General features: G+C 38.7%; 4 protein-coding genes and 2 long non-coding RNA genes across 24 annotated transcripts; 2 read left to right on the top strand and 4 right to left on the bottom strand.

Moving 5' to 3' along the window:
• Positions 1-1,993: 1,993 nt before the first annotated feature.
• Positions 1,994-11,164, bottom strand: LOC111270167 (uncharacterized). Of its 3 annotated transcripts, none has more exons than XM_022850233.2 (13): positions 11,030-11,164; positions 7,381-8,065; positions 6,736-7,052; positions 6,404-6,499; positions 5,897-6,119; positions 5,444-5,766; positions 4,917-5,184; positions 4,461-4,652; positions 4,056-4,219; positions 3,756-3,908; positions 3,475-3,644; positions 2,815-3,041; positions 1,994-2,409 (listed from the first exon to the last, which is right to left on the bottom strand). In XM_022850233.2, exons 3-12 carry the CDS (start codon positions 6,928-6,930, stop codon positions 2,873-2,875), a joined length of 1,953 nt encoding a protein of 650 aa, XP_022705968.1. In that variant the 5' UTR covers positions 6,931-7,052; positions 7,381-8,065; positions 11,030-11,164; the 3' UTR covers positions 1,994-2,409; positions 2,815-2,872. The 3 variants fall into 3 exon arrangements, with proteins under 3 accessions (XP_022705968.1, XP_022705969.1, XP_086828518.1); XM_022850234.2 differs by having other exon boundaries at positions 7,381-8,080; positions 11,030-11,107; XM_086972392.1 differs by lacking the exon at positions 11,030-11,164 and adding an exon at positions 9,006-9,022.
• Positions 11,165-11,252: 88 nt separating this feature from the next.
• Positions 11,253-29,575, top strand: sm (heterogeneous nuclear ribonucleoprotein L). Of its 11 annotated transcripts, none has more exons than XR_002686183.2 (9): positions 11,253-11,919; positions 12,073-12,204; positions 12,390-12,447; positions 12,997-13,043; positions 14,282-14,400; positions 14,701-14,837; positions 15,137-17,202; positions 20,782-20,984; positions 28,856-29,575. XR_002686183.2 is itself a non-coding variant. In XM_022850237.2 (8 exons), exons 7-8 carry the CDS (start codon positions 24,457-24,459, stop codon positions 26,663-26,665), a joined length of 1,536 nt encoding a protein of 511 aa, XP_022705972.1. In that variant the 5' UTR covers positions 11,265-11,919; positions 12,073-12,204; positions 12,390-12,447; positions 12,997-13,043; positions 14,282-14,400; positions 14,701-14,837; positions 23,764-24,456; the 3' UTR covers positions 26,666-29,575. The 11 variants fall into 11 exon arrangements, 6 of the variants coding, with proteins under 6 accessions (XP_022705972.1, XP_022705971.1, XP_022705970.1 ...); XR_015314881.1 differs by having other exon boundaries at positions 28,844-29,575; XR_002686184.2 differs by lacking the exon at positions 28,856-29,575 and adding an exon at positions 22,399-23,742.
• Positions 29,260-33,739, bottom strand: LOC111270162 (chymotrypsinogen A). The gene is made up of 7 exons (XM_022850231.2): positions 33,535-33,739; positions 32,708-32,796; positions 32,078-32,181; positions 31,698-31,869; positions 31,371-31,505; positions 31,024-31,146; positions 29,260-30,768 (listed from the first exon to the last, which is right to left on the bottom strand). Exons 1-7 carry the CDS (start codon positions 33,593-33,595, stop codon positions 30,604-30,606), a joined length of 849 nt encoding a protein of 282 aa, XP_022705966.1. The 5' UTR covers positions 33,596-33,739; the 3' UTR covers positions 29,260-30,603.
• A 4,336-nt stretch (positions 33,740-38,075) lies between these two features.
• LOC147752156 (uncharacterized) lies at positions 38,076-40,787 on the bottom strand. Its single transcript, XR_015314879.1, has 2 exons — positions 39,398-40,787; positions 38,076-38,634 (listed from the first exon to the last, which is right to left on the bottom strand). It is a non-coding gene; the product is annotated as an uncharacterized LOC147752156 (long non-coding RNA).
• Positions 40,788-47,299: 6,512 nt separating this feature from the next.
• LOC111270160 (uncharacterized) lies at positions 47,300-55,305 on the top strand. 4 transcript variants are annotated; one of them, XM_022850229.2, is made up of 11 exons: positions 47,300-47,494; positions 48,793-48,854; positions 49,157-49,239; positions 49,730-49,824; positions 49,985-50,041; positions 50,456-50,521; positions 51,085-51,196; positions 53,351-53,420; positions 53,721-53,822; positions 54,313-54,439; positions 54,982-55,305. In XM_022850229.2, the coding sequence occupies exons 1-11, from the start codon at positions 47,438-47,440 to the stop codon at positions 55,126-55,128; spliced, it is 978 nt and encodes a 325-aa protein (XP_022705964.2). In that variant the 5' UTR covers positions 47,300-47,437; the 3' UTR covers positions 55,129-55,305. The 4 variants fall into 4 exon arrangements, with proteins under 4 accessions (XP_022705964.2, XP_086828515.1, XP_086828514.1 ...); XM_086972389.1 differs by having other exon boundaries at positions 54,313-54,404; positions 54,982-55,061; XM_086972388.1 differs by lacking the exon at positions 50,456-50,521.
• LOC111270165 (uncharacterized) lies at positions 53,891-64,580 on the bottom strand. Of its 4 annotated transcripts, none has more exons than XR_015314878.1 (4): positions 61,883-63,383; positions 61,488-61,655; positions 55,000-55,091; positions 53,891-54,190 (listed from the first exon to the last, which is right to left on the bottom strand). It is a non-coding gene; the product is annotated as an uncharacterized LOC111270165 (long non-coding RNA). The 4 variants fall into 4 exon arrangements; XR_002686177.2 differs by lacking the exon at positions 53,891-54,190 and adding an exon at positions 64,283-64,580 and having other exon boundaries at positions 55,004-55,091; positions 61,883-62,049; XR_015314877.1 differs by lacking the exon at positions 53,891-54,190 and having other exon boundaries at positions 55,004-55,091; positions 61,883-62,049; positions 63,006-63,383.
• Positions 64,581-71,027: the final 6,447 nt, after the last annotated feature.

Genomic DNA, 71,027 nt, shown 5'->3' with positions numbered 1-71,027 from the left:
CATAAGTTAGTTAGTTCATCTAAGGAGAACTATTAAAAACAAGTCGTTTCTGATATGGACCAGTTTCACTTTTCGTTCATTTTGCTTGTCGGTGCAAGTTTCTCTCTCTTTCTCTCTCTCATTTTTTTTTGTTCTGCTCGGTGGATTCCTGGCTATCAATAGCTACTTTTCTTTTTTGAAATTTCAGAGTTATAATAATATACACATGTGTCATAGTAGGTGTAGTGTTCACGTAGGCACATGTATCAATTCACGCCAGAGATAAGGCTCTGAGCCCACAAGCACTGTTTGGTTCTCAGACTTAGCATCTCAGTCGATTTTTCGATTAGTGCTAAGATAAATGATCTCAGCTTTTTCACATTTAATATTAATCCAACCATTTCTATTTTTAACTGATAACGACGCCAGCTAAAACTGATCAAAACAATTTTGTCTTACGCTTTTTTTATGGAAAGTTAGTTTCTTCCTATTTGAGTACAACAAATATATGTATTTTTTTTTTCGAATCATGGCAGTGTTGTAAATAGAAAGTCATTCTCAAATTATTGTATGGCATTATATAGACTGAATACTTGATAACCACTCTTAATTTTCTCGTCCTTTGTATTGTAGTACGGCCACGTGAGTATAATGTTGAACGATTTAATAGAGCCAGAGTTAATAAATACCCATTATTTTAATTATTTCCTTTTCTATGTAATTTTGTATTCGGTTATCACTAACTTTAAATCACTGTTATTCAGGTGATTTGAATTTTTTATTAATTCAATAGCAATTGGCATCGTACTGTCCACAGAAATATCGTCATTAACATTATTATTATTTTCGTCCTCTATTGACAAGTTGTTGTGGTTACAGAAGTAATTATTTTCAACACTCTTAGTAATAATAAGCGTATGTCAAGACAATTGTTAGCAACTGCATGTCTGTATCTGCGTGCGAAACTTCTATGAATAACAAGTTATCGATTACGACACCTTTCTACCGCTCAATAACGTTATAAGAGTGCGTATATTTTGTTCTTGAACTAGGCATAGTACAAGCTACTGTAATAGCAGTAATAGTTGCCATCATTAGAATATAAGTTTATCTACGACGCACTTATTAATCGAGTAGTTAATACAGAAACATCTTGAAATACAGGTATTATATATATATATATATGCCAAGCGACGAAAAATTATAAACATTGAGCGAAATTAGAAGATCCATTACAGACCTATCCCGACTGATAGCCGTCGGCTTCACTTTTGTGTATTTGTTAACCCAAACCAAGTTATGGCTGTCCTATACGTATTTTACGCTTCACAGCTATGTCATTGTTTAACGACCTTCACATTTGCTCATGATTAGGGGTTTATTAACGGTTGATTAAGGTTAGTTTTAGGTCATTGCAAACCATGAACCGATTTCGTTAGCTGGATTTTCTGTTTCTTTCTCATAAAATATCATTCTACAGCTAGCACTGCACTCGGCATTTTGGGCGCAATAATATTAATAGCAATACTAATATTTTTATATGTAAAATTATGAGACACGTTAAGATATCACCATACTACCGACCTCATTTCTCTGTGAGCTTATATTTTGTCATGGTCTATCTCCCATATCACCTATTAAGTCTATCTACTCACTGTGTTTGTGGTATTAAGCTAGCCCCCTATATGAAGTTACATTCGCTTCATTCTTGTCATGCAATATAGCTGTATTGATAAGTTTACTAATGTTCTGACGTAAAATTTGTATCTGTTGGATCCCATCCGGCAAAACTCGTAAAGTAAATCAAAATAGGGGGTCTTTAAAAAACGAAAGGCGTTTAGAATTAATTTGTGAACTAAAAAATTGTAGATACATTTCAAAACCACAGAGTCAATTTCCACCAGAACCAATGAACAGCATACATGAAGTGACTAACCCTGTAACATTGTAGTGACCTCTTGTACCTTATTTCATTGTTTGCTTTTTACTTTCTAATTAGATGAAAATTACTTAATTGAAAACATATACATATATTTTTTATTAATATTAAATATATATAATACAGTATTACACAAAAGGGCACCTTCCACTTAGTAACTCCCCTCGTACATAAACTCTGCAAGCACAGTAATATTTTATTTCGGCTGACCCAGGTCTCTTGCAGACTCGATTCAGGGGGGGTCATTTCCACCCATTTGGCAGCAATCTCACTTGATGGATTGCTGTAACGAGCCCTGTCTGTGCACATAGAAAGCTGTTCCATTAACGTTATACAACACATCCAGACTGTTTCCGGTTTGCCCTTAGGTTCTTCGCTGATGTCGTAATAAATGCCCAATCACCGATGTGCGCCAGCCAGCATTCCAATTACAACGATGGACTAATTTCGAAACGAACTTCAGTTTAAAACACGAGAGTTATTTATACAACCTGTAAATAATTGAATTTCGTACTCCAATTAGGCTACTAACATAAACATGGAATGTACGTAACAAGTGTTTTATTTAAACGTGATCTAACCTCATTGCAAATTAAAATGAATGGCTGTGCACCGCTAATTACGCATCGCTTTCAGTATAGTCGTTAAATGGTGAAAACCACAAGTACGATTTTTTTTTCTCTTTGCCATAGCTGACGCGAAAATAAAGAGTATAGCGGCATATTGAGCATAGCATATTACCGGGATAAACCAAATAAGTTTTGTGTATTACACATATATATATATATATATATATATATAATATATATATATATATATATTTATAGCTGTTGAGTAGCTATTGCATCATATATGATTCGTGTAATGTATTAGACGAGCATATCTGCGGTACTCACCTCCAGCCATGGGAGTGCTGGCAATGGCGACCTTATCCAAAAAGTTTCGGCGTTTTTACTATGTTTGCGGGAGTCCGGAGTCTGGAGCGTTACTCGGGTTAAATGTATCGATATACATGTTGTCCCGTTTATGCATGCGACGCACATGTGATCGAAGGTTGTCTCGACGTGCTGACCGGTAACTACAGTGCGGACAAAGATGGGGTTTCTCTCCCGTGTGCATTCGCCTACAACCATCAGAAAAAAGGGATTGATCGAAATAGATTCATACGTTAGTCTCGATCAATTTTGCTAAGCAGCCAGTAACTAGTAACCGGCATAATATAGTAATCTATTTAACTAAGAACCAGAAACAATATAGTATCCTGTACGCAAATGTTTCAAATGTTATGTCTGCTACTAGTGCGCGAAGATTTCTCAGTCGTTCACTTGCTGACAGCGCAACCTACGTAATTGTGCTAAGATTTTTAATGTACGTCGCTGCAGTTTAGCGTTGAATTCGGATACCTGTTTTTTTTTCTAAAAAGAGTATTTCAGAGCCCATGTAGTTAAACTGAGTTATGCGGCTAACACAATTATACTTGTTACAAAGATACCACGATATTATAAAGATACCACGATACAAATTTCTTTCATATGAGAGAGGGTTGACTGACGCACCGATGCTGAATGATTTTTTTAAGCTGAATAGATGTGAAGCCGCAAATGTCACAAACGAAGTTATCCCCCTGCCGATGTTTTCGCATGTGTCGGGCCATTTCTTCCTCGGAGTTTCGATCTTTTCCGCAAACTTTACAAGATAACTTCACTGCCCCAACGAGTGCCTTGCCCTGTTTAACAAAAAGAAAACAAGGCTGTGTCAAATAAACAGTATTAATAAAATGGTGACTAGGCACAAAAAGCATTGACTTCAGTAACATGAGATCAGTACACAATCATACCTGCAAGTGGAGTTTTTTATGTTTTCGAAGTGCCTTATAAACGGTACAGCCGTAGGAACAATACGGACAATGATATTCTTCAGCATTATGGCGATGTCTCTGCGGTGGAGCTTCCGGCCGGTGACGCTTTTTTCCGCAAGGATGATAGCCATCCTTAATAAAGGCAAAGTACGCAGGTTTACAAAAAGAATTTGCGTATTCGTGTTATTAAAGCAAATATTAGCACATCTGTTAATCCTTGAAGATTCACAAGTGGTATTTTACAGTAGCTGTATATTCTAAGAGGGGTTGCGAGCTCACCTGCAAAACATGCTTCATGACATGCTTGTCTAACTTGTCTCTTCGCGTAGTCGAATACGCACAGGAAGGACATTGGTACATTTGGGGAATATTCGAGAGGCCTGTTTGGACGTCATCCAATCCGCTAACGACCAAGGATGTAGGCGCTCCTCCAACTGACAAAGCTGAAACAGTCATTGGAATAATTCGAACTATAGCAAGTAGGAGTTCTACTGTTGAGAAATAGAACTCTTCCTGAACTCATGTTGATGTATGAAACTATCCCGTTATGCACAAAGCCGAAAAAAACACTTATGGCTTGGCAGGAATAAAGAATATCTAGTCATAAAATCATATCCAAGAAGCATAAAGTCAGTAGTGTGTAATGAGTTTGGCATTTACTATAAGGAAGAAAGTTATTCTCACCTAATGCCGATGACGCGGCCTGGGTATTATACTGCAGCTGTTGCATCTGCGTTTCCATTTGCTGCTGTTGCTGTTGTTGTTGTCGAAGATGTTTTCGCTTAGAGGTGCACTGGTAATTGTGTACTTGAATCAAGTGCTTTTTAGCAGCAGCCTTAGATTTCAGGACCGCTCCGCATTCCATACATGAGTATCCTAAACACAAGGTAGATTGTGTATTTGTATAAAGGGATTAACCGAAAATTGTGCACAAGTAAGAATTACGAGGCAAAGTAATTGCAAAACAATGTTTCAGCATCGGGAAACACACGGCTCTTCTCGAGTTTAAAGTTTATAACAAAAAAACATACGTGGTGATGATGTTGTTAGAGAGTAGTAATAACAGTGTGAAACACCAAAAAATGCTACCAGCTTACGAAATTTTTAATAGAAGGTTTTGAAGAAGAACTTCTCACATACCTGATGTTACAGCTTGTTCCTGATCGTGGAACACATGCTCGTCTTGAAGGTTATCCCGGTGCGCTCCAAGGAAATGCGGTTGTGTATCACTTTGATAATTGGCGCCGAGTTGACCTCCTCGGCTGCTAGCACCTGCCTGGTCTCTCGTGCGACCTCTACCCCTGGCGATGCCCATTTCGCTGGAAGCGATTACTAGAGCATTCGTCGACATTTCAACGTCTTCGACAATTTCCTCGCCCATTTCTAAACCAGGTTCAGCTACCGCTGCCTACATTGATTTCAACAATTTTTATTACAACACAGTTCTTTGTAAGCCTGTTTACATTACAACTGTTGTTAGTTATTTACCGTTTTGCAAGTCACAGTTTATTCACAGGCGGCACCCATGTTTAGAGGAAATAGACGGATTAAGCTATTTCGTTAGGCAAATTATTGTAAGAACAACACTTGCTTTCAGCATTTTTCGAGATTAAAACCTGTCCATGAGTCATGATATTATTACGAAGGTGCAAACTTCGATTGCATACCTCTTCACTATCTACTTCAGCATCTTCGTGATAGCCTCGTGCGTGGTTGCTGTGACGACCGCTGTGCGACCGACCACCCCGGTGTCTTGTATGCAGATGCTGCACCTGTCCAACCTGCTGGTGCTGATCTAGGTGATGGTGGTGTTGCATTCCCACATGGATACCGCCATCATCTTCGTCATCAGCCGTTATGACTTGTTCATTTTCTGTCTCGACCGGCGGCGTATCAAGACCATCCTCTTCGAGAAAAAATCGTGAAGAATCAACGACTACCTCTTCCGAAACGCCAACAGCCGCTTCTTCCTCAGGACCGCAACCTGGCACTTCAATATAATAAACACATACTTTATGAGTTTAAAAATGCTATTGTCTGCCTCTTTACCAATAAAAACATATTTTGAATATAGTACCTGTCGTTGTTTGGTGCCAGTAAGTCGTTTAAAAAAAACTTACATTCTTGCTTAATGTCATGAACGTGAAGCACAATTCCAGATTTTACATCTTCATCCTCATCCGAATGCTGGTGCACGCCACCAACGCCTACTGCCACAGAACCAGCCATGCTTTCAGATATCACTTCGGTGCCCATCGTATGGCCTTCCTCCAGTTCGCCTGAATTTCCTCCAGATCCACTGATCAAGCTAGACTCATCTCGAGCGAGATCCATATGAATCACCTGTCGTAATAGGTTTGTTTTTAAGCGTAAATGCACGTGTTACTATAAACAAAGCTAAACAGACGAAGTTTTTTTATACTCTGAGTGATCCACCACGTGAGATTATGTTCTTAACAATTTGTATTTTTCTTTAAAACGCAAACTCAAGGAACAATTACTTTTTACCACGTCTTTGCAGTCCTTCACGAAAAAAATATATTATTATTACGAACCTATGTTTTTTGGAAGGTTTCCATTGCTTTACAGAAAATAACTCGTCATAATTACACAGAGAAACATCTTACCTCCTGATGTTGAGCAACAGTTTCAGGAACGGGCATGATCTCGCCAACAATTTCCGTAGCCAGTTCATCACTTTCCATAATGATGCCATCTGTCTCCTAGGGTTCGAAAAGTGACTAGTGATGGTAAAGTTCTTCTAATAAAGATACCAGTACGCCGGTAAGCGTCTAGACTGCTTTTTTGGTTTTGGCTTTTCGTAGAATACCAAGCCGCAAGAATTTTAATCAAGTATTTTTTAGTTATTTAAATTATTCAAAGCTTCGACCATATAAATTGTTATAGTGTACGCAACATGTACTTCAGTAGTGATTTTGCGACTTACAAGCTCACCAACCTGAGAATAAATGAGCGTATTGACAAAGCTAGCGTGGTGCGGATCACCGATAGGCGCGATACCAAGGTGTTGCATGTCCTCCGGTACGACAAAGTGCGCAGGCCCGCCCCCTGCACTAGAACCCCCAGCGCCAACTCCACCAACTCCTGTTCCGGCGACCACCCCTGACACGACCGGACAAACGGCGTCCATCATTGCGCTTAAGCGAATCGGCAGACAATGGCCCCTGAATAAACACTTAACGCCTTCCTAATACTTCTTTGTAGGGTAGTCGAAAACCCTTCAGCGGTCGACCACTATCACAATTAAAGACGCTCCTAAATAATAAACGCAAGAGCGCAAATTGTAATGGATACATTACAATTTTTGCCTTTAGCTGCCCGTTTTGAGTAAATTTGGTTTTCCTGTAGCATGTTGTAATATTTTACCTCATCGCAAAGCTGAGGTTAATATAAGGATGTCTACCAACGAATTGAATAGAGTCAAAGAAAGCCATAATGTACTATAGTGATCATACTTTACTGATCAGGTAGAGCAGGAAGTTCATTTCTACTTGTTTAAAGAGTAATATATTGTTAACAAAACGTCTACACAACGACGAATCGGCATTCCCAAAACAAAAACTGGCCTTCCTAATGAACGAACCTGATTGATTAGGTTTCAGCTGCAAGACTTTCCGTCTTCGGATACGATCTTCCCAAACGCTCCTTACGGTTGATTTTCACGTTGTCTTTCTATGTTTGATTAGTATAAATCTTGATTTGTTGCAGTATTTAAAGACTCGTCCTGGCTCGTGTATTGCTCAGACCCTTGTTTTTCGCTCTTTTCTCTCATGTAAGTTTATTAAAACTAAATGTATCACATTCGTTGTCCCATATGTAAGAGCTTAATATTCCTCTATATGATTATTCAATATTACAGTTGGCTATATTTAGACTAGTATGTTTTTATTACAATTAGTATTATCATATAATATGGTATGTTTACGTAATTTAATAAGTTTGTACAGTGATAAAGTGAAGAAGTGTAATCAATGAAAAAGATATAGAGTAGATTGACTCTTCGCTTAGTTTAAATGGAGAAGAACTTGATACACAATAATTCAGTTCTACAGTCTAGCTGTAGTGTTAATAGTATAATGAGGTTTTGGAAATTGGAGATCAGAGTCCTCTGAGAAAAAGGGTCAGCAGTTTTTGTTGTTTTTTTTTGTTCGCTTCTTTATAGTATAGTTGTAGTTGTTATTTTCGGAGAACTTCTGTGATGATAGTCTTGAAGAACTTTCTTTCTTGTCTTCCAGATCTTCGCTCACTGCCTTGAAAAGGCAAATTGCCTGCAAATAGAAATTCTACCGTAATCAATAAGAGATAATACGGATAACACAGGCAATAGCATATTTCAATTATTCCAACGTCATTCAAAATATTCACTCTTCATTTCAATCAAAATACGCTAGATTTATGGTTTACGCGAATCAAACAGATGCGCTAGCTGTACTTAAATGTCGCGGGTTCTAAATTCGTAACACCACGTCTCGAAGAGCATGTAGAGATAATCACGCCTGACTCAAAGAAAATTTCATCGTTATAAATTTAAAAAAAAAAAACGTTGAAAGAAAACCGTTACAGGATAAATTGTATCTATGTAGTCAACAATCAATTCTTAATGTAAATTAGTTTTAAGTGCCAATACACCTGTGCAAAGTTTCCTAAAAACTTGGAAATTGTTGCCTTAGCTTCACTTTTGTAATAGTTTTTCATCACACTATGGGCTTAATTTAGAGTTACTTATTTTGGGTTATGTAACGCATAGGCGTTTGACTAAACAGAAATACGTTCTGATTACGTTCAACACTACTATTTTTATGAGTAGCGGCAAGTTTAGTGAGTACAAGGTGGTAAATAATAAACCAAATTTCCGCGATGTGCAATGAAGACCAAAACATAATTCAAAAAAACACGGAAGCTGTTATTAGCCATGGTTTGACGGTAAGAACAGAGCACTTTGACCTCAGGACGTTAAGATCAAATCTCCTCAGAGCCAAAGAACTTTTTGTCAGTGGATTACACAGCTGTCGTTCGTAAAAAAACCAAGCACTAATACAATCATTCATAAGAAATAAAATCGAACAACAATGGCCTCCAATAAATAGAACACAATAAACAATATCAGCTTATTTGTGTAATATAGATTTTCAACAAATCTGCAAGTGCAAACAGCCGAGATATGTATACGTTCCGCAAAATGAGAAAGAGTCGTCGTGCATAACGTACTCGATGATTTCCTTCCGACAAACTTTATTACAGTTCTACCTCTAGTGAATCGCCGCCCAACAAACCGACATGATCGTGTCCGTTTCCTCAAGCAAACGTTACAGTTTCCCTCTATTTCGGTCTTTTCGCAACGGCCAAACGAATATTCTCGTTAGTTTGCACTGCCCTTTCCCGCCTCACCCGTCCCCTACTCGCTGTTTTTTTGCTATTAAACATCCCCTCGTCTCGATGCGTTTAACGCCGACAGCGCCAATCTTCGACGATCTCTCCCCGATCACGTCACGGCGGGTGTCTGCGCACAGGGCGCCGACCTCTACGCGCGACAGCCGTTGCTCATTCAGAAGAAACGGCACTATGCAGTTCACTCGAACAACACAGAATCATCTATGGACTTTTATTTGTTACCAACATAAAGCATACGATGCTGCTTTTACTTATCGGGATTTAGAAATAACAGATCCCACGGCTATGGGTACGGCTGAAACATTAAACATTAAGTTTCAAATATACGATATAAATATTAATACTTTTTCTTAATACGCTGCACGGAATTTGCTGTTCATTAATACGGTGACGGACTGTTATAATAAGGTTAATAATATAATTAACGGTCTAAGTATATATTCATTGAGCACCATTTCCAGCACCACCCTCCTTCCTTCCCACAGCCTATCATCTCATGAGAGCAAACAGACGTTCGCACAAAAACGGTCAATAGAATAAACAGCAAGTAGTTCATATAAAATGAAACAACAGATAGATAATTGATTAAGCGAAAATACTCTACAGTTAACCAAACATAATATTTTCCAGATAATAATGAAATTAGTGTCTTAGGCAACTGTGAAGATTACATCCAATAATAAATTATCTAATAAAGATATTACCAAATCCCAGTTAAGCATCTGGGATGCAGGCAAACAAAAACAACATATCTATTGCCTCGATTGGGCTTATGGTAGAGCCGCATAGTCCGAGCGCCGTTGTACCAACGACCAGCAACAGCGGCAGGATGATGGAACAAGCGGAGCTTAACTGTAATCGACAACGGTTATACTCGATTGCCCGTGACGATCCGCCTCACGACCCGGTGACACTACAGGCGAAACCATTCACTGATGACAATTAATTGCTTTCTCATCGATCTCAGCCGTACAAATTTCCTCTGTGCTTTCAAAAGAGGTAAACAATAATATGTCCCGGGTCACCTACATTTGCCAGCTTGGTAAGTGACCGCTAAAGCAGCAGTACCATCATTGCATGCGAGTCCCCGAAAACAAGCAGCCACTACTATCAAGGACAAAGCCCCCATTGAGCTTTTAATAGATACACAGTGTTTATATGTGCTATGTTGTACCGGCCATGTATCTCTCTATATGCTTGGTACGTTATGTGCCCTTGTATAGGATTAAGTGTCTTAGGCCTCTTTTGGCAGAGCTGGACGGCTCAAGAAGATTTATATAGCACGTTGAGGGGCACTACAATTCTTTTAGCTACTGTCGAATCTTTTCAATATGGCCGGCGGTCGACACGATTGCCACCAGCAGCAACAACAAAAGACGGGCGGTAGCAAGTGAACGGTAGCGGCTGCGGCCTGCAGCTCTAAGCGACGCCCAATTGCGAGTAACACCTTAGCATTGATCTTAGAGAGACTTCCTGTAGTAAACGCTCATTTTTTGAAAATACACATTAATCTCTATACCATGATGGTCGGCCCTCTTTCCCAGAGTTTACCGGCCTCAGCCGTGGGTCATGTGGGTGGCACATTTGTGATCCGAATATCAAATCAAGTCACAAACGTTACGTAGAAACACAATATCGCCACTGCTATTGCTGCTGACCAAGATGGCGAACCGAGAGAGTTAGGGCCCACCGCAGGCCTTGCCCTAAATAGGCCTAAAGGGGTTGTCCGTGTCCGAGAGTTCATGCCCTCGATGTCCGCGAGCGTCTTCCGTCGGTCGCCTGGCCCGCACCGCTATACACTTGTCGATAGTCAAACCAGATTCTTTCAGAAAATCACTCACCTTAAGGCCTGCTCGATCACCAATGCCTCTAAGCCTCGCCACTAAATAGGGCTAGCTGTGTGGCTGTTGAAGCCAACTTATTATTGTTGTTGTTATTGTATTACCTCGCCGCGGCCGCCTCCGCTGCGGCGCTGCGCCGCGCCATGTATTGGCGGCGGCGGCAGCAGGAGCAGCAAAAGCAGCAGCGCAGAACACATTTTGCCCTCTCCCATTTCGTGGGCGTAACCAATGCGTCTATTCGTTTGTCAACAAAACAACCGCTTAACAGCAGTTAACTGTTCCTCTGAAAGCTCGGTAGACGGAAATATCATCATGACTCGCTGTGGCTTTGTGTACCAGATTTGCCTGCGTGATACCGCTGTCGATGATGACGCTATAGGTGGTAGCAAATATCATGATGCATCAACGGAGTCTGCTAAAAGATCAACATAAAATGAACGATGGAATCGAACCATGCAGATATGAAGCTTTTAGTACCTAGTGTTTGTTCGTAGGAATGTTTTTCTTGGCTTTTTACGGAAATCCAGTCCGCTAGAATAAAGGGTGGTATTCCGTCTCTCTAACGTATACGGCGAAAATGTATCTAGATCCAAAAGTAGCGAGATATTGCATGTAAACGGTTCCATGCAGCATAGCTGTGAATAACGATATTTTAATAGAATTACGATCGCCTTCAGATGCAAACAAACGAAAATAATGGAGTCCTGCAGAAAATCGGATTATTTTTCAACAGAACTTGGATACAAATCTCCAACAATAGCTTTTTGTATTTTCCATCTCATGCGGACAAACTTAAGCAGAGATTCTTAACCATGTTCGTTACACTCCAACGGATTAAAGACCGTCTGCCTTCTATTCAAACTTCAAATGGCGCGAAGCCCTAATTAAATGTAAGACAAACGGGTTCGAAAAAAATTTGTCTGTCCCATTAAAAACTGCTGCTTTAATTACTGAAAAATATTTATTATACAATTGTGCGTGTAAAGTAGTAATAAATATATAGTATAATTCAGAGAATGAGTCTCTTGATTACGTGTTTGCAGAGACATCGACTCAGGGGGAACCATCCGGAAGTTAAGTACTTCAAGTCATTTCCAGAACCACATTGCTCCTCTAGACGAAATTATGGCAACCCATCACACCTATTGAACCTTGAAAATTCTGGACACGGAAAAGTGAGTTAAACCAATCAACTGATGTATCTTGGATTATTACTTACCTAAGAAATATAAAAATTAATTGATTTCTTTCTCTTAGTAAATGCATTGTTGAATTGAATTCAAACCCTTCATTAACTCAATGTTATATACATAAGCCATTTAAATAATCTGTGAATATTATTTGCTCGATGTTTTCATAGAAAGCGCAAAACTTGATTCGACAGGACCAGGCATCTAGAAAACACAATTTCTAAATCGGTTCGTACAGAAATCATTGCTAAGTACAATGAAATACACATATTATTATGAACACTATTATGCTAAACATATCTAGTTGTCGACAGTCTTTGTAAGTTAATTCATCGGCAGGATATTTTTGTGATTTTTAACGTAACGTAGAAAACATCCTTGGAACAGGCACGCAGGGGGGTAAAAGCGAAAAAAATAGTCATTTTTATTAGACTGGAGTTTTAAAATTAAACAGTATTTTTCAGATGGCTTGTGTTTTAGAAAGAGTACTGCAGTTACCTTTCTTGACAACTTATAATAGCTGTAAATGATACTTTCTAATTTTTGGTAGATAGTGGCTGGTATAATATTTACGTAGTAATGATGAAGTTCTTTTTTCCTTGAAATTCTATAAAATACAATACAGAATTAGACATACCCCCAGGAGATCCTATAAGACTTCTTTCTTTCTAGTTTGTGAGAACTCTGAACTTCAATGAATTTCACACCGACAGTCTTGACTTTGCTGATTTTAAGGAATCCCAATGCTTACAATTATTTTTCAACTGCTCTCAGCAGGTGTATAAGACAGCGTCGTATTCCATACAGCTCGAAAAAACGATTAGGTGAGTGTATAAAGTTAATTACTTTTCTTTATTATTATGTTAGGTTATTAATGTTCTGCTTACCTAATAGTAATATCAGAATACCGTTGGTATGATATACAGTAAAAATGGTAAGAGCACATGATTAATTTAATGAATATTTACCCATTTTGAACTTTTTTTTTATTGTCGATCATTTGAACAAAAAAACATTAATCGAAACTGTCGACGCGGGGCAACCCGGGTTTAAAGTACGGGATACGTGTGACTATTACTCATTTCTTCAGGTAAGTTGGATTCTTAAATAATGCATATCAAGCACAAAGACCACGACCCTTATCTATTCCCCGAACCCCTCTCCCACCAATGATTGAAGCATACCAACACCGCTTGATTTACTCGTCCTTTACGTATAGTTATGTCGTACTATGTACAATTCGTGCAAATATATACTAGCAGAAGGAAATTTGTGTCTTATAACAAAGTTTCTGTCTTATGGCGGTTACTCACTGAATTAGCAGCTGACTGCTCTGTACAGAATAATCTACTATAGAGTTACTAGCAATAAATTATTAATGGTTTTACGGTTCTATGATAAACTATCACGTGAAACTGATGAGCTGGAAGCATTCAAGACTATAATTATATATAAAAATATATATAATAATTATATATATAATTGTATTTACATAGATATGCGCATTTAGAAGCCTAAGAGCCTTGACCTATTAACTGGACTGAAAATCTGAACGTTTTTGATATGCATTTTAATGGTCAGTTTAGGGACTTTTTAGTAGCAGCTAATGGTTTTTCATTTTTCGAAAGATATATGGGAATGTTGATTCGCCCTACTCTAAATATGATACCTATTGATTGAAGAAGGACCTATTAAAATATACATGAAAAATACATGCCGCATATCCAACATGAAAGTAAATACTGCCCAGATTTTAGGAAAAATGTTGCTTGATGGCGCAGAGTTACTGGAAAACAGTTTCTTTCTTCCTTTTTTTTTTTTTTATATATAAAATATTCAACTTTTTCTGAGAATTGACATTTTCATTCATTAACGAACCAACTCTTCCTTCTTCTTATGTGAGTAATTATAATGAACAAATATATGAAACAAAATTGTGAGATTAAAGGTAACTGAACTGCGAATTAGGTGAATTCCGGAATTAAAATGAAAGGCGATAAATTGATCTAGCGCATAATGGCACATAGAACATAAAGTCAATGTTTTTTTTCTACTAACGCAGGTGTGTAACCTTGTTTGTGTAACCAAAGCTGACAGTCAATTCTTGGCAGAGGCACGGCAGGTTGTACCCGCAAATTTGTCAGCTTGAAAGTTGGTTCGGCCAAAGGCTCCTCACCAAAGGTCTTGCACACGTACTATTTTTTGATAATTCATGAAATTTCACGTGTCTTGACCGAAGGCCCACTTCAAAAACCTTCTTTGCACATTAGGACTCCTTGGTTTCAAGTATACATCAAATCTGACAAAAAAATTTTTTCGTATAGTGTGAAGGTAAAAATGCTAACCTAAATGCTTTATAAGTAGGATTGGAAGGATCTCACTTCATAGTGGCTAATACATAACCATGGAGCGTGGGTCATATTTTGTTGAATGTGGACAAAGTAACCAATGTAACTTTTGCACTATGGCGAACTATTACAGGCGTTGACGACATCACCGAGAGAACATACCCGTTTAGATAAGCTATCGAGGGATACACGGAGATTGCTAGCAAGACTGACGTTATCGAAAAACATGCCAAACAACGAATCGCCACCAATATGTGGACGTATCCACAAGTGAGAAGCAATCATATTTCACGCTAACCATTTATGAAGCGCTATTTTCTGTGAGATTCGAAATGATATGCAATCCGCTATAGACCTACGAAGTATCCACTCAGCAAAATTCGATGCTGCCTATAAATATACGTATCAGAAGCCAGTCTTTTCCTTTCATGAAAAAAAGAAAAAGAAAATTATGAATTTTCTTTTTTTCAAACTGAAATAGCAAAATCTTAAAGGTTAATTTCATAAGGAATAATATCACAATACACACTTTAGTGTAACACTAGCAAATAAATGCGCCACAATTTCAGGAGCAACTTTTTGAAAGTGCCCGCAGCGACTGCGCTTTTGTTAAAAAGCAGGTTGAGCTGGGCGAGCTGACTCCACCGCAAAAGATTTGAAGATTGTGTTGAAATGCCGTATCTAAACTCATAAAGGACACTAATACAAAGCGGATTATACACAACGGTCTATACACAAAGTGGATTGCTTAGTCTTATTAATTAGAGAAACAAATTCTTGATGCGGTAATTTACGTTTGAAGAAGCATTCTGTGATCGTAAAATATCGTAAACTCTTTCATATGCGCGTGTAATCTGTAAAATATTGATAAATTGTCTCTACGAGGTTAATTTTGGTAAATCACATGTGCTTCAGAAACGATTGTTATGATTTGAACAAAATCTTCAAGGCTAGGTGGCAGCTCTCAACAGATGTGAATTTGTATTCTCACTTCAAATGTGTAGTATACACTTTTACAGCCTTCAGGATAACCAACTTTAAAGACAGCAGACGTCTGATCTCCAAAATAATGATCACCATTAGCAGATTTATAATGAAGTACATGAACTCGGGAACCACTGCATTTCTTGAGTCGGTAGTGTCAATATTGATTTGAAGAAAAATAATTTACATCACATATTAATTTATTGAAATGAAACATAGAAATTAAAGCTTATAAGCAAAAAATAGCTCCACCTACCGTATTTCAGCATAATATGGAAGTCTTCATTGCATATAATCATGACGCCTGTGGAGGCAGTTTTTAACAACTATCATTTTATATATTGCATAGCACAAAGTTCGAATGAAAGCAAACTTGACCATTACTTGTTAAGCTTCTAGCGTTTGGCAAAGTCGGTTTCGAATATATATATCAAGTTGCCTTTGAATGTCCGTCTCGATCCTCCACCTGATTGTATACTTAGTTTTCCTCGTACATGTTGTCAAGATCCCCTTCTGCTAATGTTAATTGGAAAGCGTTTAGTTAACGCTAGGGTGCACACCTATTAACTTATACTAAGACAACGAATCTACTCATCATAAAATATACTAGAGCTTATAAACGTTCATATTAATATACAAAAAGGTCGCAGGTCTAAATAACTAAATTTTGAGTTTTTGAAATACCTTGCTCTTGAATTGTTGATAAATTGACTATTTTCGTATAACCTGGTAGTATAAGTTTACGTTTTTTACTGCCACATCACTCGCTTTACACTATTATACTTAGTTTTTTTTTTGGTATCAGTACTGTAATATTACTACGAGGTCTTTCTAATGAACAAAAAAAAATGTTTTTCAACAGAAAATAAAACTTACTAATGGAGCAACTCATGCTGTGATATTTAGGGCTACCTTAGGTTCGATCTAACCGTCTGCCATTCGATAACGATTAAGGAATTTCATATAATGGGAGTAAAAATGCTGTATAAATGCGCGTATACGTGTAAAAACCTTTGACTCGATTTTTAAGAAAGCTTCGATGAACTTGCCACCCGATTAATGGGACAATCTAAGCCAATCCACTCTACATTTACTCTCCCATCTACCAAGAGGCACGTCATTTATTGCTTAAACCGCTTAGAAGCCGTACAAAATTACCTGTATGTCTCGCAGTTGAAACGTAGCGCGGTGTGCATTGAGGATCAGTTATCGCGCCAGTATTTGCTTATACAAAAGCGTTCATCTCTACCGCTCTACCCGAAATTACATTTATTTTTTTTTAAAAACACAATAAAAAAATTGTGATTTTTATCTAAACGCTTACCTCAGGCAGTATTCTGCCGCCATTATCAGAGATGTTTTTCCAAGTTTTTCATCAATATCTGCTGGCCTCAGTTGCTATCTAGCGGACATTACGCTTCGCGCCACCGACGAATTCAAAATTTTTATAGCTGACGGTAGCTACCTAGTAGTTACTCTTGCGCGGTTGCAACGGTGGCGCCCTCTGAGCACTTAGCCGCCATCTTGTTTTGTCTCTTCTCTAGTACGACGCCGGGTGGTGTGCAGTGGTGAATTTTGGTCAATTTCTACCTGCGAATACTGTGTTTCCAGCGCGTTGAGCCCATCACATTCCAGCATTAACGTGTTCTCGGTAAGTGCTGTACGACGGGAAAAAAACTAAGATTTGTGGCAGGGTGAATGGTACGGGAAGAGAGCTTACTGCTGAGCTTTGGGGTCAGGAAATGGCGGCCTTGTCCTGCTGCTTGTTGCCGTATTGAAGGCCGGCAATGCCTAGCGGAAGACTGGCGAATGAATAAGTTCAGGCGTTGACACGAGGGTTCACATACTGCCACCTCTGATATGTATCACGTCGACCGCGTTACATAGTTTATTTTGTGCACTGATAACCAAGCAATAGCTCGTTATTTGTTCGTGGTTTGCTTCCCAATTAGGGCGATCAACGCGTTTTGGGCGGGGAGAGGGGTCTCATGCCGTTAGGTTTACCGAATTCTAATTCTTTAACATTCCGATGTATACAGACTTCTGCGACTCTATAGTCGATTTTCGCACGTGAGCGTGCATGAATGTCCAGTTGCTTTTGGCGATGCCCATCTACTCTAAATGAAAGTTACTCCGACCACGAGTTACTTGTAACTTTTTTGAAGGACCTTTCTATTGCAGCCGCGTATCGCTGTATTATGGAATGTGAGGCAGTTGTGACTGAGTAATGACAAAGTGAGTGCATCCGTCCGTGCACAAGTGCGGCGTCTCCCGATCCATTATTTAATTCGAGGGAGTTGCTTGTTATTCTGTTGCCACGACATTGATGGTACTATGCAGATTCATTCGCTGTTCGCATAACGAGCGGTGGCGTCCGCTGTGGGGATGGCGGCGGTGCCGAAGGACTCGCTATGTGTAGCAAGCTAGATTGCTTGGCGTACGTTTCACGCTTTATCTATTACTATTGCGTTGTTTAGGTTATAGCAACATTCATTTCTCGTTCTGCTCTCATGTGTAATCGTACTAGTATAGTAATAATGGCGACATCACGGTAAATAGAAGTAGCTAATTACGCATGGACAGCTCCTGAGGCTAATGACACCAGAAATAGTTATATTTCGACAAAGTGATAGCTATGTTGAGTGAAGTTTGCTTATAAAACTTCGGACAGCAGCGATTTTAGCGGCAGCAAGTGGCTGTTTATAAACGTGTGTTCGGCGCATTTTTGCACACTCACTTAACGCAGGGCGATTATAGACACAAAAGGTACAAAAAATCAAAACATGGCTGAGTGCTCTGGTTTGAGTCCCAAGAGGAATAGTTGTAGCTTAATCATGGTAAATACGCTAAGGAACAAAGTGGGGCAGACTACGTGAAACATAGAAAGAAAATGCGACGAGGAACTTGCCAGCGGGTGAGATCAACGGTAACAACGAGTAGAAGATGGAAAGAATGGGTGCTGTATATTGTATAGAAGGATTTTAAGTGAGGTAGGAAATATTATTAGCACTCAGAGGAGTAGATTAAAGGAGCTCTGGCGTATTTTTGGGAGGCGTAAATGAATCTCGAGGAAGACGCCAATTACTGCGCAATCGATTTAACGTTTAATGCAAACGATATGGCTTTTACTTGATCAAAGAGCCCATTGATTTGCACTATGTGAAATATTAGTTTCCAATTATGTTGACCTAGGGGTTGGCAAACAATGATAAGTTTTTATCGATCGAAAACTATAAATAGATAGCAAGTGCTGTAGTACCGTAGCGATATAGAAAAGAAGTTGACGGTAACTGCATAGAGATTTGCGACGGTAGTTGCTCTAATACACGCGTTGATATGAGCGTGCACAATACGCATGTACCTGTATAATACAATATTTAGAGGAGGAAACGTCAGAAAAATATGAATTTACATATAAATTATGTAAGTAGTCTAACTAATGAAGAGTCGAGTAGGTTTTTATATTGTGTTTATTACTGCTCTCTAGTTTTTTTTCAATATACCTAAAGCGGAAAGCTGGTAGATTGGTTTCACTGTTCCGTGTGATCAAATTTCTTCTAATTAGGCGTAAGTAAATTATTTTTGTCTGATTTTTGTAGGTGTTAAAATTGCTTTTTCGGGGTTGCTATGTGGTATCGTTTGACAATTAGTTGTATACTGTTTTAAAAATGAGCACATCTGCGTTACACATTCTAAGTTAAGTAGTCTTAACGGCCGTCTCGTGTACATCATTTTCTTGGTTCCATCGGGAAAGCGATCAAATAGCACAGGGCAGAGCCCAGCAATCGATGCAGTATGTAGTAATAGCCTTCCCTCAAAAAAAAACACAAAACTTGGTAAAATTTATATTTTAATCTTCATTATTTTTATAATTTCCATTAAAGAATTTATTGTAGGTTCATCGCGGTTCAAAATATGATTTGATCAGTGTGTAATATTTAATTCATATATTTACCATGGTGGTGGTATTTATGGAGTGGTCATAGTGTCTAAAAATAGCATTGCATTTTTGAAAGTAAATGTACAGTACACTATGAAAAATATCAGTCCTATAGTATCCCATATTATAGTAATATTTAGCAAATATGCTTGACATCTAACGTTTAGTCAGACAGTCGATTGTTAGGTATAATATTGTCACCCCTGGGCCAGTAATTCTATATTACATCAATTCAATAACCGTGTTTTTTGTGTGCAAATTGAGTCGTTAGTTTAAACTTCTCTGTGGAACTAAAAATCTCTGTACGTCAGATTGGGTATCGATCCTCTAGATTTTACACTTTTGTTATTGCTTCATTAACCTAACGGAATTATCCACTTGTAAGGTAACAGCAGATGCACTTAACTTTTTACGACAATTTTTGCACCGACCGACAAAACAGCCGTATATTGATTATTATCACGAAGAAAGGCTTCTTGGTCTTATTCAACAGTTATGCGTTGGGCCGTTCATATACGAGGCGATACATCGTAAACTAGTGCGTGTAAAAAAAAAAAGAATAACTGCCAACTGACGGCCAGATACATTATTTAGGCAATACAAGGAAAAATTGAGTAGCTGCAAATTTCTCGTATAGAGTGATAATGGGTTAGAAGCTTGGACCTGCTTACTACTTTCGTGAGTACTAAGTTTACTCATAATTAATATTTCATAGAAAAAGTTTAGTTTAATTAATTCGATTTAATTTTAATTATCGCACTGTTTCCATTTTAATGTCCATTAAAAGTAACGGTATTGTAAATAAAATCAATCTCGTGTAAGTACAAGTACTTTATGTCAGTATGTGGCGAAAGGATTTGTGAGAGATCGTACGCAATCCAGTGAAACATTAGTTAGTCAATCTGTATATACTATAGAATTTCGCTAATATTAAACGGTCTGCACAATCTTATTGCGCCTTATATCTTTTGGGTGGAATAAAGTCACTTGGGCTTGTAAAACATTTTACGGAAGATAGTACTTACCATTTACCTCCATCTTATCGTAGTAATTAGCAAGCTATGCCTGCGTTACGTAGTTTGCACGATTAAAATGCGCCAAACAGGTACTTGTTGAGGTACAAATATATGGACGCTGTTGATGTTGCGGTGTCACTTGAGATAGATTGGCTTTTTCTCTTATCGGTGTTTGTTACTGCCCGAATATTTAGGATGAATCAAATCAGTTTAACTACCAGGATTCCGATAGCTCAAAGGCCTTTGCTTATTTTTTTATGGTTTTACTACATAGAACGTGCTTGCAGGTCGAGCCACGTTTTTTTCCGTAAAACATTGGTGAAATGTGCGACGATACTGGCCCAATCGTTAGACGTGTCTAAACTAGACAGCTGGAAATATTTGTCTCTGATATAGGATAGAAGGAAGCTTTGCCACAGTGCAAGGGGTGGGAGAACGTGGGGCCAAGAAACGACTAAGAACTTGGACGTTACTCAGGTAACCCTAATAATAGTATATTTAGTGTATATGATGTCACTATGTTAATGTATCGTCTGATATCTAACAGTGATTTTGTCATTGTTCCTGTGCCTTGAAGTCAACTGGATTGTTCTACATTAAGATTGATAAGTTCACAAAATATATTTCGGACAACTATAATCCAATCTTACAAAATGATCTTTTCTTTGTAAAATATGTATAAATATACTTGGGGGTATACTTCAAGTTTTGTGATTGATAATTTTGGAGGTTGTACATGTTATAAAAACGCTATTGAGACAAAAGTCACGGGAATCATTTTTATGTTCACTCATTTATCTAGTAAATTGAATCAAATGGATGGGGAAGCATAAACTTTTGTCGGATTCGTGTTGATGAGTCGGTAGTTCACAGAAATAGTAGTAGATTACCGACTGTTGGTGAACACGAAAATCAACTTCGAGGTTGTACCTGTAAATCTTAACATCTATGGTATCAAGAATCCAACGGTCGGTAAAGCTCAATGGTCTTTGATCTATGGCTATATAAATAGAAACTCCTGTGTTATTGGCATTTACATTCAAACATGGTACCTGTCGCTGTTCTCTACATTAAAATGGCTTCACTGAGATCGTTTCTAAACAAAGTTTATTCAAACAGCGTTAATATTGGTAAATTTATGCCATTTTAGTGTTGTCCTGCTAATGGTTCTTGTTGTAAGCACTGATGCCATTATCATTACTTTTTTACTTTTGACCTTACACCGGCGTCGTGGGTTTACTTTCGTTGCCTAGATTGAGTACACTATTATTGCGCAATCGTTGGCCTAACCCATTACAAGTAAAGGATCGATGGTATTGCCGATCGATGTAACACATTGGCTGAGTCTACCTAGGGAAACATAGAAAAATATTGAAACCCGTTGTTTTTGGTGGCTTGTATATAAGCCTTCTTATTTGAACAAATCCAGGATACACCTATTGCGACCTAGTAGATTGATCCAATTGGAATGTCGAAAGTTTCGCTAGTGCCAGGTTCAGAAGTGTTTTACGGTAAACACGCTTATTGTACCATTTTTGTCAGAGCAGTTGCATCATCCAATAGAACTAAAAATGAATACGACAGTCTCCGCGCAACATCTAGAATGCTTCTCACTGTTACACATACACAGAAAGTGTGTATATATATAGATCTCACGTTATATGTTGCAGGCCGCAGTGTAATTTGAGGTGAAGCCTTTTAGCAGGTCAAGCAGCAGGTAGTTATAGCGTTTGGAAGACCACCGACAAGTGGATATACGCAACCGATCCTAGCAGCTAATGTTTAGGTTTGTTGACTAATAATCGCGCATCGGTAAGAGCGTGCGCGCGATGCTCGCCATTTCAGGATTTGACATGTGTTGTCTTCCTGCGTTGAATGTTGTTGTCACCAGTTTGCGCCTATTCGACCACCAACCGCCTTTGTGACGCAGATCTGATGACACAGACGGATAGTAGCGATGAGCTGAGCGTCAGCTGCTGCTTCTCGTGTGTGCTACTATTCAACACATCCTGTATTTCGCTTTTAACCATACTGCACTGCAATGCTATCGAGCACTCACCGTTATGCTTGAGATTTTTAGAAAATGCTGTGTGGTATACACACTGTGGCATGCATCATGGTTTCAATTAGCTTGGCAGCGAAAATGGGTTTAAATAAAAAGGCAAGTGGTGCTTCTCATGTTGACGAATGTAATGTTTTATACCCAGTATACATTATAGTTGCAAATACTGAAGATTACGTCTGTGTATATTCATTTGTACCCAATGAACGGGTCGATATACAAGTGTAATATTGGTAGCTGATGTGCAGTTCTAAATCCCAGCATTGTCAGTATTGCATGCGAGTTTTTCTTCTGATTAATTAGAAAACTTGAATTTCACTTTTTTTTGTTAGTATATGTCCTCGGGCAATATATTTTTCCTAGCATAAACATACTCAGGCAGAAGCATGGAAATTGGAGTCAATATTAAGCATATTTTCTGGAAAATTAGCTTTGTTTTTCCGGAGCAATATAATAGTAACCCCAATTATAGCAGATGCGAAAAGTCTGGTGACAGATGAGACGGACAACGTAATACTATTCTGTACAGGACTGTAGGTGATGAAGATACAGGTGTGACCCACAATTACAACGACACCACCGATACGATACTAGAGTCTGATAACATTGTTCACTTATATTTTGTTCTCTTTACAAGAACTACAGACGCGTTCAAGTTGCTTTTAGAAAACGAGCTCGAGATAACTGATTTTAGAACTACATAGCCAATACGATTCTATACTGATGGATCTGGCTGTGCTATGAATGTGTAAATTGCGCAACCATCCTGCAGTTAGTAATAGTGCTGTTGGGCCATTTCGTCTTTTCTTCTTAAAATATATACGAGATCCGGTTGTGTAAGTTGACTAGCCTAAATGTATAAATAATAGCCGACATTAAATGAAACATGAAATTGTCCCCTTGTTTTAATTATACAAGGATAATCTTTGCAATCCTTCCAATAATATATGCTTGTGTATATGTTAGTAACGAACGAGCTCTTTTCACTTCGCTCAAACTATATATATATGTGTATATATATATCACTAATGTTCACTCACGTACAACGATTGAGCAGCAACGCAGCCAAATAAAAAGTTAGAACCAAAAAAAACAAAGAATCAGTATTAAAAAGAAAGAAAAAGACCCAACAACGATCATCATCCAACGCGTGTTCGATCTTTGTCTCCATTATTGATGTCTCTGTCGTTACAGTGGAACACGTGTGTGACGTACGAACGATCGGGATAGGGGTGTTGGCATACATGCGCCTGAGTTGTGAACACCATCTGAGCACAACCAACATCGAACGAACCCAACTCACAGCAACAGCCAATCTAATCAACCAACCCTATCTCTCACCAATCAATTATCATCCAGTTTTTCAACATCCATCGACATCCAACAACATCCATCTAACAGCAACAAGTTTAACAACAACAACAACAACTATTTGAACCCAGAACAACAAATCAGCCAGATTAACTGAAAACAATCAATCAACGAACAGCAACAGCCAACAACTACAACAACTGCGAGAAAGAGAGCCAAAGCACAAAGAGAAAGAAAGCACAAAGGACATTGTGAGTGTGTTGTTGTTTCGGGGGTTGAAAGCAGACAACAGGTGCCCACGAGCTGTTGGGGTCCTGAGACACACGAACGACAGACAACAACAAGAACAACAACAAGTGGCACTAAGTGTGGCACCGTGGGACTTCTGAGAAAGTAAGAAAGAACAAAGGGACTCCCAACTAAACTCCCCCGAAAAGAACTGTCGCTGATTGTGCTGCGCGGTTCAGTGAACACATAGCTCGGGGACGCAGATACAGGTGTTGTCGACGGCCACGTGCACGAGGCCTCGTTTTTTTCGTGTAATTCCAAAGAGGAAGACAGACGAAGCGAAGGAAAATGCCATTTGATCTCGAAGACGGTAATGGGCGTGCCCCCAAACGCCAGCGGACAGAACCGCTCAAGCCGAATCATATCGTTTTAATGACGATTCGCAATGCCCTCTACCCGATTGACGTAGAGGTTGTACATAAGATCTCATCACCGCTCGGCCGCGTGCAGCGTATTGTCATTTTCCGCAAGAATGGGGTTCAGGCGTTGGTTGAGTTTGAATCGATTGAACAGGCAACACGCGCTCGAATGGAGCTTGATGGCGCTGACATCTACCAGGGCTGTTGCACCCTCAAGGTTGAATTCGCTAAGCCGGCAAAGTTAAACGTCTACAAGAACGATAAGGACACCTGGGACTACACGGGATGTCTCGATGGAAAGGAGAAGGACCCCGGTGAGTTTGGTGACTTCAGTTTGTTATTTCACATCTACACACGTATTTTGAACTATGCTTTTACCTAGTAGTGCCAACGGTTTGTTAAAAAAAATCTGATGGCTGGAAATATCGTTTATAATAGGTATGTATTCGTCTTTAACTTAGCGTTCGAATTCTTAATGCAGTTATTTATTATGGAGTCTATAAAAAAAAAACCACACAAAACGTGTAATAAATATCAGTTACTAATAAGTGCGTCTTAGTTCGTAACGATCTAGTGTTAGTGGTTCGTTAGGTCCAAAAATAATCTGCGATGAGTGGTCGCTCGACTCGATTTTCGTAGGCCAATGGCGTTTCATACCGAAATGTGCTGCGCCATCGATATTTTTCTATTAGGTATTCTCTTTTCTGTCTTTCAGTTCAATATCGTTAACACTTCGGCTAAGTTGTGAGACGGATATACTCCTAATATATTAATTTTAATGAGATAGACAAGTCATTATTCATAAACCTCTCAGTTGTGATTTGTACGTAAATCTTAACGAAGTGTATTGCTTGTGTATTTGTATGTGCGTGTTTCTCGAACTGTTTCATGTTGCATCGGTCGACCGCACCATCTACGACGAATTCTGGTATGAACGACCTTAACCCGACGTTGTATTTCGTGATGTATACTTTTTCACGACCACAGGCCGTCACAAGGCCGCGCTCCTAGGTCCACCTCCAATGCCTGGCAACAGCGCTTTTGTAGGTGCCTGTACGCCAAGCGGTTTGATCGGCGTAGTCGCCGGCGGAGGACCGCCATATGGTGGAGCTTACGATGACGGATCGGCGTTCAGTCGAAATGGCCGTGGAAGTCAGGTAGGCCAGCCGCAGGGAGGTAGCCGCAATGGCGCAGGTGCCTATGGAACAGCTCCGGGTGGGCCCGACAGCGCCGGATTCGACTACCAGCACTATGGGGCCGCCCACGGTGGCCAAGGAGGCATGGGTGCTAAAGGCGGCTATGGTGATCGACGTGGAGATGTGGCTACCTACGACCGAAGGGACGGCAGCAGTATGCGAGGCGGAGATGACTTCGCTAGCCGCAATCTGGCCGGACCGCCCGGCAATTTCAACTCACTTCCACCACCGATGCACAACGCTGGCTGTGTCCTTATGGTGTACGGTCTCGCTCCGCGAATCAATACCTCACATCTATTTAACTTGTTTTGTCTTTATGGCAACGTCATCCGCGTGAAGTTCCTACGCAGCAAGCCTGGCTGTGCGATGGTACAAATGGGTGACGGCGCCTCTGTGGAGCGTGCCGTACAAAACGTGCACTCGTCGGTCTTGTTCGATCAGACACTTCAGGTGAATTTCAGCAAGCAACCATTCCTGCACGAAGAAGTAAAAGCTTACGACCTGCCTGATGGCACGCCTTCATTCCGCGAATTCAGCAAAAGCCGCAACAACCGTTTTAGCAACTCGGAGTTGGCTGCCAAAAACCGCATTCGGCCACCGTCGAACACGCTGCACTTCTTCAATGCGCCTAGCGACGTAACAGATGATCGGCTACGCGATGTATTTAGTAAAGAGGATCTAACTCCGCCCGTGAAGGTGACTATGTTCGAGAACAAGAACCTCAAAAGCCAGACGGGTATGCTCGAATTCGAGACGATTCAGCAGGCAACTGAAGCATTGGTCATCTGTAACCACGCTCCGATTCAGTCGCCCGCTTCACCGTTCCCCTTTTTGCTAAAACTTTGCTTCACTTCTGGCTCATACCCGAAGCACCTGTCCAACGAACAAGGCAGCAATGGCGCCACGGGGCAGCTTGTCCAAATCAAAGATGACGATATGTAAGAAGGTGTAGTCGTGTAGGAAAGAGTGGATAAAAGATGATGGCCCGATGGTATTTAGAGTGGCTTTATTAGTACATTTTTATGGCGTTATCATGATAGCGGAGGGGCAACTTACTACTACCATAAGCACTACTGATCGATGTTAAGTTGGTGCGCGCTTGTGTGTATGTGTAATACGAACAGAAAATAGACCGACAATAAACCGCACCGTGCCGGGAATGGTCGCGACGAAAATGTTTATACCACCCAAGTCTAATTGGTGGAGACGCTGAAATAAGGTGGCGGAGGCGGAGGAAATAACGAAAGCAACATATGCTTAGTTAGGAAACCCTAGCCTTGGTCTCAGAAGAAACATGGGATGTTGGGGCAGATCGAAACATAACCACAAAGGAAACGTGGGTTCAGAGAAAACAGTCTACGCTGCTGCTGTTCCAGTGAAAACTGTACGTTAGTTAAGAGGAAGGGCTGAAGGTAAGGGCTAAAAGGAAAAGAGACTTATCGCATAACAGGAATAAATACAGAACATGAGAAAATATTGACAGTGGCAAATATAACGCATAGGAGAGAAGCAAAATGTAACAAACATCATCATCATATAATTATTATAGCCGACGACCGCATCAGGAGTATCAGCGATTTCAGCGAAGAGTTTCGCAGAGGCAAAACAATAATCAATTACTATTAAAACGTCACAAATATAAAACAGACGTTCTCAGCACAGACACACCATCATCATCATCATATATGTATGCATATATATGCATATATATATTATGTAGAAGTATAATGATATATACACACATATAGATAGTGTGCCCGTGTATTATAAAAAAAAAAAAAAAACTACGACAATAAATTAACTTTATGGTCGCTTATGAGTCCGTATTGGAGGTATGCTTTATTGGGAATTCTCTCCCTCAGCAGAAAACGGCTGTAGAGGTAAGGGTGCCAGAATTGGGGGTTCGGGAGCAGACACCAACCGACGTCAATGTGTTACGCTCATGAATACGTGAAAGAGCTAGTTCTAGCGAAAAATAGGAACAGGCAGTTCAGGTAACTCTAACATCTATGTGTTATACGGAACCCCATTGTTCAAGTATGAGCTACATGTGCTAATGGGTAAGAAATAGGCAGATTTAAGGCGATGGCGTTAGCGTGCATGGGCTTGTGATGAGTATGATTGTGAATCAGAAGATGGTATGTATGTTGGTACAAAGTAAAACATAACTGAGCTAGTAATATGCGCCTGTATTCTAGATAGAAGAAACTGTTAAGTTTCGTCAATTCCAACATGGAAGCTACTCCGCACAGTTTCAGAGGGCAGTTCGGAGAAATTGTGCAGACACCGGTCTTAAGAGGTTCCTTGTAGACTTTTGAATCTCATAATAGACTGGTACTGGCTAAGTTTATTATTATATATTATTATTGCTAACTATTATTGCTTAGTAGCATTTAAACAAGTGTGCATTCGCGAGTCAACTTAGTCGCTTGCATGATACGCCTAATTAAATTGTGCCTATCGATGAAGATATTGATAGAATTCACGAGAGTGGTTATTTATTGCGTAATAGACTTGATTAGGTTTTAGTGAGGCTATATAGTTCTAACAGATTTTGTATGCCTCGCCTCGTGTTAAATAATATTAATAAACAGTGGAAATAAAAGCCTTTTGTTTCAGATTGTTGTAATAGTTAATGACCGAAAGAAAAATCACAGCTTGATAGGTAGTAGGGCTGAGAAATTGGAATAAGATATAATAGTGGTGGTGTTTGAGCTGTGGACACTCAGAAATGGGGACATGGGGCTTATTGACAGCCGCTAATGGTAACAGCTCTAGTCCGGTTATTTCAAAATGAACACCTTATTTAGTCTTCGGTAAAAAGACCCACTGAGCTCTGTTCGCACTTTTATCAATATTGTAATTAGCTTTTAAAATCAAGCATTAAACGTTTTTTATCGCAATTGTCTATAAAAGACAGACTGGCGAATTGAAAGATCTCTACAACGGCATCCGTGTTTGCTAGAACATAGATATTACAATAAAATGTTAGCGAAGTGCGTCCGCCCTTTCGAAAGTTGATCGCCTACCATTGCTAAGACAACCAAGCACCAGTGGCTAAGAATCCTTTTTTTAGAATTGGAGAAACCTAGGAAGAGGCAGTATTGCAAGTCACCGTAGTTTGCCTTGCAGATACCATGCTGTACCATGCACCGTTCGTGTCAAAGGTTTGCCTCGTGCAAATGAAAACAAAAAATCCAAAAACAATGTACCAGATGGAGCATCGCCTTACCAGAGAGCAACAGTCAAGGATACAGGGTGACTCAAAAGCGTTTGACGGGTCATAACTTCCTCAATGTGTTTTCTTTTCAGAGTTTAATTGGACAACAGAAATTAGAATTAGTTTTTAAGCATAAAAATGTAAATACGCAAAGAATATCGCAGGGAGTTCCAGGCAGAGAATCACCTTCGTGACTTCGGACAAAAGATAAGTTCGAAAAAAAAAATGGGACTCTTCACTATATCAGCTATAGCGAAGATCATAAGGATTGATGACGACTCAACTTGATCGTGTAACCGACAATTGAAACGTACTCGTGTGGTAAAACAATATAGTAGCAAATATAACATGGACATACACATATTGAAGCAAACAATAAAAAGCAGCAATCTTCTCACAAAAGGTGGAAAGCCCAAAGAAAAAAGGAAAGACGTCAAGCATAATAGCAACAACAACAACAACAACACGAAGTAAACAAAAAGATGTATACGCAATAACAGGAAGCGTACGATAATACAACGATATGAAATGATTCTATGACACATAAGGAGACATTACGAGGAGCGAATTAAATGTATTGAGACTAATCATAACAGCGATAAATAAAGAACGCAACTCTTATGGCACAAGCATCTATTGGTGTTTTAATAATTTAAATGATTCGTCTAAACTTTGTTTAATGTAATACCTATTTAAATGTGGCAAGCCAGCTTTAATAAGCATTACATTGTACAACAAGGTGTAGGAAACCAAAAGCTTGTTCCAATTTGCTTTGCTTGGATATATAGTCCTAGAGTTAGACTAAGGACATTATTATTAAAATATGCATTCGTTTTCTTTTAAATAATAGTGAACTGACAACAAAATAGCGCTACTAAAATTAGACATCTCGAAGTTTACTACGTCCGGAAACGCTATTAGCCATTATGTAGTAAAAGATTCAGCTACAGGCACTACGATGCATATGACTGCACGTAAAAAGATGCAAAAGCGTCATTGGTCATTGAGGTAAGTAGTACTCAATGGAAATATGTAGTCTGTATGGAAGCAATTCTAAAATTGGCTCCTTTTCTCATACAAAAATAAATTAAGGATTGAAACGTCTTAAACAGTACCCCTTGAGAAAGATGACCTAAAATAACTGTAGATATATAGCTTTATAACCTATCCAGCTTCAGATCCATACTGGTTTGGAAATGCTTGACGAGCGAGACTTCTCAGATAATGCCAGAAAGGCCTCGATCCGCAAATAACAGAAAGCTCGTCTCAGATATTCTGCAAATCTGCATCTTCATATTCTTGTCCGGTTGGAAGAAGCCTAAAATAAAGTTACACAAGCATTGTTTTTGCATTTAAAATGTTTTTTATTATAAGACACCAAATAAATAGCATACATTTAGACAATTGTATATCTAACTACATGGGCCCGCACGTTGTATTTTGTCCTAAATAAATATGTTATTTATTTTTGTTAATAAACAATCGACGTTATATTCGAAGCCCATCATACCTAGCCCCGGGCTCCATTGTTTTTTGTGCGTAGTAAAGTATCAAGCTACGCCTCTTCACCTCGATGGTCTATCCAAGAGCAGAAACCTCGCATTGATATTGGTGCGAGCTCAGCTATGGTGTTCAATCAATTGCCTTTAGCTTCCTCTATCTAGTTTTGTGACATGGTAGTTCTGATCCAGTCTAGAAAGTGCGTTACGCGAGCGTAGACATCCGGGTATCCAGTGTGAGCGCAACCCGAACCAAACGATACCAATCCGGCTAAATACCACTGGCCATCGGACTTGCGGCACTGGAACGGCCCACCGGAATCACCCTGTATTGTATAGACGCACAAAAAATCGTATCAGTTGCCGTACTTTTCAAGCCAAGTTTGGTCAGCTTACATCACTTTCATACTGCCTTAAGTAATAAATGCCAAACAAAAAATAAAATTTACACATTTGTAGGGTGTTACATCGTTGCAATATCATCATATATATTTGGATAATTGAAATATTGCTTATTGTATTATTTCGCTTTGGATGCACTCAAATTAACAAAGATGCAAACAGGGAAGACGACAACTTACATAGCAAGAGCCCCGTCCGCCTTCGAGAGCACCGGCGCAAAGGTGCCATGGTTGAATTGTGATGCGGAACTTGTTCAGATACGGCCCGGAACAAACGTTGTTGTTATATACAGGCACTGACACCTAAATTGGACATAACAACATGGAAGTTTTCGAACAATGCGTAAGTTATGACCTTCTACCGCTCGACCAGACTAATCTCGAATTGTGTATTTAATAAAGATGCTTAGCGTTTTGTTATTTAATTTGGCTTGGCTAACTCGTTAGCTGGAGTTCTCAAATGTCTGAGTTGGATTCATAAGTAAGGCAAGTTAAATGGTGAAACTTGGAGTTCCCATTCAATTTACCTTTCGGAGCACCGATGAGGGAGCTCCTCCACCCGATGTCGTAGCCCCCCAACCAGTAGAAACGCAAGTGGAGCCCTCAAAATCATCGCTAGTGTTAGGCAAGCACACTGGTTTCACTCGAGGAGATAGTCGAACCTATTAAGAATAACAAGATAAAAAAGCTCGTTTTTTTTTTATCGTATTATGTATGTAAAAATGGCGTTGGCTTTAAAAAGGCAGGAAAAAGAATTACGTCTTTCTCTGCTAAACTAGTTTCGGTCAATGCTCAGAGTTGTTCATACAAAAACCGAGATGCAAATCGAAAACACAAACAATTATTAGACGCACCCTTTTAGATAGCTTAATAAGAGCGACGTCATAATTATATCCTTGGTAACTGGGATACTTGAAAATACTGCCAGCATCAACCTGAATTTCCTGGTTTTCGAGGACGTTCTGATCGTGTTCCCCCACACGAACTTTTATTGTTGAGGCAGGTGAAACAACTGCGCCGTAGTTGCTAAATGAACAGAAACGAACCATAGAACCATTCGCAAAAAATGAAGTAACCATCTCAGTTAGCAGGCTATGAACGTTTTGTATTTAACAAAGCAACACGCTTTAGACTTCTGCTTCCTTAGAAGATCTTCATACAGTACATACAAATCACCTTCACTAAGCCTAGAGTATACTTCAAGTACTTTTACGTTTGCGACCTGAACGCATACTTAACAACACAGTGAGCAGCAGTAGCCATCCATCGATCCGACAAAAGTGCTCCGCCGCAGAAGTGACGAGTTCGACCATCACGACCAGCGCGCCGAAGGGAAACCTACGCAAAAAATATGACAACTGTAATGATCGATGCAGACTAATTGATTGGCCTTATAAATCGTGTGCGTAGGACAATAAATGAATTCTTCACTTATTTTTTTAAGTGCATATAGTTACCAAGAAAAGCGGTCTTGGATTTAGCAAGCAACTGCAATGCTACTTATCAAGTGATGAGAAGGCCAGTGACGTACTCGCTTTCACTCGTACGCACCTCGTTAAATGTTTCGATTCCTTCATATCGGGTGTCTAAATAGAGTTCTTTGACTTTTGATTTTGCCTAAATATTTTACTAATGCTGGTCACGCCAAGATTACGAGACTCGACGCCTAGTTTATTTTTATTTATTGCGGTGTCATTAACTGACATTCGCCACCCGCATAAACCTTCGATGCTATTGAATTTTTAGTTTCACTTATGTATAAACCAAAGCCAGTTTAGCCAGATCTAATTGCATACAAACAGGCATAAACGAGTAATAGCTATAATCTATAGAAATCCGATATACAAGGCTTTAGTGGGCCTACCTGCCATGGCCATTCGCCGGCACTGGCCTCTTGACCGCCTACGATTCGCTCCACTTCGACGTCACTATATGGGCTCTGACCGCATTGCTCTGCATTTGTACGAACGCAAGTAGATAAATATTACTTCCGCAGCTTACCTGAGTTGTATAGCTCATACATATAGTTGTAGGTCTCAATGTAAGAAACGGAACGCAGGAAGCAGTTCCAAGCTAATAGCAGAATAGACTTCTTTAGATTAAGATATTAATGAGCAACCTCTGGCTTACGCTATGGCAGATTTCAAACTTTCCTGCCGCTCAAGTTTAAATGTTTGTTTTAATGTGAGTGAAAACCGACTGAGGCATCTGGGCTTTTATACGTGACGAAAGCTTAGTTAGATGTTGAGACTTGAAGCTAATATAAAAAACATAACATCAACAGCCGTGCACATAACGTTAAGCACCCTGCCAAATTTGTATCAAGAATCAGAAGAAACAAAATTCGATTTTTGCCACAGGCGTTCAACTTTTCTTAAGTTGGAGAAGTGGGTCATGCTTGCTTTTGTTCAGTTGCAGGTGAGCGTAAATCAAGTGTTCGAAAAAGACCATAGTCGGACAGCCACACAGTACCGCTTCAGTAATTGTTTGGGTTTGTCAAGCGTCGTCTACAATAAAATAAGTTATACGCATTTTTCATACTACATTTTTTAGTAAAACACATAGAGCGCACAGATCGATCATTAACCATTACAAAGCTGAACGATTGCAATTCCGTTGGAAATGATTTTTCCGACCCACAGGCAAGTGCGATTCGATTTTTTCCGGTTTTTCTTAAATCACTGGTCTTACCCTGGGCATATATAGCGATAGTCATCGAACTGAAGACAGTGAGTCTCCTCAGGAACCACATGATGATCACGTTGTTCTCGCTTTCTACTTTTCCGTAGCGGCTTTGTTTGATCGTTGGCCTCAAAGACGTTGTTCACGGGTTAGACCAAACGACGCGTAAGAGATGTCGTTGGCATATGATGACAAGACAGCTTTGGGTCCTGCGTTTTCTGTCCGCGATTTTCGGGCGCGAGCCCTCTTCCTTATGCGGCGCCCTTTCCCGCGAACACAAAAAAGAAAAAAGCAAAATGTCTCCCAACACAATTATCGATTCTCCCAATACATTTCCGTAGAATGCGACATGATGCCCGTACAATAACTAGCATCAAATGTTGTTCTTCTATCTGTAACTTCTTGCCTGCGCATACGCACAGACTGTCCGTTATTGATTGGTGGTAGAACGAATTAATAGATCTGGTGATGCTTTTTTTACTATTAGTGCTGAGACTACAGAAAGTGTAAAATGCTCTGTAAAAATATCTTTTTCTTTATTCTATGTGTAATGTAATTTGATTAAAGGTGTTGAAAGCTGTCAATAGGATTGTCGACGTCTTGAAGTTACAGTTGTACTTATTTAGTATCAAGCGGCCTGCATTGAGTATCGTTTCTTCGTTGAACCTTCGTCAGGTTGATCATAATAAATGTGTAGGAAAAAATGCATCATCACCATTCGGGAAAGATAGCCTCTGCAACAATAGCTAAAATCAAATTTATTTCTATCAGCTTCCACGAGAGGTAAATAAGTTAAATACAACTTGCTATCGTTGAACTGATCTTATAGTGTTCGAAATTTAGAATGTAAATTGATTTTTCGGCTAGATAACATAATCAAAGTCAAGTCCCTAAATATATCTCAAAATTACTGTTATCATGCAATGTGCTGTTGCAATCATGTGAAATGATGATGTGCAAATAATAATATCGCGTTGTCGCCCTTTGAAATCGTGCAATTGCTTCCCATTATGCGTCACAGTTAAGGACAACTAGAAAGTTACTCGATGAGTAATTATCCGTTAGTTAACGGTTTCATTTTGGATACAGCAAAGGTACCTCCTCCGCCCGGTTGGCGTCCGCTTCCTTGAATAGGTTCTCAATGATAAAAGTTTCTCTGCAACCGGCCGATGCATGTCAAAAGCTGCTGAAAGCTTTCTCTCATATGTAGTAGCGGTGATTTGCACCGATATGTCTATACGCGGGTAGATATTTGGATGCATGTTTTAGCGTGATGAAGCAGAACGGTCGTAGTGGCATTATCCTGTCTGCTTCGCGACCGATTGCTGCGGGTGTTCGCCATTGCGGCTGCATACGATGCTTCCGGATGTCCCGATGTAACGTTCGTAATCGCGTCGAATAGCATCTATTAAAGGTAGAAAAATCAACAAGAAAAGGGCTGAGCCGTCTGCGATGACTAAACTTTTACGACGAAAAGAGTTGATCGGCTACAGTTTCGATGTGTGAGCAAGAGAAATATACATGTATATATGCCTATGTTGATATGAAATATCATCTACGCAAAAGTGGCTAACGTTGTGTTCACGTGTCAAAACTTACTACATAGGGAACGACCACAGGCCTACACAAAGCGTTATCTTCATAATAAACGTCGAAAGCAAAGGACTGACGCAACAGAGTCGATCAATGCGAATTTTGTATAAACGAAGCTTCTCCTCCTAGGACTTTGTAGCTTAAAGAAAGATTCAAATTTAATGTTCACAACTAAAAATCGCAGCGATTACATCGGGTATATCTCAGCTACTCAGTGCAATAACACTCGTACTAGCCAAACATAACTACACCACGTACTAACAATGTTGAAAGCATTGATCTCTTTATAGTGACTTGATTCCTGACACTAAAATGTGCGAGTTCACCCAAGTGCCCACCAAAACTATATTTACCTACTAAATCGAAGTCTTTATTACTTAAAACTTTATTGCAAGGAACTATATCTCTAGACATTATTGAAGTAAAATTGGGCGTTGTGCTTTTTTTGGTTGTATATATATATATATATATATATATTGTGGAATGATCGGTGGAAGCTATGAAACGGTTCCTCAGATACTTTTTTTATTGAACGAAGACTATTTACAGATATAGTTTTATAGCAGCATTAAATGCGGTGCAAATACTTTATTGATAAGCCCTTACCACCGTTGGGTATCCGCCGTGATAGAGAAGAAATACTACCAGAAAAAAACAAACATTGTATGAGATCCTTTAGAACCTTGATGCAAGACAAGTCTTAAAAGCTTTGCGTTGTCCGAAGCTACTTAGCTGACCTGGATGTCTGAAGAACTTTCAAATTATGCGTCATTAGCAGCCGGAATATAATAAATATTTATATCAAATATGATGAAATGCTTGTAGAGTTTATCGAAAATTGGTAAAAACGGTGGCAAAGAGGCCTTAAGCAACAGGACACTTCGTTAATGGTACGCTTATATTAAGAAGGTAAATGGCGGACAAAGATGACAGAATAAACGTCTATGCCGCAGCGATTCAGCTGGAAAGTCTACTTTTTTTGGAGTAAAACAGATAATATGATTCCGGTCGGCTCAACGTGAGATTTCTCGAATCCCGTGAGATGCCATTGTAACGAGAACACTAATGATGTGGTGTGGTCTATTCGAGCGCAAGCTGATTCTGATACCTGCAATGAATACCAGAGGCATTTACCATAATGAGATGCTGTACAGAAAGGAACCAATCGATATTGCCAGATAATTCGAATTCTTAGAAAGCCTCACGGATGAGCAACGCGGCAATCGACAATACACAAATTACGGTTACCTGACGACAACGCACGACTTCACCTCGATCGCAACCATGAATGAGGAAAATATTAAGCAATAACCTCAGCTCCAACTTTTCTACGTTTACATACCTATGATTTTAATTGCTTCCGTTCCCTAAATAGGGTGACAATTGACGCAGCGTATATTCATCGATTTGTTTACATGAGCGATTGATAGCGAGAGTAAGTATGGTGATACAGACTATAAATACACAACTATTAAAAAAGTACCGAAGCGCGGGCTTCAACGTGTGAGTAAGAAAGGAGAGGACATTTAACATATACCAAAACATAGTTTTTCTATCTTGAATAATTCAATTCTTCGCCAAGTTTCTTATTCGGATAAATAGGTCTGGACAGCCTAACAAATGGTAAATAGTGAATCAGGAAATGGCACGTATGCAAGCCTACGTAGTTACAAAATACATACGTATTTACAGTCAAAACAAAACAAATCAAAACCATACTAGTCTATGACAACTGTTCCAACTTTTTTAAGGCGTTTTACATTTAATCGAGCATACTAAAGATTACAAGAATAATTTCAACCATTACGCCTTTTAGATTTATAGATCATCTTCCAATACACAAGGCTGTTGAAATGTCGAAATGGACCTTGCGCAAAAACCGGAATGTTGCGATCGGGCGGACCAGTTGTGTGACCAGATCTACCAACTCCTTTCGTATACTCAAAGATAATGTTTTAAGACGAGTATCAAGCATTTTCGAAGTAAATTTCTAGAAATACAAACATTTGAAGATGTTCATACAGTGATAGCAATCATAAACCATCATTTTCAAACCTATACTTTCCAAAATTAATTTAAAAAGCAGCAAATTTCGAGCAAGCTAATTTCGAAAAATTGCTGAAATATATCTACAGAGCAGTCTTACTTAGCTATTGAAATGTTAGAAAAGCAATGGTGAAAGCAGTCGTGGATTTGCTTTCCCTTTATCTCTCCGCAACTTTTTTACTTCCATGTTGTTCGCATGCGTTTTCTCTTCCCTATAAAGCGGTATCCTTCCCACACCTGCCAGATTTTTTTGCAGAGATTCAAAAACCGCTAGCGCAGAGCCGGAAAGTTGTGCCATTATGTATGGTGTACACGACTTCTTTAAAAGCGGTTTGCTACGCAAATAAACAATCGGCTCCCGTTTTTTACACTTAGCGTTGTTGTTAGACATCACTTTAGACAGCAGAATCCCAGCAAAAAAGTGTTCACGGCTGTTTCGAACCGTGCCAGAAAATTTCGTTATCATGGAACCGGAAAATGTGCTTCGTTCCGGTCGATGACCTCAGGGTCAATGCGGATTACCTGAAGACACTTTCGAAATACACGGCCGGCAAACACTTTTGTACTGACCTAAGAGATGAATTAGATCATGAAACTATCTTGAGCCATATCAACTCGATGGGATTTATAAAAAAAAAGGAAGGTCTCCAATTGAGGCGTAACTTTTTATTATATCGCGCCTGGCACTGAGCAAATTCGAAGCGGGCTATTGGACTATGGCAAGTGTTCTCTAAGTTAACTGAACTTGGACAATAGACCTGGAAATTTCTAATAATACGGATTAAGCAAATCGGCTAAGGTATAGCGTAAGGTCATAGAGTGCTGGCGATTACAAGGTAAATTCATTTGTTGTTAGAATTTTAGTGAAACGTTGCTTTTAAAAACGATCAGATGAAAAACTATCAAAATCATTTTTACAAACAATTTATTTGCTGACTCAATGCACGAGAGATTTCTAGATTCATATATATAAGTCTTCGTATTATGTACCTACGTCTCCCACATAATAACACTGTATTGAAGTTAACGGGGTCGGTGTACCAGCGATGTAACGTCCTATCGTGTCGAGAAAATAATTTGGTTCACCATTAATAGCCGCAGTTGAATTTGTGTCACTCGTGTGTCTGAAGCAGAACGGAACAAATGTACGATTGTGATCTGTAAAACAGCATGTGATGTCGTCACGGTGTGGCTTACTTCGGACATCAGATCTTCCAAGACTGCGTTTATGAAGCCGTATCGTCTGCAAGCACGCTCAGAAACCGGAACTGTCACAGCTTTCTTGTTGGCACTGGAAATTGCCACCGGGCATCTGTGTTCACTTTTTTTCTCTCAAACAATCAGGTTAATCCTGGAATCTTTCCATGTTACTTGTCTCAACGGTCGAAAAGACGGTTCCACTGAACAAAGGCGCTGTTCGTCCGTAATTGGATGTAGGTGATGCAGTCATAATTTCGACAGATGTACATGCTGCGATATCAAAACAGTATCACAGATTACAATGCTAAATGAAAGGACTATCCAAAATATGACATTTTAAAAACAGGCTACTTTCGTTTTCAACACATCACAGCGAAGGTTCTGTGGCACCTCTGTTCCATCTGTCCTTCATCTTATTTTTGGATCTATTCCGTTAAGATCGTAGTGTCATTTGGACCAGTCCATGAAATGCCAAATGGAGCATAAAATCAGATTCATCAATTCAGCCGTTAGCTCTATATAAACCTACTGATCTCTGTGCCTTTCCAATAATAATAAGAGTAGGAATATAAAAAAATATCTTAGATTTAGCGAAAAGTTTTTCCGCTCTAAGATCGCTGTGCGTGAGGCAAAAATTTATAGTAGGCAGGACATATTTATCGCTTGATTAAATCCTTATTTTTATACATCAAAGAATTGTTTATTCAGCGCCTCTTAGACATTATGTGATGATGCTGTAATGAAACTGGTTTTTCTAGAAACGTTTTTGTTAAAAGCTTCAAACTAGACTTTTTGGCTTTAACCATCGATTGCGAATTGCGGGCAGCAGAATACATCATTGTTTTTCACGCAATAATTCCAGCTGGTTTTTGTTTGGTATTCAACTATGTGTTGCTTCTCTCGGTAAGACGCCAATTTTTATGATATGATGTTTAATATCATCCACTATTTAATAGACACTGGCTAAGATTAAGGTCAAAATTACTTGTATCACTCGTATTTGGCTTACAAGTCTCTATTTTCACTCACGAACCTATTAACAACGGCGTGTAGTTCCAGCCTCTAGCGACTCGCGTCCTAGTTACGCTGCTTAGAAGCAACTGCAGGAAATGTGCCTGAACTTCAGGTTCAGCGAACGGTTTGTGACGAAAGTTGGCTGTACGGACCGAATAATGATACAGAGATATATCTTGTCTTGTGTGAAATTCGTTTATATACTTCTCATTGCCTATTAAGAACTTAACGTGCAATGCTATTTTGTAAATACTGCTAGTCGACACCAGAGGTCCTTGTCCATAATTCTAAGAATTAACAGAGCATTGTTATAGAAGGACAATGACAGACTTTGGGATCATGCCTCCAGGAAGTTTGCTATAGGATTAGGCAGAAGGATTGTGCTCTCAAAGATGTGACCTTAAAAACGATCCCCTCGAATTAGGCATGGGCAGGCAAGAGATTTAGAGCAGTGCGGAGACGTTACGCAGTCTACAGTACGAGAAATTTAGCTAAAAATAAGTAGATAATGTGGCTTCAGACAGCTAGCTGATCGATACTATCTTTCAATAAACATTTGATGTTTTTTGTGCTCTGTATTCGATTGCCATTAGCTATCATTTGCATCACCAAAGTGTGTGTATTGTGTTTCTTTTGGCCTACAAAAAAATTACAACTAATTAAGTTTAACTAGGTGCTTCATGTAGTAAATGAAGTATCTACTGAAAAAGCGATTGTGGTTTATGTAGTTAACATTTTTTAGTTTGCAGGTCTGTAGCGTACTTTCTAATTAGAATAATATGGAAACAAATACTGAGAAAGGGTTATGTCAAATAAGTTTTTCAGATGGAGCCATTTAGCGAAGGATTATATCTGCACTAAATGTTTGCTTCAGGATATAGAGTTGTTTGCTCATTATACATTCATATCATACGATAGATATGAAATCGTCCGATTGCTAAAATAGACAGGCTTTGTTTACCTAATAGCATGTCAGATTTAGCAATATCGTTAGCACACAGGAGGACATGGAGAATCACGAACCCTAGTTGACTGCGTCCATAAGTTTAACAATCGCCGCATAAATCTTCAATTAATAGGGATTGCATTGTTTGCACTGGAGTCAAGTTGTTGCTAACACAACTGAGTAGAGCAGAGTAGATTGATCTATTAAACATTCAATCCGTTTCTACGATGGTGCGCTGGTAGCATTTGTTTGCTTAACCGAAAAACACTCAGTGACATGGTTTAGATTTCCAAAGAAGCATTCAACTAAGACAAGACCGGACGTAAGGCTAGAAACATTCATTGTTAGCACTAGATCCGCCTCTTTTGTGTCTTCGGAAAGGTCAGGTATCCTTCCACGATCGACGATGCGCTAAACCGACACGCTTCCTAACAAAGGCTCCGTCGTGAACGGCCTCGGTCCTAGCGACATTTTCACCGCGGTCCTGAAAGCGTTTACACAGTTGATGATTATCTAGTAAGTAAAGTAAAGCTTTAGTCCAAACTTCAGAGTCATGATTATGAGCCACCGAAAGCGTTGAGACAATATGTAACCCGTGAGGAGGACGACTGATATCATTTGCGTTTGTTCATTTCCACTTGTGGCCAACTGTCAGAGATTTTCATGAAAGGGAATTTCGCACTAAATTGATGTCGCCGCATCTGGACCACTAATTGCAGCCATTCTAACAGGAGCATTATTTCGAACATATTTACCTTGTTTATGTTTTTTGAGGAGATCATTATGAAGGTTAGAACGAACAAGCGTGTAGTGGATGCGAAAATACAAACGTGAAGAGCCCAAATCTGTCTACGGTTACATGAGATGAAGACGAGATTGTGGATCTTCAAATAAATAAAACATCTACAAATGATGTATTCGAACGTCTGTTCAATGTAACCAGCAGCGTTTCACTTGGTAACAATTCTTCCGTTAAAGCAAAGAGCTTCATTTGTGGCCATAAAGTAAGGAACTTTAGAAGGTCTCGCTGTGAACATGAATACTGATACTAAAATGTCGAACGTACAATAAGCTCCTCCGCCAATGGAGTGATTCAATGGTACAAGACATCGCATTACCTTCATCACACGTTCTTTAACCACAGTCTTAGTGTAACGTCTTCAAATGCGCACGTATAACTAACTCACACAATGACCATTTTGATCTCTGGAACACTGAATGTTTTGAAAAAAAATTAAAAAGAACAGAAATTAGAGGGCCTAAACTAAAATCATCTTTGGCAAGATGGAATTGTTGATAATACACGTTTGGCACTCCTGATATTTTTCCATTTAAATATTATACATCCTACTGGTCTACCTTTTATAATGTACCTTTAATAGGTTCAAACATAGTAATCGTGCCAGACAGTTACAGTGATATATAGTCTATAAAACCATCTTGAAATAGATTTACAGATGTTGCGTATTCGTAGATATGGCCAACTGATGGAATATTTATTTCAATAATATAATTTGCTCCACAGCTCATTATTTATACGGATTCCAAAGGCAGAAGTAGGACGCGCAGCATATTTATGCTGATATTTAGAAGTTGCACAAAGTCACTTACTATTTTGCAAATCAACAACGTTTAAAATGAGGATAGTGTAACACACGAAGCCGGAATCTTCGTCTGTGTTATATAAATGCCTAATACATTATAAAATTCTATATTTGCGTGCAAGTTGTATTGAAGTTACGATCCGTTACAAGCTGCTTTTATTCTGTATCTCGGAAGGGCTCTCCTTTCATAAACTTCTTTCAACCATTCGCCGATATCCTTTGCTTCATTTTATGTCTCGTACACTTTTCGTTTAACATAATATATAAAGAAGGCTACGGTAAGTATAAGTTAAATTGTCCAAATAGATATATGATCTCTCTATCAGAATTATAAGCAAGCTCAACACATGGTGTTCCTACGTGGCCGATTCCTAGCCTATGCATCACATATGAGCTGTTTTCGTTTGCTCATGCATCATGTTCTAATAATTAACTTCTAGCCCTTTTTTCGCCTCAACTGCTAAAGCTTTTCAGTTAAAGTATACGGTTCAGGTAAAAAAAAAAACAACATTCACTCCACTCGTTCCATCTAAATTGTCCTTCAAGAAGAAAGTTTTCTTTTGATTAAATTGGTCTTTCGGTCGCTAGAACTCCGAAGCGTCGCTTACAGCCGTTATACACAAGTAAGTCGGTTAAATAAAATACAATATCGCTCGATCGAACCAGAGCGAAACGTCACGGACTTTTTGGCTCACCAGCTGCTCCTAACATAGTGTACCAACGACTGTGCCCACATGCAGGGGCCATTGATTTGAAAAAAAGGTTAGGCTACGATTATGTGTGTGACAATGGGAAATCCATAGCCATGAAATCATCTGCTTGTTGAAGTTTCGCACATTTTTCAACTTAACAAAGTTCTCGTTTTAAAGAGGTATTACTCGAATTTGTGATTTAGAATCGTAAGTCGTATCTAGCTACGTTACGGCACAGAAATTGCTATATTAATTTTAAATCATCAAGTATTGCGCTCAATGCTTGTTCCAGCAGTTATGAGCAGCGCAGTCCGGTTGAACAGATTGATTAGGCAGCTTTGAGTTCATATTTTACTTTTTCTTAAGGTCGAAGCGTCCTCGCAGGACTGTCCAGGCATTAAACAACTGCAGGATCAATTTAAGCTAAACCATGGTAATACCTGATCCTCAACTCGCTATATGTAAAGGTAACATTTTCATCCTAGAGCTAAGACTGTTTAGGAACTCTAGCGTTGTCTAAGTATATTACTCACACAATATTTGTGAAATGTAAAATTTTACGAGTTACACACAGTATATAGAGCAAACCGAACGCGGTAAGCGCAAAGCTATCTGCAGACATGCTCGACTCTTGACTATTTTTAACTAAAATGTTTGTATAAATAAAGTTTACCGAAATGACTTTTAGGATGTTTGTTTAACATGATCAAAATCTTATTCATTAACAGTTTTTTCGCTCGAACGAACAACTTCGTCTGCAGCCATAATTTGCAGTTTGACAAACGTCATTTATCGAAGTTACTCGTGTAAGGTAAGAGGCCGTCTTGCCAGTTCCTAGAATGCTAATTGTTATTCGAGCTTAAGTAGGCGTAGAAGATTTATCGCCAACAGCCGTAGTTTACTTCAAAATCGGAACGAGTGGGTTTAGGTCTCCAAAAGTGTCCATAACGTTCACCATGAGAAAATGGGACGGAGTGGTCCTGAGGATCTCATACGTGGATGTAAGTAACGATAAAACGCGCGTTTATCATTAAATTACTTTGATATTTTAGTCAAATGTGAGAAAAATTTTCGGAGTAGTCAACGGTGATATAACGACATCTTCGTTTAGGCCATAAACACACGATCGATAACTTGTTAGCATGAGTAAAACTGGCCATGGAAGACCGTTCCTAATAAGAAAACTATTCATTATAGTAACGTTTTTCTACATATGGAAATTGTAGAGCTATAAAAATAGACCAGCTCATGTTTTTGTAACTGCATTCGGTGGTTTCGCTATGCTTTTTTATGTTTTTATTTTTTGAAAAGGAGTTACGTTTGATACTTGTATATACAAGATTTCGTGTTTGCAATGCAAAACAATTCAAAACGGACTGATTTGGATAAAGTGTACAAGTTAAAAGGTACAAGCCACTGAAATCACAGGTTTTTTTTTTTTGCCCATGCTATACTTGTAATGTTTTTTCTATACGTACGAATAAGTAATTTAGAACACAGACCTCCTTATTCCATGTCAACAGGCTCAGCATCCACTTTGCCGTATCGATCGCCAAAAATAATCAGAAACATGTTCGAAGCTTTGAAACGATAAAAACAAAACTAAACATTACTTCCTAATGAAATTAGAACACTGTTGACAATACATTATATGGTGCTTCTGATGTTTTTCCGTATGATTATCACACATCCTACCTACTGCACACCTCCTATATTTGTCAGTACACGAATGAGCTCTTATGAGGACTTCAGTAGATACATGGGGACGCTGGATCCATAGTGCATAGAAGCAACAATCAGCAGACTGAAGCGTCGTCTGTGTGAGAAATAAGGTACCGTAATAGCTACTCGGTGAATAATCACACAACGATATGGCCTATAAATTATTAGGGCACGTCTCGAATTGTGACCTGATGTTGAATATCTATCGGTGTAACAAATTAATGGTTAAGATATTTACTTTTATTACAGTTCGATCCATATTACCTTCCTTATACGGATTCCAAAGGAAGAATTAGGATGCACGGCATAGTCGGGTCGCTTATTGGCAACATCACGGAATCACTAAACATAACGTAAGCTAACGACGATCGAAGTGCGGACAGTGTAATAAGTAGGACCTAAGTGTTCCTTCATCTGTTCGTTTATCTTCGAAAAAGATACCACGTTCCGACAGTTTGTGAAAATATTATATTTTCAGCTCCGAAGCTATATTGAAGTTGTTGAGTAAACCTGTTTTCTCCAAATTGTGCATTTAACTTTTTCATGACGAGCAGTCTAATGAACATGGTTGGCACATCGTTTAAGATATTACCAAAGCTCCTAGCTCTAGTAAGTTATGTTAATTGTACTTGTACTTGTACTTTGTAGCTGTATCGATCAATGACGAATTTTTGATTGCGTATTTTTGACGTCACCAAAAGAGATTAGCTATTTTGCATTCATCTTATTTTCAAGAGCCTTTTTTTTACAGACTAATGTTACTTGAATTTTATTGATTTTAGGTACGAGGTAATTCCAGCCTCACGTGGAGAATACGGGATGCTGTTTCCTAACATGACGTTGACTGGCACTCTCCTCCAGCTTCAAAAGGGAGTGGGTTATCTGTATAGTTTTTGACTGGGGAATGTATCTATCCTGTCGCTCGATACTTGAGAAGTGCTTCGAAAGGCAATTTTGTAACCATCTAACCATTTGACCCACGCATTTTAGACTGTACTGTTTGAACTTCATAAAATATGTGAAGGAAATCAAAAGTCTAGGTCGGGTTGAATAGATAGACATCTGGAACCTACAACAAACGTCTAGAATTACCAGGAGGCTAGGTAAGGTCATGAGATCTCCTATAGAGAATACTTTGAGAATTAGAGGCTTTCAGTTACGTGTTAATAATGCTCCAACTGTTTCTTTACTGCCAAACCTCCCACTTGTAAACGTTAAGAACTAAATTTTGAAACTTGCATATCGTTTTCTTTTTTAAAATGGCCATTTTTCCGCGGTCGGCGGTAATGTAAAATGATAGCAGGTGTGGCGCTTTGTATAGGATAAAAACGTGTGAAATGGATGAAATTTGGTGCTACTTGAACTTTGTAGAGCGGAAAGATCCCTTATTCATTAAAGTTGCTTTCAGAAAGACCCTGTTTAATTAAAATCGGATGCGAATCTCCTACCCGGAGGGAACAAAATGCACAGAGCTGAACATCACAGTAAAAAAAGGAAAAATTAAAACGTCGTTTACAGCGCGGTATTTGGAGACCACTCTTGATCGGCGCACATAGGTTACACACTTGCTAGTGCAGAAAAGATCTTGAGAGATCTTGCAAAGCTCATGCCTAGCATCTGTGGGGCGTGGAAGATAACCGGAGGCTCCTTAGGGCAGTGTGGAGTTCATAGCTTTCTATGGGGCTTCTCTAAAAACAAGATGGCCTGCAATCGAAAACTCGATCAAAGGGATCTTTTGTATCCCTAGCGTACCGCGTGGTCAGTACACGAGCGGCACTTGTCTTGGTTGAATTTCTCGGAACCTGGAGGCGAAGGAAAAGGATGGGCAAAGCAACTAGTAGATCTAAGCGAGGCAATAGACGAACGAGAGCACGATTGGTTTGTCATTCGTTGGTTTGCACCAAAAGTCAGCATCAGGTCCATAATATCGAACATAAAACTATGGGTATAAAGGAAAAGAAGCAGATTCACCTTCTACCTAGCGCAGTTCCTTACGGGACATAGAGCTCTTTCAGAGCAATCTCTGAAAGAGCTCCATTTGACATTTGTGCAATATACCCTGAGGATTCGGAAGATTTTCTCTTTACACGCTGGCTTACTGCTCTACCCTGAGACACAGAAGATACAGCTGTACCAATTCTGTCCTTGTGACTACTCTCATAGACGGTAAGAGGCGAAGCTTCATAAGACACATGTTTGTTCAACGAAGCTTGAAATGAAGGAAGTAGGTTCACATGGAGCTCATAGCGAAGAAAAGGGTTTTCAAAGCAAGGCTCACCAGATAGGCAGAGACAGACGCCTAAGGGTTGGGTTCCCAGAACGGCCGGGAAGTTAAAACTTCCCGGTTTAGGGAACTATCCTCCAAACACCTGTAGTACTGCCTTGTTCAAGTGACGTATAGAAAAGAAACAGATCTATTGGATAGACGTTTTGGCATAATCAAATTCATCCGTCGAAGCCAAGCTCCATGTCCATCGATCCATGAGACATTCCTCTTTTAATGTTCGATCGTGCGGAAATAGAATTAGCCAAGCTATCTTAGAAAAACTGAATTTGGATTGAGATTAATAAACATAGCATTATAGCATTTCGCTTTACTAATGTGATCATTACATCTCGTTTTGTTCCCTATGTTAGGAGATCGATTTAGCACTCGGGCCGTTCATTGCTGACCGGTATTTTCACGAGCATTTTAGCATGCATTCTTCATTGGTGTAAGAGTTCAGGCGCTTTAAGGGTTCGCATTGGAACCACGGACAAACTAATTTTATGAAAGCAGTTGATATTTAGTCAGCCTATAATTCATAGTTTTCTACCTTCTGCTTTTGCTGAATTAAGCCTAATTTGATTAATTAAAAATTAATTAAATTCCACAGATGTCCAGATATTTTTTTGTTCAGGCCATCGCATGTATTGTTATCGTATCACGTAGCTTAATCCATTTCTATAGTTAATTCTTACCGATAAACGAATACGGGTGCTCGTCAATAAGCACTCTTCGTTGTACACGTTTGCCCTTGTCCGTTGATATACTTTGTCCAATCTTTGTTTGTACCTAACAATACAGATATACATCTGCAAAGATTCTGTCGGGTATGCAAAGCGCGTGGATAAAAAAGGCCTCAACCTTAACCAAAGCATTCGATGGAGAGGTAAGCCAACGTTGCAAGATTATCACGACAGTGTAGATATATATATATATATAGCTGCTTAAGACATATTAACCCTTGTTACTGTGTCTTGAGCGGATCTCCGGTACATCGGGGTCGTTTTCAGTTTATTTTCTATCCTTGCAAAATGTCATCATTTGCTCGATTATCTACTACGATTATCTGCTTTCAAACTGAATAACATGATTTTCAAGTTATCGATCAGATGTTTCTGTCGTTACCATATTGTTGTAGTTGATCACTTGTTGTTTTTTATTTTGCATTTGATTAAAGTATTAGCTATAGCTGGAGAACTTATTGTTTGTTCTACAAGGCTATAGTTTTCATATGCCCTTCAAAGATAGCCGTTGCAACTGGCAAAAAAAACAAAATCTCCGCCACATGCTGTTTTTCATATTTTTTTCTGGTGTCAAGAAGTTTTTTTTTTTTTTGTCAAGTCCGGATTTTTGCTAGACATGCGATTTGGGTTCAATAAATCCGATATCTAGGCATACCTAACGATTATGCTTCTTCTTTAAAAATGGCCTACGCGACTTCCCGCCGAACAAGTTCTCTCTCCCTCTCTCTCTCTCTCTCTAGGTAAAAAGTGTCATTGTTAGCTTTAATCACTTCTCAGTGTGCTTCGCAGACAAGAGGTTCGTTCCGTGCACTTCTTACTAATTTTGTTTGTGATTTGGAATGAAAAACAAGTGGATGGTGTCGAAGGATTTGCTTTCTGCCATTTGACTACTGGGCCGCTATTAGCACCCGAAGTGAAACTTTATAGTTTGGAAAAATAGCTTATACAATAGCTTTATATCATAGCTCAGCTTCTAGTTGTCCAAAATTTGACTGCATCGTCAAAATATAATATCCAACACTTTGGTGCCTAATTTCTGATAATAAGCAAACAGATAATAAGCTATGGAAAAAAATGTTATTTTCTAGTTACATTTTCTCTTCGCTAATAAATTTCAAATAATTCCTCTTCTATTTTTCCTCAGCTTTGTTACCCCTTAGCTTTATTGGAATTACATTTTTTTGTAGTCTCGTTGCGAACTTTTGTCTTGGACATTGAAAGGGCAAAGCAACAAAAAAGAAAATAAATGAACATTACGTACCAATTTGATATTTCAATGGCTCTGCCCCTATTCTGGACTTACACTATTCTCTCAAGACATGATTTTTCTGTTTTGGCACAAAGATGGGGTGTTTTGCATCAACTGCGTGAAATACATGCACGAGTGGGTAGCTCTGCTGTCATCTGTTCCGTTCTAAATTGATCCTTGTTCGTTTTACAGACATGGTTCTCTATCTTGTTATCCGCAATAGCTCTCGTCGCTTTGGTTCTAATTTACCAAAAGTAAGTCCGCTTATAATTGTTGTTTGCTTTTGATACTGTTTTTATTTGTAGTCACGCAAGCAAATCTATGCTTTCATTGTCAGAATACTAAAGCTGGAACTAGCTTTGCTCTGAGCAAGCTTAAACATGGACTTAAGCTCTAAACGTGAGCCCAATATACGTACAGGGTCTGTTACATGATAAACTTTTGTGTAATTCTTATATAGTCTAGTATATGTTGTAAGTAAATAAATAAATCTATAACTGAAGCAGCATGGCACTAATTTTCAACTGTATATATCATGCATGGACACGTTGCGTAGATATGTTCAAGGCACGACTATTCCATTCGCCCAGCGATTGAGCGCTGAAATTTTCATCGTACTGCAGACGTTTCTTCAAGAATGTAAGCGCGCCATATTTTCAAATTGATGACGAGATCTAGGTAGAGCTACTCAGCAACTTTGTAAACGGATAACAATAATAATAATTATTATTATCTGTGGTGAGCGCATATATTATATGATGCACATCAGTCGTTTAATACAGCTTGATCAGTAGGTTTTCTATTAATATGCTTAAAGTTAGCTAAAGTTATCAAAATACTTAACTTCATCGCTCCGACTAGGCAATTTTTCTTCCTGCTCTTACCGGCGACAACAACAGTTGTTTTTGTTAATACCATAACACGGAGTAAACAACTAAAGATGGTCTTTAACATGAGTAAGAAATAGATCAGGTTATGTTTTAGAAATAACTGCTTCTTCCAAGGCGTATACCATAATACTTGAAGACTTCGAAGAGACAAGTTGTAACTATGTAATCATCTATGTAGTAAACATATCTTCTTTCCCCTTCTTGAATGAAGACACTTATTTATACATTCTATTGTGCAGCAACAAAAAATCGCTTTCAGGCGTACTTCACGAAATTGGTGGGGGGAATTTGGATAACCAGTAGTTTCATCATTTGTCAGCTGTACACCTCGCAGGTGAGCTTCTCTAAGATTCTGGAAACGGACATGAAATCAGACAGTCTTGCCAAAAAAGTCCTTGCGGAGATTGACTGCGGTCTTTAGTTTACTTATAGTCTACTTTGTCTGCCACATAATTAACAACAGAGCTACGCTAACGGCCGGAAATCGATTTCAGGGAAAAGCCACCCTAGCGGTGAAGAGTCCAACATTACGCGTGGATACAATTACTATGGTAAGGATAAATGTTAATTAGGAAATTATTTGTAGGAGAAAAAGATTTGTAAGAGAAAAACACAGAATACAAACTTAATATAGTTTGAGTAAATGGACAATTTAAGCAAACGATAAACATCAGAAGCTACCTATGTTGCTATACCATTTCGTTTAACCTGGATGGAGGGTTTTGGATTAAATAATTATGGGATAACTTGGAATGACTTTATACAGGACTAGGTAACTAAAACTTTTCGCTACCATAAGACACGCGTCGACCTTTTCCTAAAAATAACATAATTATCTCATATTATTTTTATTTATGAAATGGAATGTATCCTAAAAAAAGTACACATGAAACGTTGATTTTATTTTATCTCCTTATAGCATTCACCTATAACGCTTTTGTTGCTCCTTATACGGCCTTTTCTAGCTTAACAAGCTGCCTGAATTAACCATCATTTACCCGAAAAACGCTCCCATCAATGGACTACTTAACGTGAGTGTATTTGGCTCCGTAATTTTTTGTAATATAATTAAAAAAAACATTACAGATATTTAAAATTGCACGTCACAGTTCCTTTATACTCGCATTACTCGCCTGTATAGTAATATTTTGTCATTATTCAACCCATATTCAGTAGATCGCCGATTCGGAGTTGGGGTGTGCCGCACAAGCTTAAACATCCGTTTTAAAAAAATGGATCGACTTAACTTTCAAATCTTAGAGACCTTTATTGGCTTAAGTTTTGTTTCCCGGTAGGTGCAACCTAACGCCTGGGAAACTATGTATGTTATTCTATGCTTAGTATTTCTATGCTAAACTACGCCATTTCTATTCGAAAACCATTATATTCCAACTGTATATTGGAGCTTAACTGACATTTTTCAAATCCTATATATATGTTGTGTCACGCTAAATGAGTAAAGCTTTCTTTGTCTGCACCCCCAGTGGTACCCTGTGATCTGTTTCCTTTCCAAAAAAATATGCGATTTCTGTTGTTAGTTGCAGGTCTGTGTATAAAACAATCAGTTCAACATTTGCATGTACAATTCCCACAGGAGATGACCCATGAACGAGGTGAACCCTTCCGAACTCATATGGAAAAGAATAGCAAGGGTGTCCACATATCGGAAATATATAATACAGAAACACAAGATAACCTCATCCGTGGTGAGTCCTTTTGCAAGGTAAATTTAAGCGCTTGTTATCTAACTTTATCGACACTACGCCAGCTACCTCACATAGTAAGATAACTCCTTAATGCTCTAAGAAAAAATGGTTCTGAGGGCTTATCCTCGCAAGGATCGTAGCCAAGGGGTCCGCAAAAAATAAAATTTGGGTCAGATGACTTAAACACAAGGGCGACTGCATCCTTGCTTTTCTGAGTAAACTTTGGGATATGCGAAGAAGTACCCCGTCATGCTTAATTTTCCACAGTAGAGCACTGGTAAATAGGACAGCGATTGTTATGATTAGTAGAAACACGCTGTTATCGCCAGTTTGAATTTCATGTTTAACAGATAGTTAGCACGCCGTTTCATAGGTCTGTCAAAGAAAGTCGAGCACTATTCACCTCGGCTAAATTTTTTAATGGATCAAGGTCCGTGGTGCTATACCGAAGAGGAGATTTTGAGAATTTGCTCAGATTTGGCCGAAAGCGCTAAAAAATCTATATAACTGTTGTTTTCTCTACACTGGACAATCAGAGTCAACAGCTGTCAGAGCAGCGATTTAAGCCGTCACTTGTCATCCAAGTAACGGATCATGTTGTATACGTAACGCTGATTACTTGACGAGACAATACCATACCATCTACAAGAATTCGATGTTATCAAATGTACGCCACAGAAGAGGTAACTCTATAACACACTGTCTTTCCGTTAAGCAGAGTCATTAAGAACCAGAGTGGAACAATCAGGGTTTCTCTATATAAATCATCTTATAACCAAAGTAACTTTCAGGTTCAGCTAGCTTTTGTCACCTACTGGAAATACTTTTTCGACAATGTATTTTGGGAAGAGCGCCAAAAGCACCAGTAGCAACCGTAAAAGAAAGGCTAAGAGCAACTTTTTGATCGGAAATTAGCTCCAACAGCATAGTGTGGACCCTTAGAATACTTCATTGAAATTATATAACAAAGAATTAGCTTTATCTTGTGGCCTCGCGTTTAGCCAATGTTCCTGAAAAACCTTTCCGGACTGAACATCACTTCTGAAAATATCTTGGTGTTCCAGCTTGGCTACAGGCTACGTTAAAAATTCACAAAAGAGATTCGGTTTATTGAATTTCTGGCTTATAAACGATTGTGTATCCTATTTTTTTTCCCGACTAGGACGATGATAGATGATCTTTGGACCATACTAAACAGGACCAACTAAAATATTGTTTGTTGGTGTCCTGTACACGTCATTATCACCGTTTATGTGCGAATAATAGGTTATCTTGGATCAGCAAACGCCTACGGATGTACTACTAAACGAACCTTTCGGTTGGTATCATGTTAGCCATCGTCCTGCGATGACCTTGGTTGCTGAGTTTCCACGTCAACAATTACACTTTATTCTATATTCAGCCTACATATTCATTTGCCTGACGAAAGTGTTCATACAGTGATAATAATGAATAGAAAAGACAGCTTGGTTCCGGTTTTTACGTCAATCCACTGCTACCTTTGTTTACAAACGAATCCGTATCGAAGTCAGTCGAAAAAAACAACCAGTTTCGAATACACTACGGTTACAGATATAGCATAGCTTTTTCACAGAGTACGTAAAGCAGCATACTCGATCCGTAGTTGTGCGTAACCCCTTCAGTAGTAGCCAACACAGGGCTCGAATTGGTAAAAATTCGTTGTTGTACTGCATTCCGACGTATCTTTAACTGTTTTTTCGTCAAAGTTCAGGGCACGAACACAATGTGAACGTCTTAAATGTGGCGCCTGCGGTTTTAAAATTTTTACTTGGACCTGAAATTCACGTGTCTAGATATACTGAGCTAAGTGCGGTTTTTCGCAGGGCGATACGCAGGACAAAGGTATTTATCAAAGGAACTCTCAAGGCTCACTAAATCCTATACAAATGATGCGTATGAAAAGGACGGGACTAACTAGGGCATTCGCTGTCAGTAGCAATTCGCAGAAGAAACGGCTTGTCTATTTACGACATCATGGAATGGTAACGCAGGAAATACTGGAATAACATGCTTAGATAGCGCGATTGTAGTAAATATCAATAGTCAAAGATAATAATAACGAAATAAAAACCCTAAGCCAAAATGCACCATAAACTATTAGGTAAGTTAATGTTGTGACTTTTTGTTTATTAGGTCAGGCCGTTGTTATAATGGACGTTACAAGCATCAGGAAAAATGTATATAGATGGTGCAAAACAACCAAGTAAGTTTGGAGGTAGCTTACAAACATAAACACGTCCATTAAAAGTCCGCCGATTAATTGATCCCCGAATAGGTGTTTAATTTTAGGCTGCGCACAAATTATTGTTATCAAGTAATTAATGGTTTAATGATTTATAATTCACATAGCCCGACAGTACCTACATGAGCCAATAGCATTTTCGCCAGACATTTTCTCGTAACTTAATATAAACAGTTTGTGATAGCGTAAAAACGCCTTAAACTAACAAATTTCGTGAACTGGTCGTTATAGGCTGAATTAAATTCTCATTATTTGTTGCAGGTATTTCTATTACATCAGCGCTCAGAGTCTCGTAGATACTGTGCCGGTATTTTTAGCATCTAAGAATCTTCCCGAAGGACTTAATGAGGCCTTCGACCGCAAGTTAGTACGTTCATATCTTAAATATTTAAGAATAAACCTTTTATACAGGCTGACGAAATAGCCAGGGCTCTACCTATGGAAAGTGCTATATATTTATATACTCAAACTATTGGCTTTCTTGTGTCATGTTGACCGCAAGTCGGTAAGCCTATTAATTGCATATTAATTGCGGTAATTGCATATTGCTAGATCCTCTCAGCACCTAACAGTGCTTCCGCTAAATACTATTTCCGCTAGTTTTTTTAGGGCATCCTTCCGTTGCACGACTCCATGGAAGACGCTGTTGCTTAAAGCGTTATGAATTTGCTTCCCTTCCTATCGATCTTGAGCGTGATCCATTTTGACGAAAACGGTCCAAAGCACAAATTCTTTGATGAAATCAGTTGGCACACAAAAAAAACACAGTTTATGCGAAATATAAAAAAAAATATTAGCAAATTCTGATCTTTGATGATACTGAGAATACGTTTACTCCTTGCATACTATTCAGGATAGAGTGGCTTTCGGCGATGGATGTACCATTTATGAAATTTCTGGAAATATTTGACGGGAACGATGCATGCATTGCGTCGCGATCACGAGGTCAAAGCGAAACCGTCCAAGCGTTAAGTATTCAGGTTGCACCGAGACGATATTCGCGGCTTATTCAATAGTTTTCTTTCTATCTCACCTTAACATAGTATATAATGAGTGATATTTTTTTCTGTAATAATAGGTTTTAAAAAGCATTTGCCTTAAGCTAAAGAGACTTAATCTAGTACGAAAAATTACTTCATAGAAATTTAAATAGTAAGATCATCGACCCGGCCAACTGGAATAGTTGTTAATACAGTATGTATTATATATGAATGTAGGCTCTTTTTATGTGGAGGATAGCGATTTCGTATAATAAGTAAGAGATTACTATAACGATTACCTATGAGTAGGACCCTTTTTAAGCGCATGAGCGGCTGTTTTCTGTGCAGCGGGTCTGGAATAGAATAGAGGTACCATGTATCTATGAAAGAGAATGAGTAAAACAAATAGTATTTTTACTTGACATAAACAAACATTCCCTGTACCTCTATTTACGTCTTACTGTATTCACAAACTAAGTGGACTTCTGCATCAAATCTCTCAACAATGTGTGTATGTCCTAACACGTGCTATATTTTTTTAGGACATTGAAGTTACGTACTACACATGGCTCTCTGGTGCTGCAGGCGCAGTGGCTCTGTTCCTTCTTGAGCGTATGTACTTTGTCGCTTCTAGATCCTGTGCTGCAAGGAACTGGAACGGATATGCAGTATCGATGAACTTTCATTAATTATATCCGTATATGAAAAGTTGCAACATCCTTAACACACTGTCTCGTAGGTTATTTTACGAAGATGATATGTTCCAACGAGTATCTTTACTGTAAATTATTAAAATTCTTTAATAAAAAAAATAATCTTTAGCAGCTCTATTAACAATAGTAATAAAAATTCCGATAAAAATCGTATCATTCACGCGTGTGTTTTATTAACAATGTACTGTTTATGGTTACGGGACATTTCGTATTGACTTTATGTCGGTTATTTGAACGTGGTAATTCTGAAAGCGTTTGTTGCATTTTTATAAGGTGCATTATGTTTGTTGTTAATAGTATTGGAAAAGTACAAAATTATCGTTAGGGTTGTTCGAACGATTGGTAAATATATTCAAGTTACAAAATAGGATCGACAACGAAATGGCCAACGACTAATTTATTCACTGTTGACGTATTTACTCTAAGTCTCCCGTAAGGAACACCTTCAATTTTGCATGAACTCGGTAATTATATTATTCCAAACTCAGCCCTCAAGATTTTATAATAGGGCCCCTTCTTGCATTCATTTTATTGTTTCGAAAAAAGCGTAGTCTCCCAAGCGGTACATCGAAAAATCTCTAGCCAATATAGCCAATAGCTAATAATGGCAGGATCTCCATTAGAGATACTGACAGCAGACGTTCATGTGTGATCAGATGAAAAGATGACTCGTCAGGCACTTAGTTTGAGTGAAACTAAAAAGTCATGAAAAAAAAATATCATGGAAAAAGCATTGATAAACTTTTCTATTTTGACCCCTGGATACGTCGTTCTTATTAAATTGTTATACAGAATTCTTGACGAGCTACCCACAGTCGATGGAAGACGTGGTGTTTGACGTTTAAGCATGTGAACTTGTAAGAAAAAAGTCAAATCGACCGATGGTGGTAGGTGGGTTTAGTGTTAATTTACACTTTATGGCCAATGACCGTTAGAAGTAAGTTTTATGTAGGTAATTTATAACTATACGTCCGCTACTGCCGTCAGGCACAACTTTTGACGGGTTAGCACTAAACGAAGTGCGTTTACTGGGCCAAGTTTTTAAGTTCTACACGACCCTTACCACTAGATATCTTAGAGATTTATAGACAAACGCGTTGCCGTTGCGCTACCAAAAGACTACATATATCGGCATACATATTATCGGCACATTGCACGTATTTCACACACATATGATTTTTTCGTACGTTAGTTCATTGGATACAAATGATTAACCTTGATAGTGTGAACGTCTAAGCTCAATAATTTGCTCGTATATCGAGTACTAAGATTTTTAATAAAAGTATTCATAACCCACACTTCTGAGTTCGATGATAATCTATACGGTATTATTTACATCGTAAGTTACATACTCTCCACGCGGGACATGCTTGCTCTTTCGAGTCCTGCGTTGATTTGTTTCTGTTTACAAAGATGCACTTTTTGCATTTGAATGCCACAAATTAGCTGGTGATATTGAAATGAGCTAGATCACCTACTTAGCAAAATGCCTTTAGTAATGCGCAGTTGGGAAGCTCACTCGTGTTGAGTGATATGTTGATTTCAAATGCTGTTGGTCGGGTTTCAGAGTGCATATTATTATTATTATCGAGACTTTAATCAACTAAATTAGTGTTAAGTAAGTTAGAAAAAACTTATTATAGATCATCATAAGGAACTTCGGAGGTGTCAGAACTTGAAATAAGATGCTATGCCAATCCGTAAGTTGCTTACGATAGTGAATTCATTTCACTAGTTCAGCTTTGTATATAAACGCTTTGCTCTCTTTTCTCTAATTTTTTGGCGCAGTCGTTTCCTTTGAGTGAAACCGGTTCAGTGATTTTCCAGCAAATATCATTCACACATACTGACCGGTAGCATTGTTATATCATTCACCGCTTAAGGCTAACAGCCGATAGCAATATATCCCACTTTTGCCAAGCGATGCTTAACGCAGTAGAACAGGACTGACAAATTTGAAACATATATTTCTATCTTCTTTGTCAAAGCCGATCGTAGCGATGCACGACGTGGAAATGGTCTCCATGCGCGGATCTATATTTTCATGTTTTTACTCCGGAATCTAGTTCTACTGTACTATTAACGTTTAGTCTATATTTGTCTGTTTGTTTACGAAATTGAGCTTTGGTTTCCCATAGAACCTGGTGGGTGAATTGTCTCTTTTCTCGTTTGGTCTACAACACTTGAGAATTTGTTAATGGGTTAGATTGTAAAGTTGCATGTTTGTTCAAGCTCGACAAAATCATTACTATTAATGATTAAATTTTCAGCGTAATTTTCGATGTTTTACGTTGTTGTGATTCAACGATAAAGTTTTGCCAAAATGACTAAGAGTTAGTAAAATGCACTGTATGAGACGTTTATTTCAGTGGGCTGGTCCTTTTTTAGTAATTTATTCGAGAGCTCTTTGGACAGGGCAAGTGGAAAATTGGGTTTAAAAGAAACTTTCAATGAAAATTGATTATCAAATTGAAAATGAACACCCTTTTGGAGAATCCTTTTTTTTTTTTTTTTTTTTTTTTTATGATAACAAATAATACTAACTTGGTTAATTGGCAGAATGGGTGATAAGATATGAATTGGCTTAGTCCGCTTAGTATTTTTCGGCTAGATGAATGAATACTTTTCTCGTTGAACGTAATGCTAATTTTGAGAAAACGATCTTTTTTTTAGCGGTTCGTTCGACGACTGCTGAAAGATTTGCATTGGAAAGTACTTTCTTTTAGAGCTCTAGAAAATAGGCACAAAATATCAATGCAGAAGTTGGGGCATGGCTTAGTTCAAATTGAGTCAACGTAAATTGCGTCTGACACACTATCAAAATGGCGATTTAAGGAGAGAGGCAAGATCGACCAAATGCACACTTCCGGCCTCAAAATGACCTTAACGGGGTTCATGGAAGTAAATCACAATTTATTCTATTCTTCAAAACAGTTCGAACATTACAAGAGGCATATTTCATATTGAGAGAACATTTTGAATGTTTTTTTTCTGCAATCTACGAATATAAATGTAATCGTTGCTGAAATTATTGAGAACTGATAAGATATACCATTACGGAAGCTAAAGGAGGAATTAATTAAAATGGCGAAACCATATAAGTGCAACAGGGAGTGTTGACAGGGAAAAAACGGGAATAACTAAGAAAATAGATATTTTGAGTCCGGTAAAGCATCAAACTGGCACCGCGCGCACGTGCAAGTAGAGCAGCAGTTGTCTGACTATGTATGTTATTTAAATTAAGATCAGTTTTTTTGTCGCAGTGTGATAATAGATCCAGGGCAATAAAAGAGCGGCATATTTGGGACCAGAGAAATAAGGAGGTGGATAAAGCAAGGTAGCAAGGTGGATTGATCGAATCGGGCAAATAGGACTGTTATAGTAACGAGATAGCTTCAATTAAAATTGATTTCTGGTTGCTGGAAGCGGATGACTCTGCAGTTGCACCAAAATTTGCGCTATATTATGTAAAATACATATTAGAACTAAAAGAAGAGTAAGGACTGTATAGGGCGGAGTAACTGCAATGAAATAATAGTTGATGTATGCGACTCTTTACCTCAGACTAAATGTAATATTAAAGAGTCATAGAAAATTGAAAGAGTTAGATTATTAACCACACAGACGTGAAATGAAAACCGCAGCTTCGCCTACTGTCGTCTAAATCCACTATTTACAATCTTGCGCTGTCAGGAAATTTTCGACCAGATATTGGAAAGCGCGAGTGAAGCCCACAGGTAAATCTAATACATTCTAGACTCATCTCAACATATCTAAACGATCCGTTTGAGTTCTAGATCCCCTATTGTCTAAGTTGACCATTATGCCATACAGCTGCCTTTTGTTCCCCATTTAATATCTAGATCACCTCATGTATTTTGAAGTTTGGCGGGCAAACGCGTCTTCTATAGACGCTTACGTGACACACGTAAGAAAGACCTACTTGCGGAATGTTTTCTGTATTAGAACTATTTGCTATTTAATTTTAGTTTTTCCGACTTCGTGGGAATAGATTCAGTAGTTTTCGAAAAAAAAAACTAGTATATATGCTAAATCATCGAAGCGTCGTAAAATCGTTACCCGTCGCGCGGCTTATAGCCATTCGCAACTATATATTATTACCTTGCATCGCTCTGACTACGTTCGTAGTTCCTATCCAACAAAGGGAACCGTTAAATTAATTTAATGGTCTAAACTAACACTTTATATAACTGAGCAAAATAACCAAAGTGAAAAGAATCGGTGTATAATAAGACACCATACATGAAACCAATTGAATACTGATGACCTAGGAGTCCTAACGGGAAACGCGTACTTAGAAAAGGAGGCGCTTCTTGTTAGCCCTCGAGTGGCGCAGGATATAAAAGCATGTATATATATATATATATATATATATATATTATAAACCATTTTATCGGAATATTTTTTTTTCTAGAATGCTCAAAACGGATTTGCCGAAGAACTATGTTGGCATGTTTTTATGGGTCTTTATGGCCACTCGGAGTCTGCAGAGGCGCTCATAACACCGAAGAAATTTCCAATAGGACAGACAACGGCAAGCGTTCCAGTCTGAGCAGTAACGTCTAGTAAAAATTTAAAAAGGTATGATTTTTTATTTCCTAGCAATAATTGCCAATTTGATTTTTCTCGTCTTGTATATGCATTGAGAATCTAATAGAAAGGCGATGCAATTTACCGCTTTACAAAATACAAATTTTTTTAGATTGACTGATGTGTGATATCGTCTTCAATACGCTATATCTAAGACAACACGATTTCAATGTAACAGAACAGAGAACTTGTTGAATTTTGTTGTTCTTTTTTTTTTTATCTTGTACGTGACAATTAGATGGTCGGACTAGTGTTGCAGATCGTTTGCGTTAAACATAAGGTATTTGTTCCAGTAGGGTTGTTTCCTGTGAAGCTACGAAAGATCGTGACTTCAGTGCTGAGCCAGCCTGTGCAAGGCTGCAAGATATTGTGCTGGAGTTCTCAATATGCAATGTGTTTGTTGATGACTAGAATGTATAAGTAATGTGATTTCTAATTATGCTAAGCAAACAAACAAACAAACAAACTAAATATATAATATCAGGTTTATTTCAAGAGTTTAGAGTTTAAGCGTGTCGCATGAATTCTAACCGGTCGAGTCCAATAGGATAATGAATATCGGTGCTGTGTTTATGTAATGCTGTTCGTAGCTTTTCTGGGAACTTAGGGTTGATAATAAGAGTTCCAACAATCCTTGTGATTCCTATGAACCAGCTGGTTACGACGTCTGCAGAAACGGCTATTAAATTTCTACAAAGAGACAATGACAGGTATCAAGCCTTCATGTTTCGAGCTAGTAGTTCCATCAGCTTCAGGTTTCAGGCCTAAACGTAGTCGAAATGAACTTCTGAGACGTCTTCGGCACTTTGTTTGCGCTGCATTCGATCGCAGATAGCTAATCCTTAAAGGCAGGAAAGTTCATCTTTCTTTAAACATGGCTATGAGGCAGAATTTATTTCTGGCAACTCGAACATATATTCCCGCTAATGGAGGATGGCCAAATGTGATCAAATTGTTTCAATTTGAATATAGGTAATGTCTTTCGATCTTCTAGTCGCCAAAAGACGGTATAGCTATAGCAACAATGTGACTCGGTAGAGGTTGCTGTGGTGCATGAGACTTCATTGCCAATTTGCAAATATACCATTCTTCGATACCATAGATCGAATGGCACGAAAATGAATGCTGTCGCAAAAGAACATCATCACGTACTTTTGAAGTATTCTCTGAATGTAGTCGTCTTGATTGCCGGCAATAATTATACCCTCATTACTCGTTCGCTCCGATCGCGTGTTTGTTTCCTCACGCACACGTAACCCTTATTCACCTCACTCCGTAACTATAGAGTTATCAGTTTGCTAAGGCTCCGTCTAACTAATACCGTCTACGTTGTATAGTCAGCATTGCTATATAGTTACTGGCCATAGCCGGCTGTGTCATTGCTACAGAACTTTTCTGAAATGATTAAGCATTGTCACCGCGGCTCATTCATCAATACCACTGCTTGTACCTAAACAGTCCGGTCGAGCACATTGATTTGTTAGCTTTAAGTCGAACTGTCCCTGCATGACCTAAAATTCTCTAGGCCAAGGTGAAATTAAGGCCATGTTGGTGTTTATTGGGAACGTTTAGGAACGACGAAGGCTGACATGGCACGCCGTACGTTCCGAGCTCCCAACGATCTTGTCTTGCCTTTTGAACGTTCGCCAAAACGTTTGCAACACTTGTAACAATGTGATTCACCACGACCACTGATGTCACACGTTTTGTTCATGTTCACTTACCTGAGCTGTTGAAAGTTTGTTAAGGGCAGCTAATGAAGGGGCCGCCACAAATGCTTACTCGTACACCCGGCGCAGCCGATCCTTGTCGTTCCGACCAAAGCACTCTTTTCAAGCATGCCCACTTACTTAGCCGACGTTTATTATCAAGAGTCCAAAATTATGGATCAACTAAAGATAACGGGCAGTACAGAAAGCAATGCGAAAACGGCAGCCGTTAAACGGTTTGCAGATATAGTCACTTTGTGAGCTACGTTTCAGTTAGGACTGAGGTTTAGTTGTCTGTACAGATAGAATACATGCGAATCGTATATTTGAAGGATCATATAAAGCAATTAAAATTTTGTTCGCTAACACTTCACAGAACTGGTCTTATCTGTAGCCATAGTTTCACGTACGTCACTTGTGGTAGTTGCCATCAAAGACGCCAATAGGAAATAGGGTAGCGGACTGCTAATCGATTCCTTGACTGGACGTCGTGTACAGCCCAAGTTTACTTCGAAGGGGAAACAACAAGGCTTAGGACTGCGAGCATGCACGCAACGTTAACCATGCGAACACGGTTCTGGAAGCATCATATATATGGACAAAAGTAACGAGCAGGCGAGCCTATGTTAGAACAAGGACTGTTTGCTTTAAACGTTATACCTTAAAATAGAGAAAATCACAGTCAGAAGATTCGCAATGTCCTCAGTGGATTGAAATAGGATCGTCCGTTATTTACATTTTATTATGTCACTAGTATGCCAATATAGCCGTCACAATCCGTCCACAAACAAATAATACGATATTTCTCAAATATGGCAAACATGCAGAATTAAAAAATTTACCTATATTCTATATTTAGTATTTTTTTATATACATATATATACGTATATAAAAAATACTCTTGTAAAACCAAGTTACCATATTCACGTAATTGAATTGAAAGTTTCCTAATAGTTGACTTTTTGTACTCCAATCCTTTTAAAAGAACTACCTAATATATTTTAAGTAGGGCTAAGTCGATGGTCACAGAGGTCACCGAGCTGAAATCAGGTAGAAAAGTGAATTGTGGCCTGAAAAGGTTCTGAAATATATATGCTTTGGGTGCTTTCACATCTAAGCTTTCCACTCTATACACATGATAAAAGTCACATCTAAAAGCAATAGAGCAGCGTGTCGAAAATTAAAACAGAGCGTTTTGAAGAGACCCGTAAGGGATAGAGGCCATTGCAGCGAGCTTATCGGATCTTGTGGCTTATAGTTATTTCGTAGTGTTTCTCGACACGCGCATTTTGTTTAACTCAAAACATATAACCTTTGATGTTTATCTTCTGTCCTGAACGCCAAAAATAATCAAAAGCATTTGATTCGATTAAAAGCTATCGAGGCAAGACTAGATACTCATATTGCCTTAAATAGTACTTTTGACACGTTTGCATGTGAATATCATATAGCCTACCAGTTGGAGAGCTATTTTACATCATATCAAACATCTTCACGAAGATTTACCTATACCTAGAACCCTATATGTATTACCTGTATATATTCTCAGTGGATAAGCGAGTAACATATGAAAATTGTCTCTTAAATGACGTTGTTATTTAACAAGATCTTGAGTTTGTGCTCATATTTGACGTTAGATTACGTTATGCACTATATTATCATCGCAGTGGGATCTGTTCGTGAAACTGGGTGCAGCCCAATCGGTAGTCGTATCGAAACACGACCCATAACGGCACGCCAGAAGCTGCCTAATCGCAGACGTCGAGTATCTGTAGATCTATGTCGTTAATGGTATCTACTTTAATTGTTGCAGCTCGATCCATGGTACATTGCCCATACTGATTCCAAGGGCAAAAATAGAATGCATGGCATGTATGGGTCGATGACTGGAAGCCTCGCCACCAAATACGATGTAAGTTAACAGTGTTTAGAGTACAAATAAGGTAACAAATGGGCCATGCCTACCCCACGTGTTTCTGTAGCTACCAAGCGATATGGCGTGATTAACTGAGAATTCACATAACTTTCAAAGATGTATCCTCAGAGAATCGAGACCAAAGCTTTATCGATTTCCAGATGCAAGATGATTTCCGCTTTGGGTGCAAACTACGGAGCGATCCTTCCTGACGGGACAGTCTGTTTTCTCCTTGATTGCGGACAACTTGGAGATAAATCGATTTAAACATGATTTTTGTCTCACTCGAGAAAAGCTTCTATATTTGTGCCTTCAATTTAGGTATAATTCTCCGTTTGATGCTTGCGGTTACCTGTTCCCCTTCCAACACGATCTACATCCTTTACGAATGACCTGCTCGTGGTACGGGATGGTGCAAAGTGTGAGAATGACATGATGGATTATGTAGCTAATCATATAAATTCGATAATATATCCAAATTCCAAAATGGCACTTAGTGAAGACTATGACTCTTCATTTTCACTTACTCATTCATGCTGTTCAAAAATAACGCGTCAGTGTAGTGTATTATTATACTTATGTGTCGTCTATTAGGAAATTATGTTGAGTTCGTGAAATATTAAAGAGAATTATAAAAATGTCGACTAACTCTGTTTCTTGCATCTCATTTTGTTCTCTATGGAGGAGATTGATCTAGCAGCCGAGCCATTCTTTCCTTACTCGTATCTCCACAAACACTTCAACGTCTTTCAGCCAGCAAGACAGAGAGTAATATGCGCTGTTTGTTTACTCGCGACTTACAATTTCCTTCATGTTCCAGTTTCATACCGTAATAAGCAATGTCACTGTTCGATACACATGTCTGTGCTAAACAAACAATGATCGTCTAACTTACCAATTAGAAGAGCAGAATAACATTTTCATTGAAACTACCTCGTCAACAGCTCTCTAGGTGTTGTTGTAGGTATTGACGTTGGAAAATGTTCATCATTTTCATTAAAATTTTGAGTAATCCTGTCAGGCTTTCAATACCGAGGTAGGTAGACCAAAGCTGCCAAAGTAACACGGCGTTAGAGCCATTTTTAAATATTTCCTAAAACTATTTTTCTCACTTTGCAACATACTGAAGGCATATTGATTCTACTGGCTATCTTTGAGAACTCTTGGTCTGTTTGCTGCTTAGGATAGCATTAGTTCTGATATGAAAGGAAGTAACAATCATCATAACGTAACCAATGTCTAACTCATACAAACTGCCCTTCAGGTTACTGCAGACTCTCACTCTTTCCGCTTAAGACTACTTAACTAAGTCTAAATGCTTCTATTTTTTTACATTGAATCATCGTGTGTGCAGGGAAGGACTTGTTGATCTTTTATCGACTAGTGTGTTCTTACGTTGAGCTGTGTATTGAGCTTCAATAGTTTCGTGTCCCTTCCACAGACCTGGCCTTATATTTTGTTATCTGTTATAGCCAACATTGTCCTTGTTCTCATCTACCGAGAACAAAGTCAGCGCATTCGTTGCCGACTGGATAAGTCTGTTATTTTTAGGCAACAGGGAACTTTTCACGCTAATACTCAAACCGCCCGTACGAAGTATTATTTGACAAAGTGTGCGTCTGTCAGCCATACTTAGGCTCTAGGCCACACCGGCATGTTCCCTCGACTAAATAAACACAGTCGACGTAGTAACATGTTTTTTTAGGCTGTATATATAATCAATGGATAAGTTTTCTAAGTAAAATATCACCATTTTACTTATCAACACAATTGCTACTAAAGTTTTCATTGCGTTGCAAGCTCTACTTGAGTGTGAGGGCATCGTTTTTTATTATCAAATATATGTCTTTATCCAAAGTTATCCAAATTGCCCACAAACTCGACATATTTCAATAATAATAATAATAATAGTAGCGCTAATTATTATTATTAATCTTCGCTGCTATTTCAAAAGCAGCATGTCGATCAAATCTTGTTACGTACTGCTTGGTAATTTTTGTACAGATCTTCATTAATATTCAACATAGTGAGTTACCATTAACGTAACGGAGTGATGATGTCTTCGATAAGGTAACGTTACATAAACAACTGATATTTTGACGGAGTCCGTACTTGAACTATCTAAGATTACGATAAACGTTAGCGTTGCGGTTGTATAGCAACAAAAGATGGCCTTCAAATTAACTTCACGAAGTGTCCGCTTCATTGTCAGAGATGACATGTTTGCGCACGTGGAAGATAACACCATGCTAGAAATCACCTTTATAAAGGTAAATCGGGCAGGAAACTTTTTGTACACTCGCAACTAAGACACGGTTTGTGAAAGAACTTCGGGTGATTTATTAATAAATAACTTATTACCGCCAGGCTATTTTGCTGTAAAAGTATAAAAGCTATTGATACTAAAATCTAATCTGACACTCGGAAACCTATTCCAGATCCCAGCTAATCTTGCGGTAAAGAGCCCAGCCCTTTATACCGACACAGTTGATATGATAAGAAAGCATCCTTATATGGCAAAACGGCCTGTATCTGTTCTGACTGTTTATATTCTGTAAGTACACATGTTAATATGTGGGTAAATCAGCAAGCATTTTATCTAGTACGTGGTTAGCCGGCAAAAACATCACTAACGGCAAACAGGTGTGCTTGCTTGAAACTAGAGTAGGGCCTATGCTGAAAGCCAAACCGTACAGATATTACAGCTGTTACAGATACTTAAAGGCATTTATCATATGAAAGAGATCTTTCAAACTTTGAAGGTTCGCGTTCAATTAGTGGGCATCTCGCGGTATTTATCTAATTAGAGTCAACAGACCGACTAAGGAAAATTTTTCACAAGTGGTCAGGTGCGTATGCTAACGCTATAGGAGTCGGATTTTCGCTCACTCTATAATCCGAAAACACCGCTAAACGCCTAACGCCAATACGACTTACGTTCCATATTTCGTCTTTTAAAAAAAGGCCAATTACCTCATCTGGCGTCGCCAAATATAAGAAACCTTGTGCTATTCATAGTCAAAAAATCGCGAGCAAAATTAGCCAAGCTTCTTTTAGAGTTACCGAATACCAAGTTATACTGAACTAATTGATAGAGGTAATCTTAGAATGTATATAGGTAACAATTCATCATCCTGCACGCGGAAAGGTACTTGGGCAATCACACAAATCGACCCTGCCCTAGCCAAAATGGCCTGGACGTCCATTTTGGCTAGTTCCAATAACATTTTTTCGGATAGCAATGCTTCGATACGTTCGTTGACCCAAGCAATGAAATAGCTAAGGGCTCCTATTTGACCACTGTGCCAGATTCTTTCGCCAGAACGGATCAGTCTGCCACGAAGCTGGAGCAACGTCACCTTTGTGTTTGAAAACCTATTAAATGCTATGTGATCTTTGTAAATGCAGGATATCACTAAAACGTATCCGTAGGAAGTTCAGAAAGTTATGTTATCCTGAATCTTCGAAAAAAATACCTAACCCACCATGTAGAACTTCAAGAAAAGGCTTCTTTTAAAACATATTTCAAGCTGATGCTGTCCTATCTCAATTAGAACTTCTCAGCTAAAATATTCTCCGACAGAATTGTTTTTATATAGACTTATGCGTCTACTTCAAACATTTGACTTAGTCCCGCACCGAATAAAGCGTCATCTATCACTTATCCATCTCACACGTCCGTTAGTGTGTCTTAGTCCCACGAAAACAATAATCGAAATGATTACATAGATCTCTTTTGTTATCAAGACAAAACACTTGTCGCATACTGTAATTAAACATATTTAAAGTATGATTGGTTGGAAATTAGACGACGCCAAAGCCACGAGTTTTGCATCGAGACATGATCAACTGTTCGCCTTATTTTAACGCACAATACCAGGTGCATCCGTTCGTTATTCAAACAATAACAAAAAAAAATGAACTCTCTTAAAAAATCGAAGTCGTCGACATCTGCTATCTATTGACCTAAGAAATCCAGCATCAAAGGTCTTAGTTACGTTATATTCCATACGATAAAATAAATTTTCTACTCATTGTCAAATCTGTCGCCCTAGCTAATGGTCTCCGCATTGCTCTAATCGTCGATACCTAACAATGTCAACCCTGATAAGAATACGATTTTCTTTCTCAATAGAAAATGTCAAAATTTCATAACAAGTCAGCCTAATAGTTTTATGGGGGGTCTGTGTATCTAGGACTGTGTAAAGATAATAAATTTACAGCAAAATAGTACTACGTTATCTGTGGTGGCGTTGCCTGATTTTAGGAATACTTCACATGGCACTTCCATAGTAGAACGTTTTCACCGTAGTAGAACCGCGTGATGTTCTCAACGTGTTCTTTCTTTCTTTCTTTTTTTTTTCTATGCGGCTATATCACTTCAAGCAGGCTGAATGGAGAATGGGTTCTTTTCTCAGAAATATTGTATCTAAATAAGTGGCTAGAGTTTCTTTTTTCAAGACCAAGTTTTTTCAAGTGTACCTTAAAGAAACAATTAATTTCTTATACATTATCTTTATGATATATATTGTCATTAGTTACACTGTGATTGCTTAGTGTGCCGTTGTTTTTATATTAACGAGCTATCCACTGAACTGACTACACGCCTATTCAGGATCTGCTCGATGTGAGTAACAAAGGAACGAACATGCATTAAAAACAAAAGCACGTTCATTCCTTTGTAATCGCATTATCAGCTTACAATTGTGCTACGATTGATTACTATTCAATTTCTGTCTAGGTTAATATAGTCGCTTGCTAGTCATACATCTCAAATTTATACAAATTTCAATAAATTTATTTATCTAATGATTTTCGAAATTATTCCTGTGAACATTACAGATCGTCTTTATCCGACACTTCTATGTTCTATCTTGACTAAGGGCCGACCGCTGGAAAATCATCATTTGATTGCTTATTTTTCTCATCTCCTCAACTGATTGTCATCTCATAACGTAGTATCCATTTATGTATGTTATAAGTATATCGTTCGAGGAGGGTTTGTGCCCACCTCGGCTCATACACACCTCGTGTATTTATTTCTGGTGCCAACCAATAGCTGTTCATGATCTCACATTTTTTCTTATTGTCAATCTAAGACATAGCATCTATCGACCTGCCCAGTGTCTCGAAGTCACGACCTTGTTTCGTACGAAGATCTCACGATACGACTTTGCCATTTAGTGTTGATTGGAGACTGCGTTGAATATATTTTGAAAACCTTTCACAGGTATACGAAAGTTCAAAAAGTGCCGAGACATTTCGTTAGAGCCAAATCATTTAACATACTGCTTTGTTTCGTAAATTTTATTATCCTTACATACTATCGGTAGGCTTCACAAGTCCAAAACTTGTAAGGCTTGTACACATTGTGCAAGGGTACATGAGGGAAAATTTCATGTGTAGCCAGGCGTCTTATGCAATATGTTTGTTTACTTAGAAAGAAGGCAATTTTCGGTGTCAAGTACGACCATTACCGCTGCATGTTCCTTCGCTAAAGAGTCAGTTGAATTTTTGATTTTCTACAGAACTTGCTCGGTCTGCGAGCTGAATTCTTTTGAGGTTATATGGAAACAGCATGGGAAATAACAACGTAAGTTCAGATATAGTACAATTGTACAACTCAATATCCCTCGAAGAAGGACTCGGCAGTGATGCGCTCTGTCGGACAATAAAACACGATAGACACTAACTGTGGCTAGCTAGTTAGTGCAGGCCAAGTATGGAGCTGTCAGGACGGCGAAATGAGAGACGATAGATGGACGAAACCCACCGGTTAGTTTGACGACGCTGATTCGAATGTTCCAACGCGTATTTATATATAGACATCTACATAAATATATACTATGTGTCGAAAGGAAATTCCCGCTACGAAATGGAAGAGAACGAAACGATGATACAAAGTTGAAAAAAATATTGGCTAACGAGAATGTTAAATCTTTCACAAAATCTATAGTAAATTAGTATATGTCATAGTGTTGTGAGAATGCCGGATCGTCGTTCTAATGGACCTTCAAAGCATCGAGAAACATGAATACAACTGGCACACGATAACGAAGTACCGAGCCTTCGTTAAACGTGCATTAATAGTACATTTGTTAAGTTACTTTCTTTCACCTGTAAAGTTTACATATACATCATTAGTCAACGGTTGTATGATGCCGAACTTAATTAGCACAATAGCTGGCCAAAAAACCATGCGTGGACGGTAATGAACGTGCCAGGTGTTGTCTCGTAACGTAATCGGGGAAGCTGAAGAATAGTATACGATTTGTGTTTGAAATTATACAGAGTTTAGAACAAATGGCGTACACGTATTGCAGATTCAGTGTATTGCTAGACGACTAAGGGAAACAAGATTACAATTAGTGGCCTATTCAAGATGTATGTCTGAGACAGTTTAGTAATGTCCTAATAATGCGCGAACAATTTCGAAACCTATTGGCTTATTCTATATAGCTCGTCATGAAATTTGTTTGGAAGGTCACACGGCTTTATTGGATCATGGAATTTTCGTAAACTATCACAGCCTTGCGTCTTTTACTGAATGCATTTTTGAATACGCTGCCCGTCTAAAAAGTAGCAATTAAATTCGATCTTCGATACTTCGGAAATACTTCGAGAACGAATCCATATAGGCACTCACCTTACATCATATGGTTTGCTATGGATACCTTTATTACATCGGTATACGGCACGTAGGAGAACTGATGTTCTGAGCGAAGTCTTAAAATCTTCCCAATAGCCAGGCCATCGATAGCAAGTGGGTCTTTTCATACCTCATACGGGTATGCAAATTGGCGTAATTGCTGGGGCTGAATGTTATTTAGTATTACCTTAGATTACTGAACCTCGGGTTATGATATCTGCGGCAAAATTATTTGCTTAAAATAAACAACATCATCTATTGCCATATGAAAAATAATTCTCTTGAAGGCTGTATCCATCATTTGAAAGTTTTATAAAAAGCTGCACATTACTAAAATGTCCCAGCACTGATAGCTCTCCTGAAGGCTACTATCTGTGGGCCTTCTTTTTGCTGCGTAGCCGTACCAGAAAAATGCCTTCTAACGCATTATGAACAAGCTTCCTTTTAAAACACATTGTACCTAAAGATTTGTCTATTAAGTTTCAAAATTCACTTACCTTTTGGATGTGGGAATCGCAGGGTCGCGTACACTGTGACAATGGACATAGAATTTATGGCGTCCCTAGGACTATATGATGGGAGTAAACAATGCATTGTATCACGACCGTGAAGACGAACCGGAACCGCTGAATCCTTCAGTGTTCAAGTAATAATGATCAGCGCTTCAGTGAGCAGGTGTTTTTTTAACTAAATTTATTGACCTGTGAGACGCTTTATGGGAATAGGTGATAGGAAATATATATTACGGTAAGATCAACTTATAACTTCCATTGAAAAACATAATCGCAAAAGAAGTATATCGTATTATAGATTCGGAGCACTCTAAGGCTCACCTACTTATGAGCCACGCATAAATGTTGGTGTGGCCTTAAGAACAACGGCGCATCCGTTCCTCGGGTTATGCTTTATGATAGATGATTGAATAAGTTATAATAACTTTATTTTAACTCTGATATTATGTTGTAAGACATTTTTATTAAAATAGCTAAAA

Source organism: Varroa jacobsoni, unplaced genomic scaffold, assembly GCF_002532875.2.
Source record: "Varroa jacobsoni isolate VJ856 unplaced genomic scaffold, vjacob_1.0 scaffold_1451, whole genome shotgun sequence".
NCBI classification, from domain to species: Eukaryota; Metazoa; Arthropoda; class Arachnida; order Mesostigmata; family Varroidae; genus Varroa; species Varroa jacobsoni.
This window is presented reverse-complemented; position numbering and strand designations above follow the sequence as displayed.

Bases quoted from the DNA above. Each gene is read 5' to 3' on its own strand.
- LOC111270167 (XM_022850233.2), bottom strand. From the start codon at position 6,930: ATGATGGACGCCGTTTGTCCGGTCGTGTCAGGGGTGGTCGCCGGAACA. The intron at 5,767-5,896 runs GTAAGTTTTTTT...ATTATATTGAAG, and splicing joins TCATGACATTAAGCAAGAAT to TGCCAGGTTGCGGTCCTGAG. The intron at 3,909-4,055 runs GTGAGCTCGCAA...GCCTTTATTAAG, and splicing joins TCATGAAGCATGTTTTGCAG to GATGGCTATCATCCTTGCGG.
- sm (XM_022850237.2), top strand. From the start codon at position 24,457: ATGCCATTTGATCTCGAAGACGGTAATGGGCGTGCCCCCAAACGCCAG. The intron at 24,842-25,514 runs GTGAGTTTGGTG...TCACGACCACAG, and splicing joins TGGAAAGGAGAAGGACCCCG to GCCGTCACAAGGCCGCGCTC.
- LOC111270162 (XM_022850231.2), bottom strand. From the start codon at position 33,595: ATGTGGTTCCTGAGGAGACTCACTGTCTTCAGTTCGATGACTATCGCT. The intron at 32,797-33,534 runs GTAAGACCAGTG...GTACAAATGCAG, and splicing joins TATCGCTATATATGCCCAGG to AGCAATGCGGTCAGAGCCCA. The intron at 31,506-31,697 runs GTGCGTCTAATA...TATTCTTAATAG, and splicing joins TTATTAAGCTATCTAAAAGG to GTTCGACTATCTCCTCGAGT.
- LOC111270160 (XM_022850229.2), top strand. From the start codon at position 47,438: ATGCAAAGCGCGTGGATAAAAAAGGCCTCAACCTTAACCAAAGCATTC. The intron at 51,197-53,350 runs GTGAGTCCTTTT...TTTGTTTATTAG, and splicing joins ACAAGATAACCTCATCCGTG to GTCAGGCCGTTGTTATAATG. The intron at 53,421-53,720 runs GTAAGTTTGGAG...TATTTGTTGCAG, and splicing joins AGATGGTGCAAAACAACCAA to GTATTTCTATTACATCAGCG.